The sequence below is a fragment of the Podarcis liolepis genome (assembly GCF_965112155.1).
Source record: "Podarcis liolepis genome assembly, chromosome: 10".
Classification (NCBI taxonomy): domain Eukaryota; kingdom Metazoa; phylum Chordata; class Lepidosauria; order Squamata; family Lacertidae; genus Podarcis; species Podarcis liolepis.
In genome coordinates this window covers 9505376-9576524 of record NC_139562.1, presented here as the reverse complement: position 1 = coordinate 9576524, position 71149 = coordinate 9505376, and the positions used below count along the sequence as shown (strand labels likewise).

The 71149-nt window shown below is 47.8% G+C and overlaps 1 protein-coding gene across 3 annotated transcripts; it reads left to right on the top strand.

Annotated features, from left to right (window-relative positions):
- The first annotated feature begins 12037 nt into the window (after positions 1–12037).
- On the top strand, positions 12038–67975 carry PRKCQ (protein kinase C theta). Of its 3 annotated transcripts, XR_014516121.1 has the most exons (19): positions 12039–12220; positions 26453–26578; positions 32563–32762; positions 36313–36373; positions 38283–38445; positions 40762–40793; positions 42330–42415; positions 44388–44517; positions 46801–46910; positions 48163–48283; positions 50174–50334; positions 51654–51827; positions 53793–53884; positions 57462–57524; positions 58515–58653; positions 61667–61855; positions 62433–62561; positions 64131–65152; positions 65748–67975. XR_014516121.1 is itself a non-coding variant. In XM_083461164.1 (18 exons), the coding sequence occupies exons 2-18, from the start codon at positions 26461–26463 to the stop codon at positions 64284–64286; spliced, it is 2151 nt and encodes a 716-aa protein (XP_083317290.1). In that variant the 5' UTR covers positions 12038–12220; positions 26453–26460; the 3' UTR covers positions 64287–67975. The 3 variants fall into 3 exon arrangements, 2 of the variants coding, with proteins under 2 accessions (XP_083317290.1, XP_083317291.1); XM_083461164.1 differs by having other exon boundaries at positions 12038–12220; positions 48163–48310; positions 64131–67975; XM_083461165.1 differs by having other exon boundaries at positions 64131–67975.
- Positions 67976–71149: the final 3174 nt, after the last annotated feature.

Here is a 71149-nt window from a genome sequence, read left to right as displayed (position 1 = left end):
ATCCAAGACGAGGAATTGGAACACGGAGACCGGAAGACATATCCTGGCTTCGATTTGACAGGTGTGTGTATTTGTGTTTTTTGCAGGAGTCTTTCAAGGCGAGGAAGAAAATAAGCTCTCCAGCAGCCCTCGCTGCAAACCAGAGGCGTGGGTGGCCACCTGTGGTTAGAGAATATGCTTCAAATGCTTTTGCTAAGGTTCCTGCGAACCTGTTCGTGTGAGTTACGGCTGTCGCAGGGTGAGGTTTCTTGAAAGAAAGGAAACTTGCGGCACCTACGCCGTCAGAGAACTGCAATTTCCCCTCCTTGGCAGTGCCAGCAAAAAAAAATTATGGGGGTTGGGATACACACAAGGGGCAAAGCTAAATTTCTAGTGGAAGGAGAGACGGTGCCGTGTAGTGGTTAGAGCGCCAGGCTAGGACCTGGGAGACCTGGGTTCAAATCCTCCATTTGGCCACAAAGTTCATTGAATGACCTTGGGCTAGTCACTACCTCTCAGCCTGGCCTAACTCACAGGGTTGTTGGGTTAGATGAGGAAGAGGAGACCCATATATGCTCCACTGAGCTCCTTGGGGGAAAAGGTGGCCAATATTGTACAAGCCTGTTGTCTTTGTCCATGGAGTTTTATTGGCAAGGATACTGGAGTGGCTTGCCGGTTCCTGCTCCATGATCCCTGCAGATGGTGACAGCAGTCACGAAATTAAAAGACACCTGCTTCTTGGGAGAAGAGCAATGACAAACCTAGACTCAGCTCTGCTGACACTGACCGGCAGCAGCTCTCCAAAGAAAGTCCAATGAAAATAGGGAGGTCTTGCTTTTCTAAATCACCTTGAAATTCCCCCCCCGCCCCCATAATCGAGTGGTATATAAATTTCACGAAATCAAATAAGTAAAGAAATATTATTCCCGTAAAGCCGACTTAGATATGTTGAATGTCAACAAGTGTTTTGAAAACTGGTTTTTAGCCTATTGTTGATTTTAATTATGCCTTTGGATGTTTTCAATAGCTGTTTTATTATCCAGGTTTCTTTTACTGATATTTTTATGGTTTTATTCTTTTCGTCAACTGCTTGGTAACAAAAAACCCCAATCAAACAGGGTATAAGCTTTATTAAATAGACTAAAGAAATAAAAAAAGAAATTTAACCTCCCTGGAAACTAGGGAACACTCAGTAAAGGCTGGGGTTAATCATCTAACTTCCTCATAAGCAATGTGTTAGCATATTGGGATAAAGGGGTCAGTCTCAATAAAGAGATATTCTGGGGGAACTCAAAGAGTTTTCCATTGTGTGGACAGGCAGAGTCCCCCCAAACCCTGGGTGGCCCCTGGGTGGAATAACAACTCAAGACAACGTGCTATGGGATTATAATTGGCCACAGCTTTATTATGTTTCAGATGTGCGTAGACCTTGGCTCAGGCATTGGGCGTTTATCCCTCCCAGTCCCCCGCTGGGGATCTGGGGAACATCAGGGTGGGGGGGGGGCTGGCTCTGGAGAACATATGTTCAAGCAGAGAGAGCCCGCCCCCATTACGCCGCCATCGCAGGGGAGAGCAATGACGACCTCTCGGCGTACGGCCAATGCCTCCCCTCAAACAACCCCTTTAGCGGGGAATCCTGGTATCGCCGTCGCAAAGAGAAGGGGGGCGTGGGTCACCGCTGCACGCCCCCCCCCCATTTTGGGAAGATAGACTAAAGGATTCCAACCAAGCCTTGATACCGCCAAAGTTGTGACGTTTTGCTACGGGAAAGGTAAACCTGCCAATGCAGGAGAATTCCTTTCCGGCCCTTCAACAGCGAGCCTGACATAGCAGCGCTCGCGTACCTGTGGAGAAAAGGTTAATCTGCAAAAGAAGTCTTAACTGACTTCTGGAACCTACTGGTGATTCTCAGGTAAGATCCTCCCCCTATTGTGTGGGCAGGTAGTCCCTCCCCCTACCTGGCCTGATCACCTTGGCAACGCCTCCCCAGGCAGGATTGGGCAACTGGCTGAGGTAGGCGGAGACTTCCAGGTATCTCACCTGGGGAAGGTGAAGCCAAGCCTGTGCTAATGGTGCCGCATAGGGTCCAGGGGGCTGCGCACGACCACGCAAAGGGCGCCCCCCCCCATTTAATGTGGGGAGTGGTCATTCCTAACCAGTCCCCCAACAAACATGATGGGCCTTTAGCTAGCAAGACATGCATAGAGCTGCCATATGTCCGGGAATCAGGCTGTAAAATGGTTTCCAGGTGGATTTTTGCTGAAAACGTATAGGAAAACCTGGACGATTTTCACTTTTGGGAATATGGCAACCCTATGGTTGGTAAATATACTTATCAGCTGAGATCAGCCTCACAAACCAAAATAGCAACACTGCTTACCCCACATTTATTTTTAACATTGGCAAAGTTTTTGGAATACACATGACCTCTTACTGGGAACTGTTGGAAAGAAGATATCTTCAACTAACTGGTTTTTTTTAAAAAAAAAAAAACAAACATATATCTGTTTCTTATAATTGTATTTCACCCACTTCAAGAAAGAAAAAGGTTTCCAGCAGGAGACCCTTGTCAGGACATAAGTGCTTCTTGTGCAATTTGCAGGATAAAAGGTCCTCACTTCCACTGATGTTAATTTCTCAAACAATCTTGTTAATTTGCAAAGCACCAGGAACAAATAATGATAGCACATTTGAACTTTAAAGGTCAGCTGGGTACTCAGACTGCAGGAGGGAAGTCTAACTGAAGTTCTAGGGAGCCTGGAGTTCTTAGCAAGGGGAGTATACCTAAATGGATTTTAAACATAAAGGTGCATATTGCAGTTTAAATTGTGGCTGAGGAGTTGGAATTAATTATTATTATTATTATTATTATTATTATTATTATTATTATTAATTTATTTATACCCTGCCAATCTGATCTGGCTGGGTTCCCCCAGCCACTCTGGGTGGCTCCCAACAGAATAAAAAATCAATAAAATATCAAACATTAAAACTTCCCTAAACAGGACTGCCTTCAGATGTCTTCTAAATGTGAGATAGTTGTTTATTTCTTGGACATCTGATGGGAGGGTGTTCCACAGGGCGGGCACCACTACCGAGAAGGCCCTCTGCTTACGGAAGACACAAGATTTGCCCACCCGGGAAGAATGGCAGATGAAGTTGATGGACTACATGGAACTGGCGGAAATGACTGGCAGAATCCAAGACCAGGGAGAGGAGTTGGTGGAAGAAGACTGGAAAAAGTTTAAAGATTATCTACAGAAATATTGTAAAATTAATGAATGTTAGAAAAATATTGAAATGAAGTTATATGGCTTTAGTAGAAATATTATAAGGAATTAAGTACAGATAGGTTAATAGAGTATTAAAGGGGGAAAATAAGGTTAGAATGAGTTAAGATAATTATAGGATTGAAAACAGAGGAGGATGGAAAGGAATTGCTGAAATAATTAATAGAAGTGGAATACAAAAAGGGAGGTGTGAGGAGGTCGTGGAAATAAGTGAATGAAAGAAGGGATAAAGAAATTGGTTGATTTATTTTATTGTCTTAATCTTGTTTTGTTAATTCGATGTGTTGTATTGTTTTTCTTTTTCTTTTTTTCTTTTTTCTTTTAGTGTTTTTGGAAAAATAATAAATATTATTTTTTTTAAAAAAAAGAGAAGGCCCTCTGCTTGGTTCCCTTTAACCTCACTTCTCACAGGGAGGCAACCACCAGAAGGCCCCTCAGAGCTGGACCTCAGTGTCCGGGCAGAACGATGGAGGTGGAGATGCTCCTTCAGGTATACAGGACCAAGGCTGTTTAGGTCTTTCAAGGTCAGCACCAACATTTTGAATTGTGCTTGGAAATGTACTGGGAGCCAATGTAAGTCTTTGAGGACCGGTGTGATATGGTCTCGGCGGCCGCCCCCAGTCACCAGTCTAGCTGTCGCATTCTGGATTAGTTGTAGTTTCCGGGTCACCTTCAAAGGTAGCCCCACGTAGAGTGCATTGCAGTAGTCCAAGCGGGAGATAACTAGAGCATGCACCACTCTGGCAAGACAGTCTGTGGGCAGGGAGGGTCTCAGCTTGAGTACCAGATGGAGCTGTTAGACAGCTGCCCTGGACAAAAAAATTGACCCTTGCCTCCAAGAAATGTACACAAACACTGCTCTGCTCCCAGAAGATCTGGAGATGGCTAGCAACTTAGGGCTCATTTGCACATCTGCTTGTTTCATGCCTTGAAAACACAGGTCTAAGTAGTATTGCTGCTCTTTAGCACTAAATCAGAACAAATGACAATTCATGGAAAACTCAATTGGTGTTTGTTGCAATTCATTGCTAAACTGTGGGGTTTCCCAGGGCAAAGCTGCAGGGCAACCAGCAATGTGGATAAGCCCTTAAAGGTAAAGGGTAAAGGGACCCCTGACCATTAGGTCCAGTCACGGACGACTCTGGGGTTGCGGCGCTCATCTTGCTTTATTGGCCGAGGGAGCCGGCGTACAGCTTCCGGGTCATGTGGCCAGCATGACTAAGCCGCTTCTGGCGAACCAGAGTAGCGCACGGAAACGCCGTTTACCTTCCAGCCAGAGCGGTACCTATTTATCTACTTGCACTTGGACGTGATTTTGAACTGCTAGGTTGGCAGGAGCAGGGACTGAGCTATGGGAGCTCACCCCGTCGCAGGGATTCGAACCACCAACCTTCTGATTGGCAAGTCCTAGGCTCTGTGGTTTAACCCACAGTGCCACCTGCGTCCTGGATAAGCCCTTAGGTGACTTGAAAAGTAGAATATTATGCATTGCAGGGGGTTAGATTAGATGATTATTGGTGTCCCTTGCAACTTTACCATTCTACGATTCTATTCTTTATATTATTTACTGAATTTGCGTGCCCAGCTGCCGACCCCTCACCCCCGGGAGCCTAGGCCCAGATAAACAAGACACAACAAAGTAGTTACAGGATTAAAATTAGGCCACAACTTTATTAAATTTCAGATGTGGGAAACCTTGGCTTAGGCCTTGGGTGGGTATCCCTCTCCGCCCCCCAAGGAAGGCTCAGAGTCTGGGAAGTTGTGGGACGACAATGAGTGGTCAGAGGGAGAAGAGAGAGAAGACTGAGGGGGAGGAAGGAAGCTGAAGAAGCAATAGGGTTTAGTGAGCAGGAAGAAGCTGTGGCAGAGAGCAGTGCAGAAGCAGAAGCAGAAGCTGACGCAGGCAAGTGGAAGGAGAGAAGTCAAGAGGCAGGGAGGATTCTGGCTGGTGAAGCATCCCGGGTGTCTCCCCCTCCTGCTGCAACAAGCTCTGCCCTCCCCGCCCCAGTCTCCCAGGGTGTGATGGCCTAGGAATCTGATTCAGAAGCTGAATCTGAGGAGTCCCAGCCTGCACAGGAGTCCCCGCCTCCAGGGTGAGCTGGGGCAGGGGCTTGAATCTGAAGGGCCCTCACCTGTGCCAGATCCTCAGGAGCAGACACCAGATGTATCCACTCTGGCTCCGGAGGTGATGGAGGACCCATTGCCTGCAGGTGCGCCTCTCCCAGCCCTGTCAGGGGAAGGTGAAGCTGCCCCTGGGTCCAGTAACCCTCCAGCCTCTCCTGAGCTGCAGAGGCTCAGGGCAGAGAGGCGGAGTGAACTGGGTTCTCTCAGGAGGAGTGCTCGCCTTAAGGCCAGGAGAGGTGGGTCACCTGTGGGCCGGGACCGCCCCTGGCCTCAGAGGAGATAAAGGCCAGCCCGCCCAGTCCCAGGTTGCAGGAGCAACAATGTTGGAAACCTGTTTCTGCCAGCACCCAGACCTGTTTTTCCAGAGTTCCCAACCACGCCCAGCTTCTTGCTTTGGACCCCGCTTCGCCCTTGGTGGAGAGTCTCCAGACCCTCGGCCCAGGACCGGACTTTGACCACGCCTCGCGGTAACCCCCCCCCCCGGGACCAGCACACAGGACCAGCAGAGGCATGAAGAGGGTGGAGGAGAAGTTAGCTTCACGCAGGCGCAGTCTCAGATTGCTTGGGGGGAACTTTAGAGAGGAGGGGAACTGGGCAGCTCTGGGGAAGCAGGGACCTTCAGTCTGAGCAACTGCTTCATGGGGGAAAGACCTGCCGGAGATGAGTTGCTGTGCTCATCAGGCCTGACACCCCTGTGCAGATCCTGTTTTTGCTAACAAAGAGTTAACTTCAGTGTGCTCAGTGTGGTTTACTGCTGGCTCGCTCCAGCCAGAATCATAGTCCAAAACACCTGAGAGGCAAAGAAGTTGGAAAAGAGTCCACTCCGCTTTTGTTTTTTTAATACCCACATAGATATCAGCAATCTTCGAATCCTCTTTGACAGGCAGCGGTTGAATAATTGCCAGAATCAAATTAGCAATCTCTGAAACGCAGTGATTAACGGCCCCGTCTTAAATCCACAGCGACAGCGTTGTGTTTGAACAGCCTGTCAAGGGAAGCGGAGGTCAGGCTGAGCGGAATCAGGACTGTCATGTGTGGAGATGTCTTCTGATCGCTCTGGGTGCTGTTATCAATTATTTCCCCATTAAAGAACAAAGCTCCTTTAACACCCCCACACCCCCGCTATGCTCAGGGAGCATCTCAGAGGATCTTGCCATCGTTTAATGGCTTGAGGCTAATTAAGCATTAGTCACATTAAAACACTAATTGGCAAGATGCTCTGGCGCATGCAAATCAGCAGGAGCAAGTGGCGCAGCTCTCCTTGGGCTGTACCACCAAAGCAATGGGTTTAAATGCTCCACCAAGTTTTATTGTTGTTTTTTTAAAAAAAACCCACTCCTGCCTCTTAGAAAGCTAGCAGGCCAGGAATGTAGGAAGTCAGACCATTGGTCTATTTTGCCTGGTATTATTTCCTAAACTGGGTGGCAGCAGCTCTCCAGAGTTTCAGGCTGGGCTCTCTCCTAGTCCTACCTAAGGTAAAGGTAAAGGGACCCCTGACCATTAGGTCCAGTCATGGCCGACTCTGGGGTTGCGGCGCTCATCTCGCTTTACTGGCTGAGGCAGCCGGCATACAGCTTCTGGGTCATGTGGCCAGCATGATTAAGCCACTTCTGGCGAACCAGAGTAGCACACGGAAACGCCGTTTACCTTCCCGCCGGAGTGGTACCTATTGATCTACTTGCACTTTGAAGTGCTTTTGAACTGCTAGGTTGGCAGGAGCAGGGACCGAGCAAGGGGAGCTCACCCTGTTGCGGGGATTCAAACCGCCAACCTTCTGATCAGCAAGTCCTAGGCTCTGTGGTTTAACCCACAGCGCCACCCGATCTGCAAATTGAACCTTCCACCTTCTACATGCAAAACAAATGTTCTGCCGCTGAGCTACAGACCTTCACAAGCAGCCTGAACTATTTTAAAAGAATTTTTTGAAATAACCCCACTACTGATTAGTGCAGAAATGAGATGCAACGGACTTGCAATTTTACGGCATGTGACTCATGTGGACAGAAAATAGCCTGAGTCATCCATCTTTTTTCTGGACTTTAAGCAATGACAAGCCCCTTCTTGCCTCAGTTCCCCACCCATCTGCCCTTTTCCTTACCCTTCATTCTCCAGACATCCTTCTTTCTGGTTCCTCTTTCTCACTCCATCTTCTGCCCTGTGCCCTTCTGTTACACCTGAGGGCCCCCCATCACTTAGATTCCTAAGCCTCGGTGGGTCCCTCTGTGAGGCTCTAATACCAGGCAAACTGACAACTTTCCCTTCCCTCATAGTAACTGGACTGCAGTGGTTCCCTGTAAATTGAGCATTCCTGATCCAATCAGCCAATCAGTGTCTCATACACAAAACTTCACAGCCACGAGGGTGATGCAATATGTATTGCCTTGTGTCATTTACTAGGGCTGTGCAACTGAAGCCCAGATATCAAACCAAAATCACCCAAAACAGAACCTCTTTCTTCCCCCACCTCCCCCCAAGCCCATGTTTAATTGGGGTTTAAACCCCAATTAAACATAAGGGCTGAGCTCCAAATGGATCACATCAGGGTGTGCGCAGTCCTATCATTCATTCATTCTCCTGTCAATCTGTTTTCATAATCTTTCCCGTCTGGGTCTGCACTAAATAAGGACATTTTGTGGTTGAACCTCCCATTTCCCTTTTTTTCCTAAATTGTGGTTCGTTGTGCTATAGCTTCGCCAGAGCTTCTCTGTTTTGCTGCATCTTCTGCCCAATACAGGCATACAGAGGCTCTTACACGTAAGAAAGAGATCTTTCTTCAGGCACGGAGCAGGACAGGCTTGGCAGCAGACACAGAGCCCTGGAGGAGTCATGATTCAGGAGTTCAGGAATCAGGCAAGACATTCAAGACTAGATGGAAGCAACAAAGATGTCCCAACAGCTTCCACGCCATGCCTGCCAAGCTTTTAAAGATGAGACACAGTGTGCTCACTTATTATTTTTTTTATTTATGTATTGCATTAAAATCCCACCTTTTCCTCCAAGGTTCTCTTCCTCCTCATTTAATCCCCACCACAACCCTGTGAGGTAGGTCAGGCTGAGAGGCAAGGACTGGCCAAAGGTCACCCAATGAACTTTGTGTCTCAGTGGGGATTTGAACCCTGTCCAAATCCCAGGTTCCTGGACTGACGGTCTCGCCACTACACCAAACTGGCACTCACTTCCCTGCTACGTCATAGGGAGATTTGTGTGGAGCTCCCGAAATTGAAACCTGGAGGTGTGTGCTGTGCTTGGATGTTTTTGTCTGGCCTGACATTCAACAGGCCAGGAGATGAAAACTGTGCATCTTTTTCCAATTGGAAGATGCAGGGCAGACAAAAGAAAATGCCTTTTCACACTGTGCGTAGTTAAAAGTAAGGAATTTGCTCTTGCAAAAGGCAATAATGTTTGGGGAGAAGATTTGGAGAAAGCAGTGAGGAGCAATCATGCTATTAGTATATGAAACCTTAATCGTTGTCATCATTAAAACAATTAGCAAATTTGAAATGTTTTCTGGAAATGCTGTCCCCACAGAACGCTGAAAAAGGTATGTAAGATAATAAGGGGTTATGATAATCATTAGGAATTAATGACCTGCGTTGCTGAATTCTGCAGGTGAATAATTAAAGTCTTGGAAACTATGTGACCTAGATATCCATGATGCAAGGAAGAGTTTGTTTGCTGCTTATTGCAGCCTGCTCATGTCTTTTTCTGGACAAATGCCCATGGCTTCAATTAAGTAGTGGTATAAAGGTAAAGGGACCCCTGACCATTAGGTCCAGTCATGGCCGACTCTGGGGTTACGGTGCTCATCTTGCTTTACTGGCCGAGGGAGCCGGCGTACAGCTTCCGGGTCATGTGGCCAGCAGGACTAAGCCGCTTCTGGCGAACCAGAGCAGCGCACGGAAACACCATTTACCTTCCCGCCAGAGTGGTACCTATTTATCTACTTGCACTTTGACGTGCTTTCGAACTGCTAGGTTGGCAGGAGCTGGGACCAAGCAATGGGAGCTCACCTTGTCATGGGGATTCAAACTGCCAACCTTCTGATCGGCAAGTCCTAGGCTCTGTGGTTTAATCCACAGTGCCACCCGCGTCCCTTAAGTAGTGGTATAGCAGGAAGGAAATCCAACAGGTGAAGTTTCACCACTACTGCCTATCTATGCCAGCTATGGGCATGTGAGGACCTTCAGTCTCAGCAACTGCTTCATGGGGGGCAAGACTTGCAAGAAATGAGTTTCTGTTGGATTTCTAGCCAGACACAGGCTCATACCTTTCTCCTGCCAAACTGCTGGATTTAGTTGTAGAATCACAGAACTGTAAAGTTTGAAGGGTCTCCCCCCAGGGTCATCTAGTCCAACCCCCTGCAATGCAGCAATCTCAACACGCAAGTCCCCCATCCAATTTGAAACCAGACCAGCCCCTGCTTCGCTTTGCAGATGCGCTGGCAGTTTTATTGCTGCGCCACCAGGGATCACATTTAGTAGATGTACGTTCCTCTGTGAATTTCCATTTAAGGATTCAATAAGGTGAATCACTAGTGGTATGAAAAATAAATCAAAAGTGAAACTGTGTGTAAGTGTAACTTACATGTTGTAGCTTGGGAGTCAGAGGTGTGTTTTTGGTCCGAACAGGTGGAAGGTCGTTGCTGTGAGCTGCAATGAGCTAGACGGACTGACCTTCTGACTTTGGAAAAAGCAACATCCTATGCCAGCATTGAGATGCCAGACCAAGATCCAGTGGTACCTCGGGTTAAGAACTTAATTCATTCTGGAGGTCCGTTCTTAACCTGAAACTCTTCTTAACCTGAAGCACCACTTCAGCTAATGGGGCCTCCTGCTGCCACCGCACAATTTCTGTTCTCATCCTGAAGCAAAGTTCTTAACCCGAGGTACTATTCTGGGTAAGCGGAGTCTGTAACCTGAAGCACCTGTAACCCGAGGTACCACTGTATTCCTGTTTGCTCAGGGGGTTGGACTAGATGACACTGAAAGCCCCTTCTAACTTTACAGTTCTAAGGTCTATGATACTTCTTTGGGGAAAGCAATGAACACACACACGCAAACACACACCATACAGTGGTGCCCCGCAAGACGAATGCCTCGCAAGACGGAAAACCTGCTAGACGAAAGGGTTTTCCGTTTTGGAGGTGCTTCACAAAACGAATTTCCTATGGGCTTGCTTCGCAAGATGAAAATGTCTTGAGAATTCCTGCAGGGTTCCCCCCCCCCTTTTTCCCAAGCCGCTAAGCCGCTTATCAGCTGATCCGCTAAGCCGCTTAACAGCTGATCCGCTAAGCCCGCTAAAACGCTAATAGCGCTAAGCCGCTAAGCCGCTAATGGGCTTGCTTCGCAAGACGAAAAAACCGCAAGATGAAGAGACTCGCGGAACGGATTCTTTTTGACTTGCGAGGCACCACTGTATCTGTATTGGATTTGAAACCTTTTTTAAAAAACAGAGGGTGCTGTTTTGAACTGTTTTCATATACAGAACTGTCTCGAACTGCTCTTCTTGTGGCTCGCTTTAACCGCGAAATCACTTTGAGATTTTTTCTTTAAATTGGAAGAGCTTCATAAATTGGCTCAAATAAATAAATAGATAACGCACTTTGAGCAATAATTTCTAATTCGACCACCTTCAGCCAATTTTTTTTAAGCTCTTCCTATTTCCAGCCCTTGTGTACAAACCCAAGTGTTTCCAAGCATGGCATTATGGTAACTTGGGGGGGGCAGAGGAGGGGGGGAGTTGCAGAAGAGGAACCCAACTCATTTCTCCTATTTCAAAAAGGCTGCAAAGGCTGGAAGGGGGAGCGCAAGGGAGAGGAAGAGATTTGAGCCAGGTTGCATTTAAAAGGCAAAACTACGTGGTTTGCCTTTGGACGCAGGTGGTGCTGTGGGTTAAATCACAGAGCCTAGGACTTGCCGATCAGAAGGTTGGCGGTTGGAATCCCCGTGACGGGGTGAGCTCCCGTTGCTCAGTCCCTGCTCCTGCCAACCTAGCAGTTCAAAAGCACATCAAAGTGCAAGTAGATAAATAGGTACCACTCTGGCGGGAATGTAAACGGCGTTTCCGTGCACTGCTCTGGTTTGCCAGAAGCGGCTTAGTCATGCTGGCCACATGACCTGGAAGCTGCACGTCGGCTCCCTCGGCCAATAAAGCAAGATGAGCGCCACAACTCCAGAGTCGGCCATGACTGGACCTAATGGTCAGGGGTCCCTTTACCTTTACCTGGTTTGCACTTTTCAAAACAGTAGACGTGCCGAAACGCAGCCGTCCTTCAAAATCCGCCCGTCGCCGAATATTCGGTGCAGTTTTTCAGTCCAAAAAGACAGTGTGCATTCGAAGGCACAGATTGGTGAAGATAACCCAGGAAAATGTGTTGCCTTAGGGGGGAATTCCTTTGTGAAAATGCTTGTGCATTTGGCAATATTGCATGTGAGGGTGTGTCAATCTTAGGAGAATTTTGCACCCATATGACGGTGAGTTTTCAGGATGAGGTCTCTACACACACACACACCCCGCAAACGGATGTGGAAATGTGGAGAATTTCCTAGGGGAGCCCCCAGCTTGCTGGTACCGCGTCCTCTCACACCAGGCTCCCTGCGGCATCTTGAATTCCATCTCTGTGCCCCGGGCAGCGACGGCAGCAGTCAGGTGGTGGCGGCTGTGTGGGTGGCCGTGTGGGTAACTGAAAGCGGCAGCTGTAGCAGCAGCAGGAGAAGGAGGAGGAGGAGACAGCAGCAGCCACAACTCGAGCTGAACTTCTTGAGAGTGCACTGGCTGAAGCAGGCAGGACGGGGGGGAAAGGAAGGAGGGCGCAACTTGGAGATCAGGTATGGGGGGGGAATGGGGAGCCGTGGAGAGGCAGAATATTCTCCCCCCGGAACTTTTGTAATGTCACACAGGCTCTCTAAGCTTGCAGTGAATATGTGTGTGTGTCAGAGGAGGGAAATAGGGTGTATACAGTCCTCATCTTGCTCGTAGAATCATAGAATTGTAAAGTTGGAAGGGACCCCGAGGGTCATCTAGTCCAACCCGCTTCAATGAAGGAATCTTTTGCCCAACGTGGGGCTCGAACCCACAACCCTCCGCTTAAGAGTCTCGTGCTCTACCGACCAAGCTATCAGTCACAGAGTAGACCTGTGGATGGTATTGTTGTTGTTTAGTCATGTCCGACTCTTCGTGACCCCATGGACCAGAGCACGCCAGGCACTCCTGTCTTCCACTGCCTCCCGCAGTTTGGTCAGACTCATGCTGGTAGCTTCGAGAACACTGTCCCACCATCTCGTCCTCTATCATCTCCTCCTCCTTGTGCCCTCCATCTTTCCCAACATCAGGGTCTTTTCCAGGGAGTCTTCTCTTCTCATGAGGTGGCCAAAGTATTGGAGCCTCAGTTTCACGATCTGTCCTTCCAGTGAGCACTCAGGGCTGATTTCCTTCAGAATGGAGAGGTTTGATCTTCTTGCAGTCCATGGGACTCTCAAGAGTCTCCTCCAGCACCATAATTCAAAAGCATCCATTCTTCGGTGATCAGCCTTCTTTATGGTCCAGCTCTCACTTCCGTGGATGTTATTAAATGTGACTAACTTAGGTTCATTCATCTTACTGGGTCTACTCGGAGTATAACTTGGTCGGCTGTAACCCATACTTCCTCCCCGCCATCCACTTGACAGCATTTTGTCACTTTTGAACATCCATTTCTGCTGTCTCTTTTCACAGCAGCGAAAAGCAAGGAGTTGTTTCAGCTCCACACCAGGAAAAGTGTTTTGTTTTCCCCCCCTCTTCGGGTTACGAACCTTAGTGAAAGTCTGGACTGAATGGGGTGGTGGCCCCCTTTATAAACTGGCAAGCCTATTCTGCGCCTGCCCTCACCTGCCAGGCCTCGCAAGGCCAGATCTCAAATGGCAAAGGCTTTCCTCTTTCTATAAGTGCTTCTCTTGCCCAGGGCCGAAGCGGCAACTTGCCAACGCTGCACAGTTATTTGAGGCTCAGGAGTGAGCTGGGGTTGCCAACTTTTAGGCTGGTCCCTCTGCCCTTTCAACAGCAGTTTGACGGGCAGGTGGCTAATGTCGGATCTGTGCCATGGGAAGAAAGCGCCAACAGCAGAACTCTGTGAAAAGGAACAGGAGCAGATCACATGGCGAGAGGTTGGAAATGCTATTTTGGATATGCAATCTCAGGGCCTTAAGGTGACACCAGGCATGGGGAAATCGGTCAATTTCAGATCTGTTTCTCATTTTCCCAGTCTCAAATTCAGCTCTCCACATCTCCACACCACTTTGCCAGTTGTTGCTGTTTTTTTGATAATTTTTTTATTAACAATTTCCACATAACAGTATATCAAAATATATCATATTCATTATTCCCCCCCTTTTCCCCCATTCCCCACCAAACCCCTCCTTCCCCCCCACAAGACTTCCCTCAGCTCCTCTCTCTGATTTCTCAACACACGTCACTCTCTGCATATTATAAAATTATTTCAGTCCTTATATTATCTATCTACCGTGTTGCCAAACACAAAATTTGTGTATGTTGATTCAAAACCTGCCAAGGAGTCCAATTCATTTTGTTGTCTTTTTAAGTACTTTGTAAAAAGTTCCCATTCTTCTTTAAAGTCGCAGTTGTTGTTTTTTTACCCCCATGAGAATTCATCAGCATTTAAGTGTGGATTTCTCCTAACATGCCCATTTTCCCTATGCGATTTTTGCCTAATTTATGGATTTCAGGCAAAGCAGTTTCCTTAATCTGTCGTTTTCACAGATATATGCATTCCACACTCCCCCCCCCCAATATTTGCACCTTTGCACACATCACTTGACTGAAGAACTGCGTTGCAAAATCCGGCTGTGTTTAGGTTTATGCATTGTTTCCAACAGTGCAAATTAAACTGGCTGACCTTTAACTACAAACTGAATCATGTTTCTCCCCTATCTCTAGTTACAACTCTGTAGATGGTCCTTCTGTATTCAGTGTGTAAGTTGGGGAATCTGGACGCGGAAGTCAGGATGGTGTCATTTGTTGTGTCTGTGTTAGAACGCTGCTTGTGTAACTCATGGGAAGTTGCCGTTGTGTAAATGCCAGAGGGAAACGCAACAATGGCAGTCAGTTAGGAAGTGAGCTGCTGTTGTGGGAAGTTTTTAATGTGTGACATTTTAATGTATTTTTAATCTTTGTTGGAAGCAGCCCAGAGTGTCTGGGGAAACCCAGCCAGATGGGCGGGGTACAAATAATAAATTGTTGTTGTTGTTTAGTCGTTTAGTCGTGTCCAATTCTTCGTGACCCCATGGACCAGAGCATGCCAGGCACTCCTGTCTTCCACTGCCTCCCGCAGTTTGGTCAAACTCATGCTGGTAGCTTCAGGAACACTGTCCCACCATCTCGTCCTCTGTCGTCCCCTTCTCCTTGTGCCCTCCATCTTTCCCAGCATCAGGGTCTTTTCCAGGGAGTCTTCTCTTCTCATGAGGTGGCCAAAGTATTGGAGCCTCAGCTTCACGATCTGTCCTTCCAGTGAGCACTCAGGGCTGATTTCCTTCAGAATGGAGAGGTTTATTATTATTATTATTATTATTATTATTATTATTATTAGTCAGCTGAGCCATGGACTGCTCAGTCTGCTCTCCGGTGTGGGAGGGCTGCTTCGAGGTTATTTCTCTTTAAACCAGACCTTGAACAGACTATCTTTTGACAGCCCTTCAAGATCAAAAACTGGCCTTTGCAAAGTTGGAGACCAGGTCACCATCTCAAAAGGACGTCTAGAGAGATAACTGGTGGCAAAAACCCCAAAACTTGATGACTTTTTGCTGTTATTGGTGGGGTGCCCTTCCTCAAAGAGATCCGTTTTGCACCTTGCTCAATGCTGCCTGCTAAGCAATTTTTTATTTGGAAAAGCATCTGCAAGTACAGGCCAATTTAGGACTTCTGAACTCATGGTGTGTTCCTGGTAGGGGTGGGGAATAAATTTGATTTGGTTCACATGTAAAGGTGAAGCTGCCTAATTCAAAATACCATTTGAAGTAAAACACAACCTCCTTTGAAAGCCACACTTTTCTGAATTTTGTAATTCGGTTCTTCAGCCAAATATTGTGTGGACAAGTGCATAGACAGGGCGATTCATAATGAAATATACAGTTTCCATTTATAGTGTGTTGAAACTGTATACTTCATTACGAATACCCTGAATTAGGATAAAGTGTGCGTATAGATGCATATGCTAATGAAAAAAAGAGCACACAGAAAAGCATCATATATGGGAAAATTGATTTGCAGAAATGTGTGTGTTGGACGAAATTGCATGCAAACTATATGCATTAGGGGAAATCCTCGTGAAAATGCTGATGAATTTACATGTTGACTTCTTTTTACTGCAAACTGATCTGGAAATGTGGCCTTGCTGATGTTTTGAACGAGAAGCAGAGAGAAAGCAAAACTGACAGATTTGTCTGTCCATGTTTCTGGGACTGCTGCTTTTAATCTTTCATCGTGTTGATTTATGCTTGTTGTTGTTTTATCAATTTTAATATTGATCTATGACCCCCCTTGAACATTCGGTTTCAAGTGGAAAGACAGCTCCGTAAACATTTCCAGTAAACAAACTGAAAAATGTCTAAGTGAGGTTTTGTAGGTATGAGTTGTTGGGGAGGAAATAGAAAATAAGGTAAAGGGACCCCTGACCATTAGGTCCAGTCGTGACCGACTCTGGGGTTGCGGCGCTCATCTCGCTTTACTGGCCGAGGGAGCCGGCGTACAGCTTCCGGGTCATGTGGCCAGCATGACTAAGCCGCTTCTGGCGAACCAGAGCAGTGCACGGAAACGCCGTTTACCTTCCCACCAGAGTGGTACCTATTGATCTACGTGCACTTTGACGTGCTTTTGAACTGCTAGGTTGGCAGGAGCAGGGACCGAGCAACGGGAGCTCACTCTGTCACGGGGATTCGAACCGCCAACCTTCTGATCGGCAAGTCCTAGGCTCTGTGGTTTAACCCACAGCACCACACACGTCCAAGAAAATAGGACCCTGCCTTATACTGAGTCAGGCAGTTGGTGTCCTTGTAGCTCAGTGGCTTTCCAGAGTTTTGGAGATAAGCTGTTCCTAGCCCTAACTGGAGCTGCCGGGGACTGAACCTGTGACATTATGCATGTGAAGATGATGCTCTGTGGCTCTTCCCTCATTCTCCAGCGTTCTGATTCTGGTGGCCTAATTCTGAGGGGCGCCAGTGTTGGCACAGGAGCACTGCTTCCTTTAAGACTCACTAGATGGGCTGGCTCCCAGCACCTCGAATTAAGTGTGACAGTTAGGTGGCAGAAAGTTGAGAGTGTCAGTGTGTGGTTGGAGCAGGAAACTTACAGGCGGAGAGTCAGCCGTTCCAGGAAACAGAGCTGTTTGAATGAGAAACCTACAGACAAAAAAAAAAAAAAAAAAAAACAACAACCCTGAATGTTTAATACCTTTGTTCGCCCCACAGTGCTTTGTTTTTTTTCCTGGGCGTACTCAGCGGTACACCGTACTGGGCAGACACACCAAGTGGAGTGGGCTAAGGGGTCTTCAGCCCCCCAAAAAAATTCAAGGAGGGGGCTGGGCTCCCCCAAAACCCTGTGGCCTGCTCCACCACCTTCTCCCCACCATGTTGCGCAGTGAGGAGAAAGCCAAGTGCGGAGACCAGTTCCATGCTCCCCGTTACCCATCCGGCATGCCAGCACAGGCATTGCGCACTAGGTGGAGGGCGGGACACATCACATGATGAGCGGTTGGAGGATGGATGGCGGCTAACAGATTGAGGTTGAATCCTGACAAGACAGAAGTACTGCTTTGGGGGGACAGGAGGCGGGTGGGTGTGGAGGACTCCCGGACTCTGAATGGGGTAACTGCGCCCCTGAAGGACCAGGTGCGCAGCCTGGGAGTCATTTTGGACTCACAGCTGTCCATGTGGCGCAGGTCAATTCTGTTTCCAGGGCAGCTGTTAATTCTAGACGGTATCGGGACATTGTGTGGCAAGGTCCCAAACCCTCCTGCGAAGTGAAATAAAGAGACACAAAACAGTATTTTAGGTTAATGGGCGAAAAAGGCCACAACTTCATTGGTTACAGAATGGGAGTGGTATTGGCTTAGGCATTGGAAACCACACGACTATATCTGACTCCTGCCCATCTGTAGGAGTCTTGGAAGGGTTAATCACCAGTAGGGGGAGCCTTGCTGATGCACATCAACTAGGAACTCCCCCAGGGTCACCACTAGGGGTCGTGCCATGGTCCTAGCCCCCCCGTCTGGGGCTTCGGACAGAGACCACGCCCCCCCGGAGTCCTTTAACACAGCGGTTCTCAACCTGTGGGTCCCCAGATGTTCTTGGACTACAACTCCCATCATCCCTGAGCTCTGGCCTTGCTAGCCAGGGATGATGGGAGTTGTAGTTCAACAACATCTGGGGACCCACAGGTTGAGAAAGGCTGCTTTAACGGAATACCGAGCAGGGAGAAAACAGGGGCAAACCCTCGGCCGCAGGAAGTTTAAATAGCCCGCGCCACGCCCCTGGACTATCCGGATTGGACGGCCTAGGGATGATGTGGCCAAGGACCATCCAATGGCGCAAGGGCTAGCCCACCCAATGCATGTGGGGAGGGCTTGCTCCTAGCCCGCAACATCATCTCCCCAGGAACGGGAATTGGCTTTACAGTGGTACCTCAGGTTAAGAACTTAATTCATTCTGGAGGTCAGTTCTTAACCTGAAACTGTTCTTAACCTGAAGCACCACTTTAGCTAATGGGGCCTCCCGCTGTCACCGCCATGCGATTTCTGTTCTCATCCTGAAGCAAAGTTCTTAACCCGAGGTACTATTTCTGGCGGAGTCTATAACCTGAAGCGTATGTAACCCGAGGTACCACTGTAATAATAATAATAATAATTTTATTATTTATATCCCGCCATCTGACTGGGTTGCCCCAGCCACTCTGGGCAGCTTCCAACAAAATATTAAAACACAAAATAGGCAACTGCCTTTGCAGTATTGTGTTTGGCATGTGCCGGAAACTTTTTGTTGAGGACACGGAGCAATGGATCCAAACTACAAGAAAGAAGATTCCACCTAAACATTAGGAAGAACTTCCTGACAGTAAGAGCTGTTCGACAGTGGAATTTGCTGCCAAGGAGTGTGGTGGAGTCTCCTACTTTGGAGGTCTTTAAGCAGAGGCTTGACAACCATATGTCAGGAGTGCTCTGATGGTGTTTCCTGCTTGGCAGGGGGTTGGACTCGATGGCCCTTGTGGTCTATTCCAACTCTATGATTCTAGGAGGGTCTACCCAGCCATGTAATTATAAGCCGCCACAACCATAATAAGATAACCCACCCCCCCCTGCTGCAACCCCAAATATTATGAACGGGAGACCTGATTAGACTCTCATTCCCACCCATTCATTCTTCCCTGCATCTGTTTATTTTAATATTGAATTTCAGTTGGATGGGCTTTATTGGTTTAGTATTTGATTGTTGCTTAATTTTTTTGCGTTCCCTCATACAGTATGCTGCTTGGAGAAATGTTTTTATTAGGCAGCTAATAAAGGGAATGAATAAATGAATCATTTTGGAATGAAAGCAAATTAACCGGGCTCCAATTGTTGCCGCCCTGCCCCCGCACACCAAATGCACACCTACTAATATTTCTCCCTCTGCAGATAGTTCAGAGACACCACAAGCCTCCAGGACTCTCTCTTCATGGGGGAAATAGCCCTGTAAAAGGCTTCCATGAAACTTCAGGAAAATGAAGCCTGATGTCAGGAACCAGAGTCAGGCATGATCAGCGAGAAAATACAGACGTACCTCAGCTCCCAAACGCCTTGGGAGTCAAACGTTCCGGCTCCCAAACGATCGAAAACCAGAAAGGAGTGTTACGGTTTTCAAACATCCTTTTGGAAGCCGAACGTCCAACATGGCTTCCGATGGAAGCTCCTGCAGCCAATCAGAAGCCACGTTTTGGTTTCCAAACGTTTTGGAAGTCGAACGGACTTCTGTAACGGATCCCGTTCGACTTCCGAGGTACGACTGTACCCAGTGTAGGTGAAGTTAACTCTTTATTCGAAGAAACCGAAACAGCACAGGCCTAGTGATGACAGCAACTCTTCCCATTAGGTCTTCCCCAATGAGGCAATTGTGGGGACTGAATCATAGCTGTCAACCTTCCCTTTTTTTGCGGGAAATTCCCTTATTCCAGCGTCGTTTCCCGCTGCTTCCTGCTGCTATCCCGGATTGTTAGATATCCCATAGACTGTCCCTGGGACAGGTGAGGCTGCTGATTCCTTATTTTCGAGGCTGCTGATCCCTTATTTGCAAATCTGAAAGTTGACAGCTATGGGCTAAATGTCCCCACCACTCCCTAAGATTCCTCCTCTCCCTGGGTCATTCCCAAACAATTAGAATTCAAATAAAATCTGTGGCACTCTGGGGCTGACTGCTTGGCCCGATGCCATCTTGACCAGAAGCCAAATGTTGAGGTTTTTTTTAGGATTTTACCCCAGGAAATAAACTGCCACAGGCGCTGGATTAAACCGACAGGCAGGCCGGATACTCCCAAACAATCTCAGGCTCCTTCATCTATTTTTTCATTGCTCTTCTCTCTTCACTCCTCTACGTTTTCTGGGAGACTAGTGGCGAGGCAAATTGGTTACAGCAGGAGGGAGAGACTCCCTGGCTCAGGGGTCAGCAAGGGGTCGGTTCTCTCTGTGGGTCAGATCGTGCACGCGCATGAGTGTGTGTGGCCGCAATTTCCAGCATCTGCGCCTGTGCAAACATGCTTTTCTGCATCTGAGCATGCTCAGACGCTCCGGCACCATGGAAGCGAGTCCCCACACTGTGCTGCTCTGGTTTAGCGCAGTGTACGGGGACTCGCTGAGCGGGCGGCTCAGTTCGGGGATGGCTCGGGGCCAGTTAAACAACCTCTGTGGGCCTTAGGTTGCCTACCCCTGCCCTGGCTTCTTCAGCAACCTGTCTCATCCCTGTCTCCTGGCCCCCTTCCTCTCCTGCCACTGATTCTGGTCTGCTCTCTGCCCCAGCCTCTCCCTGCTCACTAAACCCCGTTGCCTCTTCAGCTTCCAACATCTCCTCCTCCCCATCTGCCCCCTCTTCTCCCTCAAACCACCACCCCACCGCCAATCCCCTGGCTCTGAGCCTTCTTCCCCTGGGGGTTCCCTTGGGGTTCCCCAACTGGTACCTCTCACCATTGCTCTGCACCCAGCCAGTGCATGACATCTGATCATTTAGTCACTGGCTCTCCAGTAGACTCTAAGCAAGGAGTGCAGAATACAAAAGAGGTAATGTTAGATGCCAAGTGTGCAATTAGATACCTTTGGTCCTCTCTGTGGCTGGTGTGGGTGTTTAATTAAAAGATGGACAGCTCGTTTTCCAGACCAGTTTCACCCAGAGGTGGAAAGCGCTGGCAGAAGTTGCACAATTTGAAGGCAGAGAAGTAATAATAATAATAATAATATTTTTTTATTTATACCCCCCCATCTGGCTGAGTTTCCCCAGTCACTCTGGGTGGCTCCCAATCAAGTATTAAAACAATACAGCGTTAAATATTAAAAACTTCCCTGAACAGGGCTGCCTTCAGATGTCTTTTAAAAATAGGATAGCTACTTATTTCCTTCACATCTGAAGGGAGGGCGTTCCACAGAGCAGGCGCCACTACCGAGAAGGCCCTCTGTCTGGTTCCCTGTAACCTCACTTCTCGCAATGAGGGAACAGCCAGAAGGCCATTGGCGCTGGATTTCAGTGTCCGGGCAGAAAGATGGGGGTGGAGACCCTCCTTCAGGGATACTGGACCGAGGCCGTTTAGGGCTTTAAAGTTCAACACCAACACTTTGAATTGTGCTCGGAAACGTGCTGGGAGCCAATACAGATCTCTCAGAACTGGTGTTATGTGGTCCTGGCGGCCACTCCCAGTCTCCAGTCTAGCTGCCGCATTCTGGATTAATTGCAGTTTCCGGGTCACCTTCAAAGGTAGCCCCACGTAGAGCGCATTGCAGTAGTCTATTTGCAAACGTGTAGCATCTTAACTTGTCCTTTCCACAACTCCTCTAATATGAGGACTTTCTGCACTTAATCGAGCCATTGGAGAAGTTCATTTGATTCACCTTTCCAATGCAAACCTGCAAAATTCACTCTTCTCAAGGCGAATCGAAACACAGCTTTCCTTCTGAAGCCACACTTTCTCTGAATTTTGCAATGCAGTTATCCAGCCAAAGAATGGATGCAAAAAAAAAAAAGTTCTTATTCGTGAAAAGTATGTTCAAAAAGGCAGTTGGTATGGTGAAAATAATGATGCGCAGAAATGCATTGGGTTCCAGGGAAATTGCTTGCAATATAAGTGAATTCTAGGCAAAATTGCATAAGAAAATGTGTACATTGGAAAGAGCACGTTCTCAAATGTGCATGAGTTTTCACGCAGACTTTTTATGAACAAATTTGTAGTCTCATGCAGCGCTGGGATGAGCTTGCCTACTAAGGAGTTGTTGCTGTTTAGTCGTTTAGTCATGTCCGACTCTTCGTGACCCCCTGGACCAGAGCACGCCAGGCACTCCTGTCTTCCACTGCCTCCCGCAGTTTGGTCAAACTCATGCTGGTAGCTTCGAGAACACTGTCCAACCATCTCGTCCTCTGTCGTCCCCTTCTCCTTGTGCCCTCCATCTTTCCCAACATCAAGGTCTTTTCCAGGGAGTCTTCTCTTCTCATGAGGTGGCCAAAGTCTTGGAGCCTCAGCTTCAGGATCTGTCCTTCCAGTGAGCACTCAGGGTGGATTTCCTTCAGAATGGAGAGGTTTGATCTTCTTGCAGTCCATGGGACTCTCAAGAGTCTCCTCCCAGTAGCCCAGTGGGTCAGTGGATCAGGATCCCTGCATTGCTGGAAGTTGGGGCTAGATCACCCTCACGGTCCCTTCCAGTTCTACAATTCTGTGATTCTAAGTGGGGTTAGGATTGAAGCCTTGTGTTTTTTTTTGATGGCTTTCCCCCGACTTGCTTGCATGATAGACAGGTCGGCAGGCAGGCAATTGCAGGCAGGCAATTTCCCAGGCTGCCCCCATCACTGTGTCATTCTGGAACATTCTGGAAGAAAATGGCACCCCCTACACACACACACACACACACACACACACACTTGTCCCAAAGCATGCAGTGCCCTAGGCATTCTGGGAAAATAAAATAAGATCAGTTGCTTTCACTAGAGAAAGGTGAGCTTGCTGTGAATGAGCAACAAACTGCTATGAGCAGGAGAATGGAACCGGCACCATTTATCTTGCCCATTCATTCCTCAAGGCATTTTTTTCATGCTGAATTAAACCTGAATGGGCCCCCGTTTGGTTCAGTTCTTCATTCACTGCAAAATAAACGCAACATCCCTGCGGCACAGAGCAGCTGCACTAGTTTAACTTGGTAAAAAAAGACTTGCGCAGTACAATCCTAAGCTGGTCTACTCAGCCATAAGCCCCATTAAGTTCAATGGGACTGGCTCCCAGGTAAGGATTGCAGCCTAAGGAAGATATATGTAAGAGCTTAATTTGGAGTCATGTTCAGTGCAAAGAAAGGAGGTCTTTATGGTTGTCACTGCTGCAGTTTTGTTCCAGTGGAAAAAAACCTGATAACATCTCAAGCTAAAAGATCTTCTACTCTTTAGTATGTAGATGGTGTGCATGTATAGGTTGGGGGTGGGGAGGTTTTCCTCTTTAGCTCTGTCAATTCTGCCAAAACTCTACGCAGAAAACTGACAAGGTTAAACTCGTAACAACCTGATCATTCTTTATTGCAATTTATTTGCACTGGAGCAAACTAAGCTGGCTGAATTCGAGTCCCACTGAAATCAACGGGCCAAGTTAAACATGGCTGAAGCCTCATTGATTTGAATGGGGCTGGACTAAATGAGCCTGGATGCAACCCAGCATTGTTTAATTATGTGTCTATGGTGTCTCTTCTGTATTCATACCCTTTGGTGTGAAGGGTGATTCATTTCATGGGGACCAGATTCCATTTTCTCTTTACATGGTCTTTTTTCCTTGCCCTTTGCTGGGATCAAGTGGACTTGGTGGTCTCAGAGCCTTTCATTCTCACATAGATATTGGCAGGAAGTACTGCAAAATGATTACCCCACCCCACTCACTCGGTGGTTAGGTTTTTCGGCGACAGGAACCTCACCTGTGACAATTTTGTGCTCCCTTGCAGACATAAGCAAGGCAGGGAATTCACAAAGTAAGCGCCACCCTCTGTTAAATGTGGAGGAACTGCTGGGATCGGAGGCACCAGCTTGCCAGGGTGATTGGGAGAGCCAACGTTGCGCGTGGACCTCACACATGGGACGTCAGGGCACTGGGAGGAGATGCAGGCAGAGTCAAACACAGCAGCCATACAGGAGGAGGAGGGAAGGAGCTGGCCACTGGAGTTGGGCTGCGGTCAGCTCCACGTTTCCCCTTCGCAATTTGTGGACATTGGGGGACCCGGCCTCTACCTGGCCCCTACCCCAAAGATATATGGTGGCCTTGAAATGCCTCGTAATCTGGTGAACCGGGTTTGCTTCCCTGCTCCTCCACATGCAGCTGCTGGGTGATCTTGGGCTAGTCACACTTCTCTGAAGTCTCTCAGCCTCACTCACCTCACAGAGTGTTTGTTGTGGGGGAAGAACTGTGTCCAGTTCTGGGCAACTGTGTCCAGTTCTGGGCACCACAATTCAAGAAGGACACTGACAAACTGGAACGTGTCCAGAGGAGGGCAACCAAAATGGTCAAAGGCCTGGAAACGATGCCTTATGAGGAACGGCTAAGGGAGCTGGGCATGTTTAGCCTGGAGAAGAGGAGGTTAAGGGGTGATATGATAGCCATGTTCATATATATAAAAGGATGTCACATAGAGGAGGGAGAAAGGTTATTTTCTGCTGCTCCAGAGAAGCAGACATGGAGCAATGGATCCAAACTACAAGAAAGAAGATTCCACCTAAACATTAGGAAGAACTTCCTGACAGTAAGAGCTGTTCGACAGTGGAATTTGCTGCCAAGGAGTGTGGTGGAGTCTCCTACTTTGGAGGTCTTTAAGCAGAGGCTTGACAACCATATGTCAGGAGTGCTCTGATGGTGTTTCCTGCTTGGCAGGGGGTTGGACTCGATGGCCCTTGTGGTCTATTCCAACTCTATGATTCTATCATTCTATGAGAATGTTAGCCGCTTTGAGACTCCTTCGGGTAGTGATAAAGCTGGATATCAAATCCAAACTTTTCTTCTTCTTCTTGTGAGGACTCAGTGAGGAGGGGGGAACCATGGATGCCACCTTGAAGAAAAAGGTGGGATAGAAACACAATAATTAAAATAATAAATTGAGTTGGCCTTTGGCATGATGCTGCCAATGTTCTTCCCGGTCTGCCTCTGGCTCCATTGTCTCCTCACTGCTGCTTCTGCCACTCCATCAAGGATTGTGAATGCCACCACCCTCCATGACATGGTGGTGTGGAGGTTAGAGTGCCAAACTAGGACCTGGGAGACCAGAGTTCGAATCCCAGTTCCACCATGAAGCTCACTGGGTGATATTCGGCCAGTCACAAGGCTTTCTCGGCAGACATTCTGGGATCAAATCAGAAAGCGTGACGGCTTCTGTAAATCCGGCACTGTCTCTGGAAAATAGGGACGCTTGGAGGGTCTGTTTGTTTTCCCTTCCGGTGAGGCTCACCCATCCAAGGTCCCACTCACTGGCTGACTTCATTTCCATCCAGTATACAGTGGTACCTTGGTTCTCAAACTTAATCTGTTCCAGAAGTCCGTTCCAAAACCAAAGCATTCCAAAACCAAGGCACACTTTCCCATAGAAAGCAATGCAAAACGGATTAATCCATTCCAGACTTTTAAAAACAACCCCTAAAACAGTGATTTAACATGAATTTTACTATCTAACGAAATGAAAGCAAGAAACAATGTGCTGCAGTCACACAAGCAATCATTCAGTAGCTGAACTGGGTTCCACACAGTCACAAAAAAAAAAACAAAAGAGCTGCAAAAAGAAAAACGCAAAATAAATAGCAAAACCAGACAGACCTCTGTGTAACACTAAAAACGGAAGCATAACACTCAAAACAGAGCACGTTCAGCTTCCAAAAAACGTTCACAAACCGGAACACTTACTTCTGCGTTTGCAGTGTTTGGGTTTCAAGTTGTTTGAGTACCAAGGCGTTTGAGAACCAAGGTAAAAGGTAAAGGTAAAGGGACCCCTGATCGTTAAGTCCAGTCGCGAACGACTCTCAGGTTGCGGCGCTCATCTCGCTTTACTGGCTGAGGGAGTCGGCGTTTGTTTGCAGACAGCTTCCAGGTCATGTGGCCAGCATGACTAAGCTGCTTCTGGTGAAACGCTGTTTACCTTCCCGCCGGAGCAGTACCTATTTACTTGCACTTTGACGTGCTTTCGAACTGCTAGGTTGGCAGGAGCAGGGACTGAGCAACGGGAGCTCACCCCATCTCGGGGATTCGAACTGCCGACCTTCCGATCGGCAAGCCCTAGGCTTTGTGGTTTAGACCACAGAGCCACCTGCCACTGTATAAATATCAAATTTAACACATCAAATTTAAATAAGGCAGCATCTTATTTAACCATGCCAGCTTCCAGCCATCCCCTTGCAGTGCCATTTTGCAAACTGCTTTGCTCCTGGTTCCTTTTCGGGGGCAGCTTGTGCCTGGCATTGACTTGTGCAGGGTTCACTGAGCAAATGCTTCCCCCTCGCCCCCCCTCCTCCAGCATCCAATATCCAATTTCAAGCCCTCCTGCAGCTGCCTGCTGCTTTTCACCCAGCAAAGTCAATCAGATGTCATTCCCGACCATTGCCTTGGTGACCACAACAGCCTCCAGCGATACAGAGGAGCCGACAGCATAGCCGCTCCATGTGCCAGGGAAACTTTTGCTAACTCAGCGGGTTGCGGGACGGAGAGGGGAAATGCTGTCCGGAATGGATAAGCGACTTCTCTGTTAAATTCCCGGGCTTGCCACAGACGCTAAAACTATAACAGCCAAGGCAGTTGCGAGAGCCTCTCCAATAACGTCTGCTTTCTTCTCCTCGCAGAGACCGACATGTCTCCTTTTCTCCGTATTGGATTGTCCAACTACGACAGCGGTCCCTATCTCCCTTCCCAGGGAGATGTGATCGATCCGTATTGCGCAGTGATAGTCAAGGAAGCAGTGGAGTCAGGTAAGTGCTTTATTCTTATGTTTGAACATGCATGTGCTTAGTAACAACAACAATATTTTATTTTATTTTTATATGCCGCCCATCTGACTGGGTTTCCCTAGCCACTCTGCGAGGCTTCCAGCAAAATATTGAAGACACAGTGAAATGTCAAACCTTAAAAACATTCCCTTCAGATCAAAATAAAAAAATTCCTTCCAGTAGCACCTTAAAGACCAACTAAGTTAGTTCTTGGTATGAGCTTTCGTGTGCATGCACACTTCTTCAGATACACTGAAACAGAAGTTGCCAGATCCTTCTATATAGTGAGAAGGTGGGGAGGGGTATTACTCAGAAGGGTGGTGGGAATGGGAGATTGGCAGATAGCTGAGATGAGCCTGTTGACGACTCTTAACGACTGTAATAGGTCTTACAGGAAAAGGCAAGGGGTGAGAAGGTGAGAAATGGCTTAGTCATGTATAATGAGATAAGAATCCAATGTCTTTGTTCAAGCCAGGTCTCTCCATGGTTTTAAGTTTGGTAATGAGTTGCAATTCAGCAGCTTCTCTTTCCAGTCTATTTCTGAAATTCCTTTGTAGTAAAACAGCTACTTTGAGATCTTATATAGAATGTCCTGGGAGATCGAAGTGTTCTCCTACTGGTTTCTCTGTTTTGTGATTCTTGATGTCAGATTTATGTCCGTTTATTCTTTGGCGTAAGGTTTGGCCTGTTTGTCCAATATAGAGAGCTGAAGGACACTGTTGGCATTTGATGGCATACACAATGTTAGACGATGAGCAATTAAATAGTCCCGAGATGGTATGTGTGATGTTGTTGGGGCCAGTAATGGTGTTGTCCGGGTGTATGTGGCAGCAAAGTTGGCATCTGGGTTTACTGCAGGCTCTGGTGCCAGTGTCCGTGTTAAGTCTGGTTGTAGTATTATTGTGGGTTAGGAGTTGTTTAAGATTGGGTGGCTGTCTGTAGGCAATGAAAGGTCTTCCTCCCAGAGCTTCAGGTGTCTTCTAAAAGTCATATGGCTGTTTATCTGCTTGACATCTGACAGGAGGGTGTTCCACAGGGTGGGTGCCACTACCGAGAAGGCCCTCTGCCTTTACCTTCACTTCTCACAGTGAGGGAACCGCCAGAAGACCTTCAGATCTGGACCTCGGTGTCCAAGCTGAACAATGGCCAATGGTCAGGGCCGGCCAACCTGTGAGGCAAGGGGAGGTGACAGCCTCAGGCGGCAGGATCCACAGGGACAGCAGATCCCAATGTAGATATTTGTGGGCCACCCACAAATATTGTTCTTGATCTTCACTCACCCTTCTTCCCCGGTGGGGAAGGGGGTGCCATTTTGTGGTTCGCCTCAGGCGCCAAAGTGTTTTGGGCCAGCCCTACTAGGGGAGATGCAGCCTGAGTCTATCCAGAGTGAGTTTCAAATCACACATTAACATTGATTGATTGATTGATTGATTGATTGATTGTCGATCGATTGATAACATTTGTATACCCTGCTCTCCAGCCTAAAAGCATTCCAGAGCAGCTTACATATACAGTAGTCAAAACAAGACAGCACCTGCTTGCAAGGTTACAGTCTAGAGAAGCACGACACACAAGGGGAAAGGAACAAGGAGGGCAGAGGAAAATCAAAACTCAGGGACCAATTTCTAAAGAGCTGGTGTTCCTGCAATGGCCGACTGGCACAGTTCAGGGGCAGGAGGGAAATGGTGACGTGAGTTCTGCTTCCCAGCTCTCCCACTGCTGGAATGGCTGTCTCAGATGAGGGCGGGAGGCCTGATGCAGTCGGTATTTTATATGTTCTTGTCTGTCATGGTTTTATTTTCAAAACAAGATTCATATAGAATCATGGAATTCTAAGTTGGAAGGGACCGTGAGGGTCCTCTAGTCCAACTCCCTGCAATACAGAGTTGTTCTTGTTGTTGTTGTTGTTTTTAAAAATGCCCACTGTGGGACTCGAACCCACATCTCATGCTCTACCAACTGAGCTAGCCTAGCTGTTGTTGTTATATTCCCGTTAATTGTTATGTTGCCCATTCATTCATTCATCCATTCATTCATTCATTCATTCAATTTATATCCTGCTCTTCCTCCCAAAGGAGTCCAGGAATGGCAAACGCAGCCATGATTATTTTCAAATATTCTAACAACAGTTTTACAAAATTGTCTCGGAGTTGCCGGAATCTGAGAGATGCCAGGAGCGGTGTCTTTCAGCCATCAAACAGGAATGGTTTTAGATGCCTTCTCAAAGTCAGTAACAAGGAAGACAGGTGTACCTCACCGGGGTGGGCATTCCACAAATGGGGAGCCACCACAGAAAAGGCCCTGTCGCAGGTTGGTAACAACAGAGCAGCCTGCAGTTGGGTCAGAGAAAGAGCAGATAGAGACTACAGTACTTCATCCTTTCCCTCTTGTTCATTTCCCAGCTCCAAAATTGCCCTCCGTCAGCTGCTTTTTTTACCCACAGGGAGAAAGATTCAATTGTCCCATCTTTTCCCCCAAAGTTTTCTACATGCCTGGGTACAATTTCTTTTCTTCTCTTCTTCTTTTTGTCTTATCTTACTCTGTACACTTGTAATTATGTATTTTTTTATTTAAAATCAGAAGAGGTAAGGCAGCTTGCTCAGGCTAGATTCCCCCCCCCTTTTTCCTTTTTGAGGGGGAAACAACTACAGTAAAAGGAAGGGATTAAGCATGGGAACATAGGAAGTTGTCTTTCCTATGTCTCAGTATTGTCTGCACTGACTGGCAGCTCTCCTGGATTTCAGACAGGGAGTCATTGCCAGCCCTAACTAGGGCTTGAACCCGCAGCCTTCTACATGCCTAGCAGATGTTCTGCCACTTAGCTATGACACTGGCCCTAATTCTCTCTAGTCGGCCTTCCTTTGTCCCACCCAACTTGCAGCCTTCCCAAGTGAATTTTGACTTTCTTTTCAAAAAGAAAAAAAGCAGAATAAATAATTTGTATTTTAAAGTGCCTAGTTTGGGCTAGTTTATTCTTCCTGTTTTCAGCATGCAGCAGTATTTAAGTGTCAGGCGATTTTAAGGAACGATTTAGGACTTGGCCATTCCAGAACTCCTCAATATGAATGGAAATCATCAGGAATCTACCTTATTTTGTAAGGCACTCCAATTTCAGAACTGTGTAAAATAGGCCTTTATTCAAAACAGTGGCGCTAAGCAAAGAAAAGTACCTTTTAAAAGGAAAGGAAAAAGGTGCTATTGTAGTCCTTTAAAAAAAACACACACACCCAAAGAATAATCTTGAGATCCAAGAGTGCCGGCAAGCTAAAAATAATCCCTCTTAATGCAGAAAAGCATTTAGTCTTGCACAGAAAGGTCAGGGAACTTAATACACACATACATCCCATAATGTCTTGTTGGGGAAAGAGCCAGCAAACTAAGAAGCTTTATAGAATCATGTTGCTTTGATGGAGAGGCTGAAATTGCTTAAACGAACACCCTCAAAAGAAATGGCTCCTTCTCCGCCAATATTACCGCCCGTTAATTAAATACACTACAATCCACATAAGTCTCGAGGCAATTAATAGGACCTTATGAGATGTCTGGAAAACCCAGAGAGATATTGCTGCTTAGCCCACATTGGCTCAGCAGGTAAGACACAGCCACAGAACGTCAAGAAAAGTCCTTGGACCTGGGATAATTCATCAGCCTCTATGTCCATCATCTGTCCCAGTCTCTATGTCCATCATCTGTGCCTCCTCCACGTTAGGTCCAGAGGGTAGCAATGTGAGAACGGGGCCTTTTCTGCAGTGGCTCCCAGTTTATGGAATACTCTTCCTCTTCAAACGGGTCTTTGGCTGATTAATATTCTACAGCCTTTAAAATGTGTCTTGCTTTTTTGTTTTAATCATTCACTAGCTTCAACCCTGTATTTTATTCTGTCTTGTTTTCACCTTGTATTTATGTGACTTGTTTCAGCTCTGAAATCTTATGATGGTATATACATCTAATTAATAATAATAATCCAGGTTAAGCAAAAGTGTGAATGAGCCCCTATGTGATCTGATTTATTGTTGTTGTTGTTGTTGTTGTTGTTGTTGTTGTTGTTGTTGTTGTTGTTGTTGTTGTTATATCCTGCCCATCTGACTGGGTTTCCCCAGCCATTCTGAGTGGCTCCTGACAGAATAACAACAACAACAACAACAATAATAATAATAATAATAATGCAACAACATTAAAAACTTCCCTAGACAGGGCTGCCTTCAGATGTCTTCTAAAAGTCAGATAGTTGTTTAACAAAGCATGCATGCATTTATGAGCTGAGATGGAGGAAATTCAGGGAGCAGGGCTGAACTTAAACTGCCTTGCAGATGATTCTGTTATTTTATTCGAACCTGCTGCCCACAAAGCAGCTCACCCTGAAACAGGAGCTCGCAGGTGAGTAGGGCTGCTGTTGCCACTTCAGAAGAAAGGCTTTGATGAATCCTGATGAATCGTGCAGAGGATGAACTCACTGCCCTTTCAAAACTCCTTTTGACCAAACAGGCCACCTGGATACCTGCGGCCTGCGGCCACCTGCCTGCCTTGGTGACATTTGCTTTTTGGAAGGCTCTGGTGTGTCTTTGAACTCTGCAGAATGAAGAGCTTCAAAGTCAAGCCTCAGCCGTCCCTCCTCTAGTTACTTCCAGGATGGATTGCTGCAATGCGCTCTACATGGGGCTGCCTTTGAAGACTGTATGGAAGCTCCAATTAGTTTGGAAAGCAGCTGCTAAACTGCTAATAGGAGACCCAGGAGGTGGGGTCATTTCACACCTGTTTGGAAAGAATGCATTGGTTTCTTGTCTGTTTCCAGGATCAAAGTGCTGGTGCTTCCCTTTGGCATATGACCCAAATATTGATTGATTGATTGATTGATTGATTGATTGATTGATTGCATGGCCATTTAAATGTGAGCATTCATAATTTAAATGCACAATAGAACATTCCCATTAAAACACGCACAGGGAATGCTTTTCAGCCCACTGGTCACATTCCCTTTTGGGGTGGTGAGTCTTCTTCTTCTTCTTCTTCTTCTTCTTCTTCTTCTTCTTCTTCTTCTTCTTCTTCTTCTTCTTCTTCTGTGATACCTCATAGCCAAGAGTCTTCCAAAAACACAGTTTTAACAGTGAGTCTGTAAGTGACTGTGAAGGCCAATTCTGGATCCACACGTCCATCCACATTGGGGACATGGGAGTTGGTCACGGTGTGGATTTGCCAAACGTGCCTTCCAATAATAATAATAATAGTAATAGTAATATATTTATACCCCGCCCATCTGGCTGGGTTCCCCCAGCCACTCTGGGCGGCTTCCAACAAAGTATTAAAATACAGTAGTCTGTTAAACATTAAAAGCTTCCCCAAAGAGGGCTGCCTTCTGATGTCTTCTAAAATTCTGGTAGTTGTTCTTCTCTTTGACATCTGGTGGGAGGGCGTTCCACAGGGCAGGTGCCACTACCGAGAAGGCCCTCTGCCTGGTTCCCCATAACTTTGCTATCCACAGTGAGGGAACTGCCAGAAGACCCTCAGAGCTGGACCTCAGTGTCCGGGCAGAACGATGGGGGTGAAGACGCTCCTTCAGGTATACTGGACCGAGGCCGTTTAGGGCTTTAAAGGTCAGCACCAACACTTTGAATTGTGCTCAGAAACGTACTGGGAGCCAATGTAGGTCTTTCAAGACTGGTGTTATGTGGTCTCGGCAGCCACTCCCAGTCTAGCTGCCACATTCTGGATTAGTTTCTCCCTTTCGTCCTGAGTTCGAGCGTCTTCAAAGCCCATGACGCCTTTGGTAAAGGCTGATCTCCAATTGGAGCACTCGCAGGCCAGTGTTTCCCAGTTGTCGGTGTTTATACTACATTTGCCTTGAGAGAGTCTTTGAACCTCTTTTGTTGACCACCAGCATTACGCTTCCCATTTTTAAGTAGGGGCAGAGGGGAAAGTATTTGCTCTGGATGAAATGCAACTATTCAAATAAATCCTTTTGACCCTAGAGAACGGCCAATCCTACGTCCAGAAGAAGCCCACCATGTACCCACCTTGGAACAGCACTTTCGATGCTCACATCCACAGGGGGCGCGTAATGCACATCGTTGTGAAGGACAAGAGCGCGGAAATGGTTGCAGAAACGACGGTGGAACTCAATTTGGTTGCAGAGAAGTGCAAAAAGAAGAATGGGAAATCAGAAATTTGGGTAAGCGCCAGAGCCGTTGCTCACTTGCAGGGCCGGATTTAGGTTTGATGAGGCCCTCAGCTACTAAAGGTAATGGGGCCCTTTCTATGTCCAGCTGTCCTTTGTCAACAACAAATTGTTACTGTTTTTTGTGTTGAATATATGCTATATGGTAATTTACGAACCTAATAGATATCTCAAGCCCTTTGCACATGTTGCCATATAACCAGTCCATGCAGAATGCAAGGTAAAGGGTAAAGGGAACCCTGACCATTAGGTCCAGTTGTGGCCGACTCTGGGGTTGCGGCGCTCATCTCGCTTTATTGGCCAAGGGAGCCGGCATACAGCTTCCGGGTCATGTGGCCAGCATGACTAAGCCACTTCTGGCGAACCAGAGCAGCGCACGGAAACGCTGTTTACCTTCCACCGGAGCAGTACCTATTTATCTATTTGCACTTTGACGTGCTTTCAAACTGCTAGGTTGGCAGGAGCAGGGACCGAGCAACAGGAGCTCACCCCGTCGCGGGGATTCGAACCGCCGACCTTCTGATCAGCATGCCCTAGGCTCTGTGGTTTAACCCACAGTGCCACCCGCGTCCTTTAGAGAGATGCTCTACCACTGAGCTAATTAATGGAGACTCTTTTCCTTAAAAGCCATCTGCAGTCAATGGGAGTTGCCAGTTCCTGCAGAATTGAAACACTTGGTTTCAATAAGCCTGCTGTGAATTTGCTCAGTCTGAAGGACACTCTTCTAACAGACTTTGCTTAGATTTTTTTAAAAAATCCCCTTTGGGCAGGAAGAATAATTGGCAGTAATAAAACTGACTTGAGCTTGAATTCGTTCATGCCTCGCCAGGGATTTTTCTCCAAAAACGTAATGGAAAGCTTAATGAAGAAATGTAGAGAACTGTATAGATCATGATGCAACTGTCCTGGAAGCTTTTGAAATGCACTTGTGTAAAACATTATTGCTGGGGGTGCAGTACAACGTTTCTGAGGATCGGTGACGTATTGACCTTCTTACATTTGTGATCACCAGACTGAATGATAAAGGCAGGAGAACTGGAAGAATCAAAATACCCCATCAATTAGAGACTGGCAAACAAAATTATTTGAATTTGTTAACCTTGCAAAAATGACACAAAAAATTAGAAACCAAAAAAATACAAAGTTTATTAACGACTGGAATAAATTTATGATATATATCGAAGGGAACTATAGAAACCTAAAAACTATAGCAGGTTCGATATAAATCTTACGATGTGCAAATTATTAACAATTACGAACTGCAGGAAAAATAAATTATGTACATTAGGAAGCCTGAAAGCAGGAGGGATGGAGGTCGGCAGGGGGCAGAAGAATGATTTAAGTTTTCAAAGTTATAAAGAAATAAGTGTGAAGAGAAATAATTGTAATGGAAACGGATAAGATCATTACATTATGTTTAGATGCTTGTAAATTATATTTTCTCTTTTTTTGTAATTGTGGATTTCTTTTCCTTTTTTGGTTATGTATATGAAACTTAATAAAAAGATTTTTTTTAAAAAAAGATAAAGGCAAGAGAGGGTGCTGAATGCCTAGGTCTAAACTGCACAGTGCAATCCCGTTGCAGAGTTGGGGCAGCTTCAGAAAAGGGGTGACCCAAATGGTCCCCTATTTAGATGACTTTAGAAGAGGTTTAGCTGAATTTGTGGGCTATCGATGGCTATGAGCCATGATGGCAAAGCTCTGCCTCCACTCTGGAAGTGTGCTGGTCCTGAGGGTTATCCGTGTGGCGAGGTCCAAGTCCGATCCAAGGTCGAGGGTGCGGTATGGAGGCTGTCCATCAAAGCTGTAGCTGGGTCCAAGGCAGGGAGTCGGGTGAGGTCAGGAACTCTGGCAGAAGAGCAGGACAGGGTGCAGGCAGGAACTGGCTAGCAACAACGTTGCTCCCGCAACCTGGGGCTGGGGCTGGCTGGCTTTTATCTGCCCCGAGGCAGGTGACTCGCCTCTCCTGGCCTGCAGGTGAGCACTCCTCCTGCGGGAACCTAGTTCCCTCTACCTTTCTGCCCTGAGCCTCTGTAGTTCAGGAGAAGCTGGAGGGTTACCGGACCCAGAGGCAACCTCTGCTTCCCCTGACGGGGCTGAGAGTGGAGCACCTGCAGGCAATGGGTCCTCCATCACCTCAGGAGCCAGAGCAGACTCAGCTGATGCCTGCACCTGAGGATCCAGCACAGGTGAGGACCCTTCAGGCTCAAGCCCCAGCTCCAGCTCAGCTGGTTCTGGAGGCGAGGACTCCTGTACAGGCTGGGATTCCTCAGGTTCAGCCTCCGAATCCCAGGCCATCACAGGAAGGCAGCAATGCTTCTGAATACCAGTTGCTGAAAAAAGCAGGACGGACCAGTGGTGTAGCGTGGGTTGCCAGTACCCGGGGCTGTGTGGAAGCAAGGAAACGGATGGAGTACACATGCACATTCAACTGCCTAATGGCGTCATCCACTGCAGCCACAGAGATGAGATGAGAAGAGTCGTTCCATTGTCTAGAGAGGTCACTTCATGGTTCGCATGGAAAAGCCATTTTTGATGGAGTCCAGCGACGGAGGCAGCACCAAGTGTTTGAAATTTTGTGCCCCCTAGCAATTTTGGGCCTGGGACAACAACCCCTTTGCCCACTCTCACACTACACCACTGCATAAGAGTGTGTTCTTGTGCTTCGGTCCTCCTTGAAAGTTTCCCACAGGCAACTGGCTGACCACTGTGAGAACAGGAGACTGGGCTAGATGGGCCATTGGTCTGATCCAGCAAAGTTCTTGTATTTTCATCCAGGAGGACAAGCAAAGGATTACAGTGGTACCTCTGGTTGTGAACAGGATCCGTTCCGGAGCCCCGTTCACAACCTGAGCAGAACGCAACCTGCGTCTGCGCATGCGCGGGTCACGATTCGCCGCTTCTACGCATGCATGTGATGTCATTTTGAGTGTCTGCACATGCGCAAGTGGCGAAACCCGGAAGTAACCCTTTCCGGTACAGTGGTACCTTGGGTTACATTCGCTTCAGGTTACAGACTCTGCTCACCCAGAAATAGTGCTTCAGGTTAAGAACTTTGCTTCAGGATGAGAACAGAAATCGTGCTCCGGCGGCGCGGCAGCAGCAGGAGGCCCCATTAACTAAAGTAGTGCTCCAGGTTAAGAACAGTTTCAGGTTAAGTACGGACCTCCAGAACGAATTAAGTACTTAACCTGAGGTACCACTGTACTTCCGGGTCGCCGCAGGACGCAACATGAAAAGATTTAACCCGAAGCGTCTTTAACCCGAGGTATGACTGTATTTCTGTTAACCGATGCCAAGTGTTCTCAACCTCCCTTCATAATAAATAAATACTTTAATACATTTATTTATTTATTTATTTATTTATTTATTTATTTATTTATTTAATTTTTGCTGTGGATCACAAGATGTTTGCAATATCTTTCCATTATGGCTTTTCATGCGATGGTCACTCCATGGCTGTTTTGTCACTCACTCTTCCTTTTTAAACAAAAAAACAAAAGCTATTTTTAACTTGCCTTCCTTTATTTTATTTTATTTTTAGCTAGAACTGAAGCCACAAGGCAGAATGTTAATGAATGCAAGATACTTCCTGGAAACTACTGGCAAGTGATGGTCATATTATTGCTATGACATTTTCAGTTATTTTCGCTGCGGATTTCCCCACCCTGAAAGCTCAGGTTGGGACATGGTAATTTCAAAATGTACAAAATCCCAACGCAGAGCGATAAATACTTTTACATAAAGAAACACAGCAGAGCCTCAAAATATTGAAATTCTTAAACTGCTCAGGGACCAGTTTAATGGCTGGTGCAATTTTAATTGGCTATTATGGCAACATATTGGGATTTGTGACACCCAAAGGACTGATTCACACATGTGTGAGCGTCATTTGCTGTCTTTCATCACTCAGGACAAACCCTGTGCCACTTTTGGACTCATTGCTTTCGGACAGAATTCAGTCACATCCTGGTGAATTTCAGTTTGTGCAATTGAAGTTGGTTTGGTGTTTTCGTGTAACAAACCAGCTTCCTGAGAAGGAAAGTGACTGGAAAATAGATTGGAAAGTATATTGCTTGCTGGATGCAAATCCTGCGAGCAAATCAGAACGAATGCACAATAAATAGCCAACATTTTCCAAAAAAACACCCTACAAACTTTGTACGAGCAAATCGGGTTGGATTCTTGAGAAACAGTTAATGGGCAATTGTGTGTTCACTGTTTTGTTTTTTAAAAAACTACAGTAAATTGCAAGCTCAGCTGGTCCACTCCAGATTTGGATCTTGGGTAGGAGCAGCCTTGTCTTTTTGTTACAGTCCCAAATTGGAGTCACACACCCCACGTCCCTGCAATTTACATTTGGATTTGATATCCCGCTTTATCACTACCCTAAGGAGTCTCAAAGCGGCTAACAAGCTCCTTTCCCTTCCTCCCCCATAACAAACACTCTGTGAGGTGAGTGGGGCTGAGAGACTTCAGAGAAGTATGACTGGCCCAAGGTCACCCAGCAGCTGCATGTGGAGGAACGGGGAAGCGAACCCGGTTCACCAGATTATGAGTCCACCGCTCTTAACCACTACACCACACTGGCAGAAAGGTCCTGTTTTCCTCCCAGTTCAAAGAGTGGGTGTAAAGAGCTTTAGCTGAGTAGCAGTAGACCTTTTTTTCTGGTTCAGTCCCCAATTTTGTCATCATTTCCTGTTTGTAGCATCTGGTTGGCTATTGTAAGAACAGAGTGCTGGACCAGACAAGCAATTGCCCCAATTCAGGAGGGCTATTCCTATGCTTCTTTCATTTGGGGTAGGTGTCTTTACAGGAGATGCTGGACATTTGATGAGAGCCAAAATTACAGCCATGTTACTTCTGCTGGAGGGTACTGTTATGTACTGAAGTTCTCACCCTGGGCCAGCAGGGGGATACTGTAGATAGTTATGCAAATAAGGGATCGAAAGTGACGTTCAGTGATTGGATAGTTTTAGAAAGTTGTTGCAGTAACGTTGTACTGGAGCTCTATATAAGCAGGCTGACTGAACCCTTCAGTTCAGTTCAGTTCTGTCCTGGCCTGTGAATAAACAAGAGCTGTTTGAAGAATTGCTGTGTCGTCTGATCTGTTCACCCACAATTTAACAGGTACCACTTCAGGCTGGGAGAGCACCTTGTGTCAGTCCTCCTTGCACATCAAAATCTAGCAGATCAAGGACAAATGTAGATGAGAACCCTGCTCTGATCTGCTAGCTTTCCAAAGACATGGAATCCCCCCCCATGGGGCAAGCATTCAGGCATATGACACCCCCACACCCCCATGCAGTCCACAAATATATGCACCAACCACTCACTTCTCTTGGTTGTGTGACTCAGCTCTCTTAGTTGTTTTAGGAAGTCTGCCCTGCTGTTTATTTTTAAAGCTGACGCCTTTTCGAGCTGATTTAAATATATGTTATTTTAGCTTCTAGGGGCAGACCGCAGGAATTCGTCATCAGAATAACCAAGCATCTCTCTCTTTCTCTCACCCAGATGATCCAGAGTTTATTGACTGTGAAAAGGAAGGGTTTTTCTCTCTGCACCAACGCAGAGGAGCCATCAAGCAAGCCAAGATCCACAATGTCAAGTGTCACGAGTTCACTGCTACCTTCTTCCCCCAGCCCACGTTCTGTTCCGTTTGCCACGAGTTCGTCTGGTATGATACATGGCTTCCCCTCCCTTCCTTGATCTAGTCCCATGGCAGTCTTCCCCCAACCTGATGCCCACCAGAAGTTTTTGGGACTACAACTCCCATCAGGCCCCAGTCTGAATGGGCCTTTGCCACTTGTGCTTGCTGTGGCTGATGGGAATTGTAGTCCAAAACATCTGTAGAGCACCAGTGTGAGGAAGGTTGTCTAGTAGGGAAGGGGCAACCTGCTGCTTCTCTGATGGAGAGGGAGGGGTTTGGAAGAGAGATCTCTTCCTCTCTCGCAGCAAAATTATACACAATGGCAATTGCTCCAAGGACATTAAAACTTGGTTAAATTTGCATCTGCCCTCATCTACCTTAAACAAATGTTCCCCATGAAAATACAAAATCTTGCAAATTAAGTGGATGTTTTACTCAGTGCTTCCAGACATTACAGCAAAGTAGTCTCCATCAATTGGCAGTAAGACGGATATGAAAAGGGGTTTCGGATGACTTAAAAAGAAAAATACTTGCTTTCTTTTTTTAAAAAAAAGATCATACAGTCTTTGAGTTGCCAAAGATGCAGGCTTTAAAGTCTCCATTTTGGAGAGATTCGGTTCACTTGGAGGAACAACTGAGCTGGGAGCCAAAGCCACATGGCTCCTTCTTTGCTTGTTCTAGGAAGCACAAAGAGAAAAAGACTGAGAAGCAGAGTGCGGGTGGGGGGTGGGGAGAGCAGAGGCTGCTGAGCGCCTGCTTAGCCACACCCACTCTGGTAACGAACTCATGGCTCAGGTTAACCCTTTCATGCATGCAATTGTGAGTCAGTAACTATATATATGGGACGCGGGTGGCGCTGTAGGTTAAACCACAGAGCCTAGGTCTTGCTGATCAGAAGGTCGGCGGTTTGAATCCCCGTGACGGGGTGAGCTCCCGTTGCTCGGTCCCTGCTCCTGCCAACCTAGCAGTTCGAAAGCATGTCAAAGTGCAAGTAGATAAATAGGTACCGCTCTGGCAGGAAGGTAAACGGTGTTTCCGTGCGCTGCTCTGGTTTACCAGAAGCGACTTAGTCATGCCACATGACCCGGAAGCTGTATGCCGGCTCCCTCAGCCAATAAAGCGAGATGAGCGCCGCAACCCCAGAGTCGGCCATGACTGGGCCTAATGGTCAGGGGTCCCTTTACCCTTAACTGTGTATATTACAACAGAACCCTCTTACCGGAAGGGCCACTGCGAACCATTCCTCAATGTGAATTCAAAATCCTACCCAGCCCCCTATATACAAATGATGCAACCTCAAATAGCTGTTGGAGGCAAACGACACCTATGAATTTAACATGTATTTTTGAAAATTTGAATAGCATCTGCTGCAGGGGGGTTTCCTCCCCTTTGGGCCCAAAGGAAGATTGATGGGAGAAAGAGTGTGTGTGAGAGAGAGAGCGCAAAAATCACCTTAAAAGGGGGGATTTTCCTCAGGACCATAGCAGAAGAGAAAAGGGCTAAATTTCTACTCCATGCTTGCTTTGATTCTCTCCCCCAACAGATTATCTTTGCATTTTTTTAAAGAAACTTGCATGTTCTAAATGCAAAGACATATTTAATGTCCTGCTTCTACCTTGAACATATTGCTATCGTACTAATAGTGGCTTCAGTTTTCTCCAGTCCTTATCCAGCTGACACCACTTATTTGAGGAAATCTGACCATCCCCCAAATTCAGAAAGATATTTACGCAAGCTAAATTCCATGTCTTCCCACCTGCACTATTGGAAGGCAGATACAGAAAGATTCCTTACATGTAAGAGCAGTCAGATAAAAACTGTGGGCCACGTTCTATTCCATTGTAGATTTTATACAGATCTCAGAGGCTCTCTCGTGACCCTTCTTGTATGAAAAGTACCAGGGAGGATTCTGTCCAACCAGAATCCAGATATCACTAGAAATGTACAGCAGATAGATTTTGTGCAATAGCCATAAGTCAAAGAAATCAAGAAATTACACAGCTGCACAAACAGTCATAAATCATTACAGCTTATAGTTAAATCTTCTTATTCTATTATTTCTTAAATGGAGTTCTTAAGTCTATTTAATTAGTATATTGATTGTTAAATTCCACTCTGATCGTCTTTATCGTTTTTGTAAAGAACTACGCAGCAATTCTGGTTTTAGTATGCTGGCTGTTTGGCCATAATAATAAACATTCGTTCATTCACTTGAGTGAGGAGCCTAGCCTTCCTGGGCCCAGATCCCAACACACGGCATTTATTTTGTTTTAAAGTCATTCTTCTCAAATATATATGACGAACATTATCCTTACTCCAGATTTTCTCCTTTCTGTGTTTCAGGGGTCTTAACAAGCAAGGTTACCAGTGCAGACGTAAGAAACTTTTAGCATATCGCATTATATTTACAACTGCCCAAATAGAAACTGCAGTGTTTCTTGCCCTGAAGAAAACCGAGAATGCTTAAAAAAAATTAGCAAGCCAGCTGTGGAAGCAAAGAGCGCATGTGTAAATGTGACCTACAAGAGCCATGTCACCTCTCACAGACTACAGTAGGAATTAATGACAACATTCTCTATTGGTCTACTCTGAAGTAAGGCAAATTGAGATCAGTGGGACTTACGCCCAGGTCAGAAGGCATAGGGTTACAGCTGAAAAGTGCCTAATTTCTGGCTGGGTTGTGGGTCAACACACTCCCATTTCAACTCTTTGAGAAGCGGTCCAAACCTATGCTGCATCTCTCCTGTGATTTCTCATGAAATTCTGCATTTTGATGCGTTTTCCCACGAACCAGCTTCAATCGGAATTGAGACAAAGAACAGTCTGGGCATGCTTTAAGCTACACAGTCTGTGTTTTGTTAAATTCAATCCTAAAAAACAGCGGGGAGCAGGTAGAAGCTACATGCAGGTATATTCCTTCTGTGCAGCAGATTCTGGTTGAGTCTCCAGGTCTGATATTTTAGGGATTTCACCTTTTCCTTAGGGTCTCCAGGAAAAGTGCAAAATCGCCAAGTGATAAGCCAAAATCGAGGGGATACGCCACTTTCCCATTGGCTCTGGAACTTTTGCAATTTGCTCCACCCAGTCAGGAGGCAGTCCTATGCTGGCTTATTCCCACACAGGAAAGGTCCATGCCCTCTCTTTAAGAATGTACATTGGCTCCCAGTATGTTTCTGAGCACAATTCAAAGTGTTGGTGCTGACCTTTAAAGCCCTAAACGGCCTCAGTCCAGTGTACCTGAAGGAGCGTCTCCACCCCCATCATTCTGCCCGGACACTGAGGTCCAGCTCCGAGGGCCTTCTTGCAGTTCCCTCATTGCGAGAAGTGAGGTTACGGGGAACCAGGCAAAGGGCCTTCTCGGTAGTGGCACCCACCCTGTGCAAACGCCTTTCCCCGAAGGCAGCCCTGTATTGGGAAGTTTTTAATGTTTGATGTTTTATCGTCTTTTAAATATTCTGTTTCCCCAGAGCGGCTGGGAAAACCCAGCCAGATAGGTGGGGTAGAAATAATTTATTATTATTATTATTATTATGATTATGATTATTATTATTATTATTATTTATAATGCCCAATACTGTATTTGCAATATTTCTCTTACTGCTTGTGGCTGGCTTTAAAAGGGAATTAAACAAACCCATGAAGGATTAGGCTATAACAGGGGTAGGCAACCTAAGGCCCGTGGGCTGGATGCGGCCCAATCGCCTTCTCTATCCGGCCCGCGGATGGTCCGGGAATCGGCATGTTTTTATATGAGTAGAATGTGTCCTTTTATTTAAAATGCATCTCTGGGTTATTTGTGGGGCCTGCCTGGTGTTTTTATATGAGTGGAATGTGTCCTTTTATTTAAAATGCATCTCTTACTTCTTGTGGCCCTTCAACAATGCTTTATATGGTTTGTTTTCCCTTCCCAGAATGCAATGCTGCCATTCACAAGAAGTGCATTGACAAAGTAATAGCAAAGTGTACGGGATCAGCCATCAATAGCAGAGAAACCATGGTATGTATCTGAATGAAGGTCCTTTTTGTGAATCAGCTGAAGGTGGCATGTATCTGAATGAAACTTCTTGTGAATCGGTTGAGGGCGGTGTGTATCCGAATGAAGGTTTTTTTGTGAATCAGTTGAGGATGGTTAAAACACACCGGTTGCCAAGAGTTTGAAAACACTACACAGTCACACGAGGTGTAAACATGGTGTCCGTGGGGAATTTAAGTGAATCCCATATGCATGGTGCAGGTTTCGCCCCCCCCCCCCCAAAATCTAAACAACTCTGTGGGTGTCTGTCAGGAATTTTACTTTTTGAACCCTACACAAGGGAAAGGAACGGCTCCAGAATTTTTGCTGCCTGGGGCAGATTAGAAAATGGGGTTCCCTGTTGCAGTCCAAGTGCGTCGTCCCTAAGGCCAGCAAACTTACTTTGGCAGCAGAGACAGAAAATCCCACCAGGATCTCTCGCCCTCCCGGCAGCTCTGAGAAATGCAATGCTAATAACTGCAACAATTTGCTATACTTTTATGACATCCAAAATTGACCACCTGGTGCTGTTGCCTCACTCTGCCTAACGATAGAGCCGGCACTGATGCCACGGCTGAATGGGGTCTGAATTCACCTATCTTGACCTAAGTCCTGTTGGCTCTCATGACACCATTGCCTCTGTGAGTTGGGCAAGATGTCATCCTTTCTCTTTTACTCCAAAATGACCTACCATATTTTTCGCTCTATAGGATGCACTTTTTCCCCTCCAAAAATTAAGGGGAAATGTGTGTGCATCCTATGGAGCGAATGCAGGCTCCTTGGCTTCAGCGATAGCAACGCGAAGCCTCCGAAGTGCAGAGGGAGTGCTCCCTCCACACTCCGGAGGCTTCGCATTGCTTTCACTGAAGCCTGGAGAGCGAGAGGCGTCGGTGCGCACCGACCCCTCTCGTTCTCCAGGCTTCAGGGTTAGCCGCCTGAAGCCTTCGGAGCGCAGCGCAAGTTCCCGCTGCACTCCACAGGCTTTGGGTTCCTTTTGCTGAAGCCGGGAGAGCAAGACTCTCCTGGCTTCAGCAGAGAGGGAGAGCTGCGCAGCGCCCCTTCAGCCAAGCGGGAGGAGAAATGGAAGGGGCTCCGTTTCTCCTGCCGCTTCGCTGAAGGGGCGCTGAGCAGAGAGGGGGAGAATGTTTTTTTCTTGTTCTCCCCCTCTAAAACAAGGTGCGTCCTATGGGCGGGTGCGTCCTATAGAGCAAAAAATACAGTACTTTGCAGGCAAGCCAGATAAAATATTGGTATACAGCAGAGAGAGGGAACCTCCAGATGTTGCCGGACAGCAGTTCTCATTTCCCTGACAATTTGCCATCTTGACTGGGGCTGATGGGAGCTGGAGTCTGACCACATCTGGATGTCCACAGCTTTCTCATCCCTGGTCTATTGTGAAAGGGAGGGACAACATTTGATTACAGTCACTGCAGAATCCATCACATTGTTTATACAGTGGTGCCTCGCAAGACGAAAAGAATCCGTTCTGTGATTCTCTTCGTCTAGCGGTTTTTTCGTCTTGCGAAGCAAGCCCATTGACGGATTAGCGGATTAGCGCTATTAGCGGCTTTTATCGGCTTTTAGCAGCTTATCTGCTGATCAGATCAGCTGATAAGCGGCTTAGCGGCTTAGAAAAAGGGGGGAAAGGGGGAAAAACCAGCAGGAACTCGCAAGACATTGTCGTCTTGCGAAGCAAGCCCATAGGAAATTCGTTTTGCGAAGCACCTCCAAAACGGAAAACTCTTTCATCTAGTGAGTTTTCCGTCTTGCGAGGCATTCGTCTTGCGGGGCACCACTGTAATTCCTTTTTTGATTCATTTGCATTTGGACCATTTAGATTTGCAAAAGGGGAGCTTCTTGAAAGCTCAAACCCCTTTAGTTTTGTATGTTTTTGCAACACCAGAAGCAGGCCACTTGCGTCTTCTGACCCCGTCCTCTCTCTCTTTCACTTTTGCAGTTCCACAAAGAGAGGTTTAAGATTGACATGCCCCACCGATTTAAGGTCTACAATTACAAAAGCCCAACGTTCTGCGATCACTGCGGCACTCTGCTCTGGGGTCTGGCGCGGCAGGGTTTGAAATGCGATGGTAAGTCCAGGGACTCAGATATAGATCTACAAATATAACATGAATAGAATGCCACCCACAGCGGTGCGTCTGCGCATGCGCGGGTTGCGATCCACCACTTCTGCGCATGACGTCATTTTGTGCTTCTGCGCATGCGCGAGCGGCGAAACCTGGCGGTAACCCTTTCCGGTACTTCCGGGTCACAACCTGAAAAAACCGTATCATGAAGCAAACGTAACATGAGGCACGACTGTATTATTATTATTATGAGGAATGGTTGAAGGAGCTGAGTTTGTTTAGCCCGGAAAAGAGGAGACTGAGAGGAGATAGCATAGCAATCTTCAAATATCTCAAGGGCTGTCACATGGAAGAGGGAGCCAGCTTGTTTTCTCCTGCTCTGGAGGGTAGGACTCAAACCAGTGGCTTCAAGTTACAAGAAAGGAGATTCCGACTAAAGAACAGGAAGAATGTTCTGAGGGTAAGAGCTGTTTGACAGAGGAAGAGACTCCCTTGAGAGGTTGTGGAATCTCCTCCCTTGGAGGCTTCTAAGCAGAGGTTGGACGGCGATCTGTCATGGATGCTTTAGTTGAGATTCCTGCATTGCAGAGGCGCTGGACCACATGACCCTCATGGTCCCTTTAAGGTAAAGGGTAAAGGGACCCCTGACCATTAGGTCCAGTCGTGACCGACTCTGGGGTTGCGGCGCTCATCTCGCTTTACTGGCCAAGGGAGCCGGCGTACAGCTTCCGGGTCATGTGGCCAGCAGGACTAAGCCGCTTCTGGCGAACCAGAGCAGCGCACGGAAACGCCGTTTACCTTCCCGCTGGAGCGGTACCTATTTATCTACTTGCACTTTGATGTGCTTTCGAACTGCTAGGTTGGCAGGAGCAGGGAGCGAGCAAAGGGAGCTCACCCCGTCGCGGGGATTCAAACCGCCAACCTTCTGATCAGCAAGTCCTAGGCTCTATGGTTTACCCCACAGCACCACCCGCGTCCCTTCCAACTCTACAGTTCTAAGATTCCATGATAGATTTTCCACCCCTGTTTGTAACAGAAGGGGAAACAGCAGAGGGAGATAGGAGGAGGTAGGAATCATTCTTCTGATGGTACAGTTCTCAGTGAGGAGGACCAGAGTTGAGCCTGCCTTCCTGGTTGCCACTTCTCAGATGAGAGACCTACAGAGAATGTTAGGTAAAGGCTGGCAGCAGGATCAGGTCATTGATAACCATAATTATCATAATCCATAGTTTAACTGTGTGCTGGATGAAAAAGAAAGAGCTGTTTGACAGTGGAATGGTGTGCTGGGCCCGGGGGTAACCCGAGCAACGCGGTCCAGGACCAGTCCAGAATCCGAAGGTTCCACTGGGAGTCAGTCCGACAGCGCCAAGGCAGGACACGAGGCAGCAAACCAGGCAAGGACAGGTATAGGATCTCAGGCAGGATCTGACATATGGCAATGTTGCTCCTGCAACCTGGGGCGGGGTCTGACAGCCTTTTGTCTTTGTTGGGGTAACAGCCGGTCCTGGTCCCCCGGAGACTCACCTCCCTGTTTTGCCCGAAGGTGAGCACTCCTCCTGCGAGTACTCAGGTCTCTCCTTCTCTCAGACCTGAGTCTCTGCAGCTCGGGTGGGTGGGTTACTAAACCCAGAGGCCACCTCAGCCTCCCCTGACTCAACCGGTAGTGGAGCAGCTGTAAGTGATGGCTCAGCTGAAGGCAACGAGGTCATCCCCGCATCTGGAGCCAGGGCAGGCTCAGGCCCCTGACTCGGCCCAGCTGGTGTTTGTTGCAGGGGAACCTGTGCAGACTGGGGCTCTTCAGAATCAGGCCCCAGACTTGGTTCAGATGATGCCTGAGGCAAAGGATCCGGTGCGGACTGAGACTCCTCTGGTTCCGAGTCCGAGCCCAAGTCCCAGGCCATCACAAATGGTCTCCCTTGGGAGATTCTAGACTCTCCTTCCTTGCAGGTTTTTAAGCAGAGGCTTGGATGGCCATCTGTCATGGATCCTTGAGTTGAGATTGCTGCATTGCCGGGGGTTGGACTAGATGACCCTTGGGGTCCCTTCCAGCTCTACAGTTCCATGATTCTGCGTTACCAGTTAGTGGAAACCGCAGGAGGGGAGGGTGCTCTTGGGCTTGGGTCCTGCTCAAAGGTTTCCCACTGGGTGGCCACTGCAAGACCAGGAGGCTGGACTCATTGCACCATTGGCCTGACCCAGCGGGCTCCTATAATGTTCTTAACCTGCGGACTGGATTCTCTTAACGTTGCCAGAACCTCACCTGCTGACTCCATGCCTTCCTTGCAGCCTGTGCCATGAACGTCCACCACAAGTGCCAAGCCAAAGTGGCAAACCTCTGCGGCATCAACCAGAAGCTCATGGCGGAAGCGCTGCAACTGATCGAGAGCCGGCAGCAGGTGGGCAAGCGTCGTTCTTTGGCTCCTCTGGGGCAAAAAAGCACAGAAGGCTGGGGGCTTATGTATATTTCTTTGTACTTGCCACCTCTACAAAAGAGGATGTCCCATTCTTCCTGTGAATTTATTTTAGTTGGTTTGAAGTATCAGATGAAATGGGGGCTGGATCCCTCCCTGCCGTCCAAATTTAGCAGGTGGGTGGGTCTGCCCCGCCTGTCCATCATCTGACGCCAACCTCATTATGACATCGAGTGACAACTTCAAAGCCGGCCCCTTTGCTGCCAATCAGCTCATTGGTGCCAGGAGAAACCCCTAGCTTCAAAGGGCTTTGCTTCCGGTAACAATCAGCTGACGGTTGGTGACAACAAGCCATTTGAAGTCGATTTGCAAGCGACCCAAAGAGATGATTTGGAGATTGCTGGCAGCACCGATCAGGGGACAAAGACGTCCGTTGACTAGGGCTTTCTCGGTGGTCCTGCATGCAGGTTTCCTCCAAGTTTCTGGTCACCATGATGGAGACTCTGCCCTACCTTCACTGTCAGAGCCAGCAAAGCTACCAGCTGCTGGAAGCCACAAGAGTGGCTGTTGTGCTCATGTTCTGCTTTTTCCCCATGGGCATCTAGTGGGCTACTGTGAGAATGCTGGACTAGATGGGCCATTGACCCAATCCTAGAGGCTCTTATTATTATTATTTTACAGCTGGCACCTTTACAATGAAATGAAATACTTTATTGTCACTTGTACAACTTGTATACAGTGAGATTACATGCGCACCCCCCACTCAGCCCTCTTAGTCTTAATTCCCCTCGTTTACTGACACACACCCACCAAACCCAAAAGTCAGTTGCCCTGTTGTTATCTTTTCATTCAGCAGCCTAACAGCCCACGGATAGAAGCTGTCCTTTACCCTGTTGGTGCGACTAATCAGGCTTCTATATTTTCTGCCTGAGGGCAGGAGATCAAGAAAGTGCCGGCCAGGTCATCTTTCCCTCGTTGGGCAAAAACTCATCTTCTCCCCACGGCCAGCCCAACTCTTTGACAAGTTGCTAAGAAGTGTGTTTGTTTCTGTGTGTGACCTGCATTCTGCTTGTAGGGTGTTTTCCGTGGTTGTAGGGTGTCATCTATGGATAAACTCCATAGATTGTTATTTTTTTTAGTTTCCAATCTTGTGCCCCATACTAGATCCCACACTTGCACAGTGTCCAGCAAGCATGCTACGTGATTCATTCCTTTACTCATTTTTACCATGAGGCAGGCTAGAAGCTTGCGGGAGTCAGAGAAGATCTTGAGAGAAGGACCTGTGGAAATTGTCTTCCCTGACAAAGACCCGACGCCTGCTGCTCCTCCTGTGCCAGCACCTCCAGCAGGGAAAAAAGGTGCTGTATTTTATCGTTTGAGTCAAGGTAAAGGGACCCCTGACCATTAGGTCCAGTTGTGGCCAACTCTGGGGTTGCAGAGCTCATCTCGCTTTACTGGCCGAGGGAGCCGGCGTACAGCTTCCAGGTCATGTGGCCAGCATGAGTAAGCCGCTTCTGGCGAACCAGAGCAGCGCACAGAAACACCGTTTACCTTCCCACCGGAGCGGTACCTATTTATCTACTTGCACTGGCGTGCTTTTGAACTGCTAGATTGGCAGGAGCAGGGACCGAGCAACAGGAGCTCACCCCGCCACGGGGATTCGAACTGCTGACCTTCTGATCGGCAAGCCCTAGGCTCTGTGGTGTAACCCACAGCGCCACCCGCATCCCAGTTATCGCCCTTCCAACTCTATGACTCCTGCACAGAGTTACTTGGGAATAAGGTCTGCTGAAAACAATGAATCGTCCTTAGATTAATATTGTTATTCACGTTCCACCTTTCCTCCAAGGTGTTCAAGATGGTGGACACAGTTTTTTCCCTCTCCCTTTTATCTCCACAACAATATTTGTCAAAATTACAAATACCCAAATACAGACGGTCATTTACCCTCGCTAGATTCAACGTGCTGCCATCTGCCTTATTGCAGGGCAGATTCGAGGGTAAACCATACGCGGAACAAGTCTGCCCCTGCGGCTTGATGGAGGTAGAAACTGTCTCTCATGTCTTGTTACGCTGCCGTTTCTACAGTGATATGCGCTCGGTATTTATCACTCCTGTTATACAGAAATCTCCAAATGGGTCCAAACTTCAATGTCTAAAACTCCTGATAGAGGACAAGGATCAAGAGATTACGCTAAGGGTGGCCAAATTCTGTACAACTGCCATAAAACTTAGGGAACAATGACTAAGGTTTTAAATGATAATTTTAGGTTATATTTTAGTGATCAAGTTTTAATATATATATATTTTAACTGCCGCTATATCTAAATTGTCTCTGTTATACCCAATTGCAATTCAATGTATTCCTGTTGTGTTTTATGATTTTCCTGACCTGGAACCGTAAGAATAAAATTCTATTCTTCACAACAACCTTGTGAAGTGGGTTAGGCTGAGAGACAGTCACCATCCCACAGCCACCGAAGACTGTGTCCCAGAAACAGAGATGAGAGTTTCAGGCAGCTTAAGCCAGCCAGCCCAGCTGCATCTGTCCCGGGTTACACTTCGCCACAAATTACCGTATTTTTCACCCTATAGGACGCACTTTTTCCCCTCCAAAAATGAAGGGGAAATGTGGGGGCGTCCTATGGGGCGAATACAGGCTTTCGCTGAAGCCTGGAGAGCGAGAGGCTCTCACTCTCCAGGCTTTAGGAAGCTCTGTGCAACCCTCTGGAGCCCGGCGCCAAGCCGCACCGGCCTCCAGAAGGTTGCACAGAGCTGCCTGCCCTCCCAGGCTTCGCGCAGCTCTGTGTGACCCTCTGGAGCCCGGCGCCAAGCCACGCCAGCCTCCGGAGGGTTGCGCAGAGCTGCCTGCATTCCGAAGCCTCGGGCGCTCTGAAGAGCGCACCCGGGCTTCGCACAGCTATCCGCAAGCCTGGGGAGACCGGCGCGGCTCCCTAGGCTTGCGGATAGCAGGCTGTTCTGGGGGCTGGGGTCAGGGGAAGCTCGGGCTTCCCCCGCGCCAACCCCGTGCCTGGGGGGGAAATAAATTTTTTTCTTTATTTCCCCCCCCCCCCAAAAAAAACTAGGTGTGTCCTATAGGGCGGTGCGTCCTATGGGGCGAAAAATATGGTAGGTCGTTGGGTGGGGAGAGAGGTGCAATGGTGTGCGTTCCCACAAGCAGTTAAGATTCGTCAGTGCAATGGGGAGAGCTCTTTCAGTTAACACAACTCCACTGGGATCCATTGCAGAGCCTCAAGGAGTTTCCTGGGAATCCCCTGCAGAAGACGTCCCGGGTCCCGATTCCCCGGTGGAACTGGAACCAAGGAAAGACCTCCCTGCTCAGCTGCCGAAGTTTACCATAGATGATTTTGTTTTGCACAAAATGTTGGGGAAAGGAAGCTTTGGCAAGGTAAGGAGCGAAAGCGAGAGCAGGAGACACAACATACTGTTGGTGTGTTTTACAAAAACAAAGCCCTACTTGAATTAAATACAAAATACCACATGCAATTTATGGATTACTGTACAGTGGATGCTCAGGTTGCGAATGTGATCCATGCAGGATGCATGTTCGCAACCCGCAGCGTCCGCAACCTGCAGCGGCACGTTTGCACAGGCGCAGGTTGTGATTCGGCACTTCTGCGCATGCGCAAGGAGCGATTTAACACTTCTGCGCACGCACGACCGCCGAAACCCAGAAGTAACTCGTTCCGGTATTTCCGGGTTTCGGCGGTCCGTAACCCAAAAAAAATGCAAACTGAAGCGTCTGTAACCCGAGGTATGACTGTACAGTAGAACAGAAAACCAGGGTTGTATTAACCATTAAACGAGAGCAGGGAACCTCAATCCACACACTTCTTGCTCTTGAGACTCTTCCTAGGTCATATTGCCTCCCCTGGCTACACCCCTTCTCCCCAGCCCTCAAGACTATAGTCTGCACTCTCCTTAAGTGTTTTTACCTGTTTGGAATGTGTCCCAGAACTGGGATAATGTCTCTTGCTTGCCTGGTAGGAGGTGTGTGAGTGTACATGTGTGCATAGAAATCTGTGGCTTTTGCGTAGCTTGCATGTAACTTAAAAAGGTAAAGGGGCCCCTGACCATTAGGTCCAGTCGTGGCCGACTCTGGGATTGCAGCTCTCATCTCGCTTTATTGGCCGAGGGAGACAGCTTCCGGGTCATGTGGCCAGCATGACTAAGCCGCTTCTGGCGAACCAGAGCAGCACACGAAACACTGTTTACCTTCCCGCCAGAGCGGTACCTATTTATCTACTTGCACTTTGACGTGCTTTCGAACTGCTAGGTTGGCAGGAGCAGGGACTGAGCAACGGGAGCTCACCCTGTCGCAGGGATTCGAACTGCCGACAGTCTGATCAGCAAGTCCTAGGCTCTGTGGTTTAACCCACAGTGCCACCCGCGTCCACAATAAAACTGACACCTGTTGCTCCACCCACTTATTCCTTCGGCCCCACCCACACGGCCTCTGAAAGCTCGCCCACGAAAGAGAGTGGCCCTTGAGTCGGGAAGTGCTCCCCATCCCTGCACGACACCTTGGCTACTCGCTTTCAAATTGGCCTTTGCAAAACATAGGGACTAGAAACTTGATAAACATTCCATCTGAGATTTTGGGTTAATTCTGCACTCAATTCTGAATTGCGCGGTGCGCGGCTTTGCTTAACCTTGCCATGAATCGCAGCGTTTCGCAGTACCCTGGATTTATTTATTTTTGCCCAGGTCTTCCTCGTTGAGCTGAAGGACACGAACCAGTTTTTTGCCATGAAAGCTTTGAAGAAGGAGGTGGTGCTAATGGATGATGACGTTGAATGTACCATGGTGGAAAGGCGGGTCCTCTCTCTGGCTTGGGGACACCCGTTCCTCACTCACGTCTTCTGTACATTCCAGACAAAGGTGACCAATTTCTTTCCTATTCACTCAGAATAGAGATTCTCAGACTGTCTGCCTTCAGGATCCACTTGAGAAGGTCCACCAGTCACAAAATGGCCGCCAGTGGGGCATGGCTTTCAGATGAGTTTTAGTAATACAGTGGTACCTCAGGTTACAAACACTTCAGGTTACAGATTCTGCTAACCCAGAAATATTACCTCGGGTTAAAAACTTTACCTCAGGATGAGAACAGAAATTGTGCTGTGGCAGCAGGAGGCCCCATTAGCTAAAGTGGTACCTCAGGTTAAGAACAGTTTCAGGTTAAGAACGGACCTCCAGAACAAATTACCGTGAGTTCTTAACCCAAGGTACCACTGTAATAATAATAATAATATTTTTTAAATTTATACCCCGCCCTCCCCAGCCAAGACCGGGCTCAGGGCGGCTAACACCAGGTATAGAAACAATTGATTAAAACACAACTTAAAAACAAGATTAAAATACAACATTAAAATGCAGCCTCATTTCAGTAGCAACTCAAATCAAAAACTTTTTTGAGGATGAAATCTTCACCAAGGCCAACTATCCAGACTGGCCTTTGTGGGCCAGAAAAAAAGCCAGGGAAGTCCCCAAATAGGAGTTCCATCACAGAAGGAGAAAGGAAAAAGGAAGGGCCGTCTTATCCATAAGCGCTAGGGGTGCGGGGCACCCGGGCGCCGGGCTCTCAGAATCTGGGGCCCAAGAGTTGAGTCGGGGAAGAGCCCGCCCATCGGTCGGAGCGTTGTGGCAGGTTCTTCTCCTGCGGGCAGCTCTGCGCTGCGAGTTCGGGGGTGACCGAGCCAGCGAGATGCTGAGGCGGCCAGCTGGTTCTGCTCTCCTGCGCGCCTGGGACTCGGCAACCGGAAGGGGTGCCAGGTGAATCTTTGCACCCTGGTGCCGCATATGTTTAAGCCCTGCCTCCAGGCACCCACATGTGTGGGTTGAACAGACAAGGAAATTCAGCTTAGCAGAGTTTCAAGTCCCATCTTTAGCAGAAAATACTGGAAGCATAGGAATTCAGCTGGAAAGCAAGCTGGCTCCCCCTTTTCTTAACAAAGAATCCTACAACAGACTGAGAAGTAAGTTTAAAGTACACTTTACTTACTCATAATCATTCCTTGGTTTTCAGATGCAACAGCATTAAAAGCTATACAGGTAAAATAATTACCGTATTTTTTGCACCATAGCACTCACTTTTTTCCTCCTAAAAAGTAAGGGGAAATGTCTGTGCGTGTTATGGAGGGAATGCCTACGGGTGGCATGCCTATGGATTTTCCTCCTCTAAAAACTACGTGCGTGTTATGGTCGGGTGCGTGTTATAGAGCGAAAAATACAGTATATTTACAGTAGAAGCAGCCTCAGGCACGTGCCTGAGCTGAAGCAGCTGGATATCTGTCTGCTCCCATAAAGAGGGAGTGAGAAAGGAACAAGAAATGCTGGGTGCTCTTTCAGGAGAGGAGGGGAAATTATATCACACAGAGCCCTCTCTATCAATTACATGTCTATGGTTTGGGTCCGCCTATCAGCAATACAGCTCTGTGGTCTTAACCCCTTCACATGCTAACTAGCAAGAATATGCATTAGATTTGGTCGATAATTTCCCACACTGATAGACTTTTGGAGAATGGGGTTTAAGAGCTTATCCACATTTCCCTTTGTCCCCTGATTTATTCCATTTGTCCCATGATTTCTAGGCACAGGCGTTTCTTTTGTTTCCCCACTTTCTCCGGGAAAACCACCTGTAAAATGGGTATCATAAATCCTTTGGTTTCTCTTCAGATTGTATAAATCTTTCACCTTTTATCATGAATCCATCCATTTGAGTTTCCCCAAGAAAAAGCTGTCACTGAGGCAATGTTCAATTTCTTTTCTTGTGTCATTTGTTGCCCCAAGACCATTTCATGATTATGATTAGGATTAGGATTTTAAGCCTTTTTTGTCATTTACTAGGAAAACCTCTTTTTTGTAATGGAATATCTCAACGGGGGTGACCTGATGTTTCACATCCAGATCTGCCACAAGTTTGACATTGGCCGAGCGAGGTAAGTTGGGGTCTGTTTTTGCTGCACATTCCTGGAGAGACAGAGAAATTGCTCGAACGTACCATCAGTGATGTGGTACGGTCCTTGCAAGAGTAGATTGTCTTGAAATGCATGATGTGTAGAGTCGGGATCATTGCAGTTTACTTTCTCCTTAGGGCCACATTCATGCCAAACATTTAAAGCAGTGGTTCTCAACCTGTGCATCCCCAGATGTTGTTGGACTACAACTCCCATCATCCCTGAGCTCTGGCCTTACAGGCTAGGGATGATGGAAGTTGTATTCCAATAACATCTGGGAACCCACAGGTTGAGAAAGGCTGGTTTAAAGCATCATGACAGCACTTTAAAGAGGCATGGCATTCCCCCAGCAAAGAATTCTGGGAGCTGTAGTTTCTTAAGGGTGCTGAAAGTTGTGAGGAGACCCCCAGTCCCCTCACAGAACTACTATTCCCAGAGTTCCCTGTGAAGACGGATTGAGCTGAGGCCAGAGAGGGCTGAAGACTGGAGTTGCCCATTGGCAGCTCTTTACAGGAATGTTCTCCATTTGCAGGCTATTTTTTAAAAAATCTGGGGGTGTTTTCAAGCACACACACACACACACACACACACACAATGCCTGCTGAGGTGGTACATTCCTACCAAAGGGTTATCCCATGTTGGAGCCTCTTTCTGTTTCTCTCCTTATGTAAAGGATGCTTTTTATTTATTTTTTAGTTCGTAAAACACACATCAAGGACAGGGGGAGCTATCTGGGCAGCATACAAAATAAACATCCCAATTTCAAACAGAAAGTAGCAGGCAGGAACGCCAACCTGTGCTCCAGGTTATGGGTCCCCAATGGCACCCTTGAGGTAATGTGACGTCATGACATCACGTTACATCAACGTGCCGCAGAGGCGCTTCTGAGGCCTGGTAGCACCTCAGACGTGATCGCCGAGGCCTCATGGGGCTTTGGAGATCACACCCGAGGCTTGGGAAACCTCCGACACAACTTTTGGTAGAAACTGGAAGCCGCGTTGGAGCCCGCGCTGTGGGTGCCAAGCACCCACAAAAAAAATGTATGTGGGTGCCCGGGCCCCCATGGCCCCCTATAGTTGGCACCTATGGCAGCACCCATTGAATAATAATAATAATAATAATAATAATAATAATAATAATAATAATAATAATTTATTATTTATACCCCGCCCATCTGGCTGGGTTTCCCAGCCACTCTGGGCAGGTTCCAACAGAACACTAAAATACAATAACCTATTAAACATTAAAAGCTTCCCTAAACAGGGCTGCCTTCAGATGTCTTCTAAAAGTCTGGTAGTTGTTTTTCTCTTTGACATCTGGTCGAACAGTTTTGTTTTAGAAAGCTATGGTAAAAAGCTGTTTCCGTGGAACATCTTTTGTTCGGCTGCTCCAGAGCACCAAGTCCCCAAAATAAAATAAAACACTAGCCTGAATCACATGAATGTAAAAAAAAAAAAAAAACCTAGAAGGTAAACACCAACTGAAGATTTAAAAATGGATTGAGGCATGATTAAAACAAACAGAACAAAGCAAATAAAATAAGCCCCGGTACCCCTGGGGATAATTTTTTTAAAAATCAATATTGAAACCGCTTTAGGACTTTGTTTGGATTGAAGAACGACTTGAAGTAAATTATTCATTAGAGCCGGGTGAGCGAAGGTGACTTTGGGCGCAGAAATCCACCTGGCCTTCCTCTGCAATTCCAGAGTTGGATTTCTAAAAAACATGGCCTGGCAAGAATTCCACCACTCTGCTTTTCCCTGTCGCGAGGCAGGGTGGCAAAGGGAAGCCCTGGCTGAGTTTGCCCCCCTTGTGTGCAAGCCCCCAATGGCGAGGCTCTGCAAGAACTTCTGACAAGAGAGAAGTACTGTGACAAGACAGAAGTACTGTTTTGGGGGGACAGGAGGCAGGCAGGTGTGGAGGACTCCCTGGTCCTGAATGGGGTAACTGTGCCCCTGAAGGACCAGGTGCGCAGCCTGGGAGTCATTTTGGACTCACAGCTGTCCATGGAGGCACAGGTCAAATCCGTGTCCAGGGCAGCTGTTTACCAGCTCCATCTGGTACGCAGGCTGAGACCCTATCTGCCTGCGGAGTGCCTCGCCAGAGTGGTGCATGCTCTGGTTATCTCTCGCTTGGACTACTGCAATGCGCTCTATGCGCCTTTGAAGGTGACCCGGAAACTACAACTAATCCAGAACATGGCAGCTAGACTGGGGACTGGGAGCGGCCGCCGAGACCACATAACACCTGTCTTGAAAGACCTACATTGGCTCCCAGTACGTTTCCGAGCACAATTCAAAGTGTTGGTGCTGACCTTTAAAGCCCTAAACGGCCTCAGTCCAGTATACCTGAAGGAGCGTCTCCACCCCCATCATTCTACCCAGACACGGAGGTCCAGTGCTGAGGGCCTTCTGGCGGTTCCCTCACTGCGAGAAGCCAAGTTACAGGGAACCAGGCAGAGGGCCTTCTCAGTAGTGGCGCCCGCCCTGTGGAATGCCCTGCCTCCAGATGTCAAAGAGAAAAACAACTACCAGACTTTTAGAAGACATCTGAAGGCAGCCCTGTTTAGGGAAGCTTTTAATGTTTGATGTATTACAGTATTTTAATATTTTTTGGGAAGCCGCCCAGAGTGGCTGGGGTATAAATAAATTATTATTATTATTATTATTATTATTATTATTATTATTATTATTATTTCCTTGAGGCGAAGCCCTTGCACGGCCTCACGGCTGCCCGGCTCCATTACCAGGGCAGCAGCGGGTATTTCTCCTCAGGCACCAAAATGCCTTGGGCCGCTCCTGGAACTTGGCCTTTCTGGAGTGGTGCGCTTCTGAACTGAAGAAGAGAACTCTTAATCCCGGGTGTAGGAAGCGGAGAAAGTTCTTGCCCCCTGGTGAAGGAACTCTGCACACTCTCAGGAGCATTCTCCCTATGCATCCCGGCTGTTATCTGGCTCAGCTCTTGCTGTTGCCAACAGTAAGGAGGGACGTCGCTAAGAAGGAAGATGGCTGGCGGTGCCACTATTTCTGCCATTGTCACTCCTGGACTGGTGGCAAGGCTGTATTCCGATGGCAGTTTAATTCCATTTCCCCCAAATACCTCCTGCCCTCACCCCCATCATTACACATTAATGTAGGTGTTCGCAGAAAAGTTATTTGTCCTTTCCATCTGACAAAAGCGGTGGGCTGTAGATTCATTCAGGACAGGCAAAAGAAAGTGTCCCGTAACACAGTACCTAATTTAAGCAGTGGAGCTCACTGCAACATGATTTGAGGATGGCCAGTGGCTTAGGGTGGAGGATAGGTCTGTCAGTGGCTGTTATGAAATGAGGCCTCTATTATTATTATTGTTGTTGTTGTGTTGTTTATTATTATTATTATTATTATTATTATTATTATTATTATTATTGCCATGCCTTTTTCCTTGATGGGACTCAAGGTGGCTTACAGATAAAAACAATAACCACTGGACCAGTACTCTGTGGGGGGGGGAAGATATTGGATATTGGGTTAAATATGAACCAATAAAATTAAGCCCAACCTGTCTCTGATTTTCTCAGGTTTTACGCTGCTGAAATCATTTGTGGCTTGCAGTTCCTTCATTCTCAAGGAATCATATACAGGTAGGAATTTTATCCTTGGCGGAGAGAGAAAGAATAATGCAATCGTTGGATTGCAGAGCTCGAAGGGACCCCGAGGGGCATCTACTTCAACCCCAGAAATGCAGGAATTTCAATGCGGTTGTTGACATCCGTCTGTCTCAGGAGATAACGGCGGAGTGCACTTTTAGGAGAGAAGTCAAACAGCTGAAGAGTTAACAGCGACTGCTGTGGCTGTAGAGACAGAGACAGGAAAGACATGTTCTGTTGCAGCTGGGGCAGACGAAGGCGTCGAGTTGTGCTGCTGCAGATTCACCAGGGCATTTCTTCTCTGTGTGCTCCTCCCAGCGGTCATTCCTCCTCAGCTCTTCCCCACAATACAACCCCACAATACCGGGACTTGCACCCGATACGACTTAACAATTGTTCTGTGTACCGTGGTACCTCGGGTTACATACGCTTCAGGTTACAGACGCTTCAGGTTACAGACTCCGCTAACCCACAAATATTACCTCGGGTTAAGAACTTTGCTTCAGGATGAGAACAGAAATCGTGCGGCGGCAGCGGGAGGCCCCATTAGCTAAAGTGGTACCTCAGGTTAAGAACAGGTTCAGGTTAAGAACGGACCCCCGGAACGAATTAAGTACCGTATTTTTTGCTCTATAAGACTCACTTTTTCCCTCCTAAAAAGTAAGGGGAAATGTGTGTGCGTCTTCTGGAGCGAATGCAGGCTGCACAGCTATCCCAGAAGCCAGAACAGCAAGAGGGATTGCTGCTTTTACTGCACAGAGATCCCTCTTGCTGTTCTGGCTTCTGAGATTCAGAATATTTTTTTTCTTGTTTTCCTCCTCCAAAAACTAGGTGCGTCTTGTGGTCTGGTGCGTCTTATAGGGCGAAAAATACAGTATTTAACCCGAGGTACCACTGTATATATAGCACATATTGATTAGATAACACATCTAGTCTTTCAAGAAAAGAGCCTTTTCAGAGATGTCGCCTGATCTTGCCTTGCAGAGACCTGAAGCTTGACAACGTTCTCCTAGACAAGGAAGGGCACATCAAGATTGCCGATTTTGGGATGTGCAAAGAGCACATGGGAGGGGACGCCAAGACAAGTACATTCTGTGGAACCCCCGATTATATTGCACCGGAGGTAAGTGGGGCTATTAGCCGTGGCAACCAATGGAACTACCCCATACCAGAGGCAGAATATCTCTGAATAACGGGTTGGGTGCAAATGGAAGAGAAGGGTTGAGCCTCTTCTGCCCACCAATAAGCTCCCTGGAGGTATCTGGGTGCTTGGTGTAGGGAATGCAGTTGTGATGGCCTGGGAATCGGGCTCAGACTCGGAACCACAGGAGTCTCAGTCCGCACCAGATCCTTTGCCTCAGGCGGCATCAGAATCAGTCTAGGACCTGATTCTGAAGAGTCCCAGTCTGCACAGGTTCCCCTGCAACAAGCACCAGCTGGGCTGAGTCAGGGGCCTGAGCCTGCCCTGGCTCCAGATGCGGGGATGACCTCATTGCCTTCAGCTGGGCCATCACTTACAGCTGCTCCACTGCCAGTTGGGTCAGGAGAGGCTGAGGCGGCCCCTGGGTCTAGTAACCCACCAACGTCTCCCGAGCTGCAGAGACTGAGGTATGGGAGAAGGAGAGACCTGAGTACTCGCAGGAGGAGTGCTCACCTTCGGGCAAAACAGGGAGGTGAGTCGCTGGGGATCACAACCTGCCATTACCCTGACAAAGATAAAAGGCTGTCAGACCCCGCCCCAGGTTGCGGGAGCAACGTTGCTGTTTGCTAGAACATGCTTGAGATCCTGTGCCTGACCTTGCCTGGTTTCCTGCCTCATGTCCTGCCTTGGCCCTGTTGGACTGACTCCCCATGGAACCCTTGGATTAGGGACCGGACCTGGAGCACGTTGCCCGGGTTGCTCCTGGGGCCAGCACAGCAATGCTCAAGGTCATTGGGGTATCTTGTGGGCCTTCAGGTTGGACTTCAACCTTCATCACCCCGGCCAGCATGGTCAACAGGCAAGGGCACAGCAGGGCTGAAGCTCAGTGGTAGAAACACAGAATTGTAGGGTTGGATGGGACCCCATGAGTCATCTAGTCCAACCCCCTGAAGTGCAGGAATCTCAACTAAAGTACAGTGGTGCCTCGCAAGACGAAATTAATTCGTTCCGCAAGTCTCTTCGTCTTGCGAGTTTTTCATCTTGCGATGCACGGTTTCCCATAGGAATGCATTGAAAATCAATTAATGCGTTCCTAGGGAAACCGCCTTCAGACCAGTCTGTCCCCGGACCTCTTCTGAAGGCTGGGGGGGGGGGACAAGGGCTTTTCTTCCCACCCCCAGCATTTTAAAAAACCCCGGGACAGCGGAGGACTTCTCCGCTGTCCGGGCGATCTTAAAATGCTGGCGGGCGGCATTTTAAAATCGCCCCGGGACAGCAGAGGACTTCTCCGCTGTCCGGGGCGATTTAAAAGCCCCTGGGAAGGCAGGCAGGGGGGACAAAGACTTTTGCCCCCCGCCAGCCTTCAGAAGAGGTCTTTGCTCCCCCCCCCCGCCTGCCTTCAAAAGCCCTCCGGGACAGGTAGGCAGGGGGGAGCAAAGACTTTCGCCCCCCGCCCGCCTTCAGAAGGTGTTCCCGCCCCGCCGCCCGGCTTCGGAGCACCGTTCCGAAGCCGGGCGGCGGCGGGAGGTGTTCCCTCCACCCCGCCCAGCTTCGGAGCACCGTTCCGAAGCCGGGCGGCAGTGGGAGGTGTTCCCGCCCCGCCGCCCGGCTTCGGAGGAGCCTTCCGAAGCCCGGCGGCGGGTGGAGGTGTTCCCGCCCCACCGCCCGGCTTCGGAGGAGGTCCGAGGACAGTGGGGAAGACGCGCTGCGCTTCCCCGCTGTCCCTGAGATTTCCCTATGGGCTGTCGTCTTGCAAAGCAAGCCCATAGGGAAATTCGTTTTGCGAAACGCCTCCAAAACGGAAAACCCTTTCGTCTGGCGGGTTTTCCGTCTTGTGAGGCGTTCGTCTTGCGGGGCACCACTGTATCCATGGCAGATGGCCATCCAGCCTCCAAGAAAGGAGAGCCCTTCACCTTCCAAGGGAGTCCATTCCAGCTCTTACCAATAATTGGAATCTCCTTTCTTGTAACTTGAATCCATTGTTTCAGGTCCTACCCTCCAGAACAGGAGAAAACAAGCTTGTGGAGGCAGGTGTGGAGGACTCTCTGGTCCTGAATGGGGTAACTGTGCCCCTGAAGGACCAGGTACGCAGCCTGTGAGTCATTTTGGACTCACAGCTGTCCATGGAGCCGCAGGTCAATTCTGTGTCCAGGGCAGCTGTCTACCAGCTCCTCCTGGTACGCAGGATGAGACCCTATCTGCCTGCGGACTGCATCACCAGAGTGGTGCATGCTCTGGTTATCTCCCGCTTGGCCTACTGCAAAGCGCTCTGTGTGGGGCTACCTTTGAAGGTGACCCGGAAACTGCAATTAATCCAGAATGCGGCAGCTAGACTGGTGACTGGGAGCAGCTGCTGAGACCACATAACACCGGTCTTGAAAGACCTACACTGGCTCCCAGTACGTTTCCGAGCACAATTCAAAGTATTGGTGCTGACCTTTAAAGTCCTAAACAGCCTCGGTCCCGTATATCTGAAGGAGCGTCTCCACCCCCATCATTCTACCCAGACACGGAGTCCAGCGCCGAGGGCCTTCTGGCAGTTTCCTCGCTGCGAGAAGCCAAGTTACAGGGAAGCCCAGCCAGATGGGTGGGGTATAAATAAATAAATTATTATTATTATTATTATTATTATTATTATTATTATTATTATGTGACAGCCCTTGAGTTATTTGAAGATGGCTATTATAATCGGTCACTTCTTATCCAGGCTAACCATACCCAACTCCCTCAACCGTTCCTCATAAGGCTTGGTTTCCAGACCCTTGATCATCTTGGTAGAGCATCTGATTAACATAGAGAAGGTCCCAGGTTCAAATATCTGAAGGACTGCCACATGGTAGATAGAGCAATCTGTGAGCCAGCCCCCGCGTGTGTGGGGAGGGCGTGGGCCCGCAACCCCACCTCCTCTCCAGTTCGGAAGTGGCTTTAGCTCATTGCAAGGAGGCCAGCTCTTACTAATAAGCTTTCTTCACTTCTCCATCCCTTTCCATTAAAGATTCTGCTGGGGCAGAAATACAACACGTCCGTTGACTGGTGGTCCTTTGGAGTCCTTCTGTACGAGATGTTGATTGGTCAGTCTCCCTTCCATGGTCAGGACGAAGAGGAACTCTTTCAGTCGATCCGCATGGACAGCCCGTTCTACCCTCGATGGCTTGACAAGGACGCAAGGGACCTTCTTGTGAAGGTCAGGTCAAGTAGAGAGGGAGGCAGGGATGGAGGAAGGATTGGACTGAGCAAGATCCCATTCTACAGGAATAATTGTCCCTCGTCTTTTCCTCATATTGGTTCCTTTGCACTAAATACGGTCATTTTTCCTGATGGAATTTACTTTTAAAGATAAAATAAGAATTTATCTTTAAGGGTGTCTCCAGACTGCCTCTGTTTTGGGGTCACAGTGGTACCTCAGTTTAAGTACTTAATTCGTTCCGGAGGTCCATTCTTAACCTGAAACTGTTCTTAACCTGAAGCACCACTTTAGCTAATGGGGCCTCCTGCTGCCGCCGCGCTGCCAGAGCATGATTTCTGTTCTTATCCTGAAGCAAAGTTCTTAACCTGAAGCACTATTTCTGGGTTAGTGGAGTCTGTAACCTGAAGCGTATGTAACCCGAGGTACCACTGTATATCGCCCTTCACCCGTAGATCTCAGGGCAATCCACAACATAAAAATGCAAGATAAAAAGCACAAAATACATAATAAAAACAAGAAGCAAACAACAGTCAGTGCTGTGTTTTTTTAAATTTAGCATTCTTTCAATTTCCAGCTTTTTGTAAGAGAACCGGAAAGGAGACTGGGAGCCAAAGGGAACATCCGCCAACATCCCTTTTTCCAAGAGATCAACTGGGAAGCCATTGAAGCGAGAGCAGTCGAACCCCCTTTCAAGCCTAGAGTGGTGAGAGAGAGGGGGGGAAAACCTTAACCTTTCTGAGTTTCTTTGCTTCTCTTCGCAACTAAAAATGAATGATCCCTTGCAGATCAGAGGGGAGGTGGTTGAGTTTCCTTGTTTGTGGACTCCAGATAATCTTACCATGTTTAGACTCATTTTTTTTAGATTCAGATAGGCAGTCTGGTCTGACGCAGTCAAAATAAAAATAAAAAAATTTCCAGTAGCAGCTTATAGACCAACTAAGTTTGTTCTGGTATAGGCTTTCGTGTGCATGCACACTTCTTCAGATGCACACAAAAGCTCGTACCAGAACAAACTTAGTCGGTCTATAAGGTGCTACTGGACAATTTTTTATTCAATTTTTTTTATTTAGACTTTTTTGTTTGCTTGTTTTAAAAATTATTTCTATGCAACTTTTCATATACCGTATATATTTTTTAAAATGCCAGGGCAGCTTCAAGGGTGATAAAACAGCGTTGAACAAAAAAGATATCTGAAATATACTCGGAGTCGAGTATGGATTTCATGCTCTTTATTCAGTTCATAGTAGTGAGGAATGCAAGTTCCCCCGAAATGTCTGCTTTATATACATTCTTTACACAATGGGCCCCACGTGATTGGCTAATTCCAGGATTCTCCTATAAGCCAATCAGGTTGCGGATTCACCTAAACCTGGAGTTGGATTGGGTGGCTCCTGCAGATCAATCAGACTGCTGCATTCTGGATCCTATTGTTCTAGGACCAATCAGGCTGCTGCATTCTGGATCCTATTGTTCTAGGACCAATCAGACTGCTGCATTTTGGATCCTATTCAACTCAGTACATAACAATATCAAACATCAGTTACAGTTGCAGCAGCGAGAGAAGCCGGGGGAGGCTGATCCATTAGGGCAAATGGGGCGCAACCCCACCAGCTTTGCCCAGCCCTCACCTGTCTGTCTTCTTATTTACAACCAGTCCAGAAGGTGCTGCTGCTTGCCAGTTTTCTCTCAAGCTTGCCTCTTGTAGAACTCAATAGCAGAGAGGATGGGCACAAAAGTAGAGCTCATTGGTTCTGGCGCCACCTACTGTTGGGCTCCTTTCCTTCTGCCCTATGGGTCCCAATGGCCACCGACCACCACTGCGGTCAGGAAGAGCTTGGGAGAATCACTAAAGGCTTGGAGGACTACAAATTCCATCACCCTTCATCCTGGCTGGGGCTGATGGGAGTTAGAGAGCCACAGGGATCCCTGGCCCTGTTTTTAAAGGTTCAAGAACATCTTCTTAATGCAGGGTCAGGTGCCATATTGCCCCCCCAGGGTTGCTGGACTCCCATCTGCCTAGTCAGAGACGATGAGAGTTGTAGTCCAGCAACAACATCTGGAAAGCACCACATTAGCTTAAGCAATGTTTCTTAAACCTGGGTCTTCAGCTGTCGATGGACTACAACTCCCATCATCCCTGACCGCTGGTCCTGCTATCTAGGGATGATGGAAGTTGTCGTCTGCTGGAGACCCAGTTTTGAGAAACATTGTGCAACTCTCCCGATTCCATTTCTGATGTTTCTAACTCCGTTTTCCCTCTCCCTTCTGCAAGAAATCCCCGGGCGACTGCAGCAACTTCGACAAAGAATTTCTGAACGAGAAACCCCGGCTGTCGTGCGGGGACCGGAGCCTCATCAACAGCATGGACCAAAACATGTTCCGAAGCTTTTCCTTTACCAACCCCATCATGGAAAAGTTGCTCTCCTGAGAGACAAAAGCCCTGGGATCAAGGTGGCTTCAACAACAACAACAACAACAACCATGACCTCCAAACTTCCAACTGGCGGACGTCATGCTTCTCATTGGACGACGGTGGTGGTGGCCTGGATCCAAGTGTGCCCTTCTCCCGGTGGAAAGTCTCTTCTGCTAACAGAAGGGCTGCTTCCGACCTGGCAGAAGAGGGTTGCACGAGAGAGGTGACCCCAAATTCCAGGGAAGTTCTTTCGTTTGAAGAAGCTCTCACACAAGATTTTGCAGAAGCTCAGAGGCCAGGGCTGGAGGGCGGCTTCACTGGGCAGCACCTGAAGGCATTCAACCAACTTAGCCGGTGTAGGGCAGGCTGCATGGCCCACATCACTGTATCCTCCATCATCTGCTGCCAATTACTGCCTGCCGCCCGAGGCAGCCGCCTCACTCTGTCCAACAGGAGCACCGGCCCTGCTGGGAGACGGTGATTTCCTCCCAAGCAAAAGGGCAGTGGCAACAGCTGCGAGGACGATGGGGATAGCATACACAGAGAGGAAGACCCACTGAGAACATCTTCCCCAAAGTCTCCTGGAACTGGCACCGCACAAGCTCTTTTCAAGACCACTAGAGTTTTTACATGCCATGGCTGGCTATATTCCTCATTCACCATGTTTCACACCTGGCAATTCAGCCCCTGACACACTGCACCGTGGTTTGACAGAACGGCACTAAGACATTCTCGCCTCCTGCTATCTTCCTCATTCACCGTGTTTCACGCCTGGCAATTCAACCCCTGACACACTGCACCGTGGTTTGACAGAACGGCACTAATACATTCTCGCCTCCTGCTATCTTCCTCATTCACCGTGTTTCACGCCTGGCAATTCAGCCCCTGACACACTGCACCGTGGTTTCGCAGAACGGCACTAATACATTCTCGCCTCCTGCTATCTTCCTCATTCGCCGTGTTTCACGCCTGGCAATTCAGCCCCTAACACACTGCACCGTGGTTTGACAGAACGGCACTAATACATTCTCGCCTCCTGCTATCTTCCTCATTCGCCGTGTTTCACGCCTGGCAATTCAGCCCCTGACACACTGCACCGTGGTTTGACAGAATGGCACTAATACATTCTCGCCTCCTGCTATCTTCCTCATTCGCCATGTTTCACGCCTGGCAATTCAGCCCCTGACACACTGCACCGTGGTTTGACAGAACGGCACTAATACATTCTTGCCTCCTGCTATCTTCCTCATTCACCGTGTTTCACGCCTGGCAATTCAGCCCCTAACACACTGCACCGTGGTTTGACAGAACGGCACTAATACATTCTCGCCTCCTGCTATCTTCCTCATTCGCCGTGTTTCACGCCTGGCAATTCAGCCCCTGACACATTGCGCCGTGGTTTGACAGAACGGCACTAATACATTCTCGACTCCTGCTATCTTCCTCATTCACCGTGTTTCACGCCTGGCAATTCAGCCCCTGACACACTGCACCGTGGTTTGACAGAACGGCACTAATACATTCTCGCCTCCTGCTCGAGGTGTTTGGATCTGAGCCACTGTGGTTTGCTGAATGGTGTGGATGTCCCAGGAGGAACACTTAAGAAGGGAATATCTGCGATAACCTGGGGGCCTTTTACTCAGTTCCATCATTCTGCCCTGTGGTGGAGAACCTCTGGTCTTCAGACCTTATAAGGCCCAACAGGGATCCTAACTGGCCTGTGAGGATGTTTTCTCCAAACCACATGCACTTGCCTACCCTGAACACTGTACATGGCATCAGGGCAGATGTAGACGTATCTGCAAAGGAGGAATGAGGAGCTTAAAGTGGGCTCCCCATTATTCCCTCTCAGGACCAATCAGCTGATTTTCACTGACAGGGAGCCCCACTGGGATTGGCTGAGCCAAGGAGTAAGCCGTCAGGCATGCCCTCATTCAGCCAATGGGGTGACCAGCTTTGATCAGCTGATGAGTCCTGAGAGACATCGTTTTTGCAGCAGTTTGCGTTCAAAATGCAGACAACTGGACTTTAAGGGTGAGGGCTGTCAGTACCGATCAGCTGAGAGCCCTCATTCTGAAGCCCATTTGCAAGCAGTTTGCATACGAACTGGACTTCAATGTGAGCCGCATTGTAGCAAGTCCTCCACATTTCCGTTAGTGTCCCGATCTACCTCCTTCATCCTTTCGAGATCTTGCTGTGATCCTGTGAGGGAAGATCTCGGTCTTGTGAGTTCCACCTCACAGGATTGTCGAGTCCCTGTGAGAGCTCCTCCAGATTGTTCGGATCTCTCCCTCTGTGGGACTCATGAGATAACTCAGCCCCGTTTAGCTTCAAGAGATACTGTGTGTTTCTCGTTTGATGCAGGCACTTTCCAAAGGCCATAGGTCAGTGGTAGAGAGCATGTGCTTTGCATGGAGAAGGTCCCAAATTCAATCCCTGGTGTGGCGATCACACAGAGTCCCCGGACGTTTAACGGTCTATTGATCCCTGTGCCACCACTGTGCTCGCTTCCCCGCTGCCACCAACCCGTTACTCTCTTACCATCAGAAAGTTCTTCCTGATGCTTAGTCGGAATCGTCTTTCTTGTAACTTGAATCCGTTGGTTCGGGTCCTGCCCTCCAGAGCAGGAGAAAACAAGCTGGCTCCATCCTCCATGTGACAGCCCTTGAGATATTTGAAGATGACTCACATCTCCTCCCAGTCTCCTCTTTTCCAGCCTAAACATACCCAGCTCCTTCAACCATTCCTCATATGGCTTGGTTTCCAGACCCTTGATCATCTTGGTTGCCCTCCTCTGCACATGTTCCAGTTTGTCCATATCCTTCTTAAGTTGTGGTGCCCAGAATTGGACACAGTATTCCAAGTGTGGTCTGACCAAGGCAGAATAGTGTAGTACTATGACTTCCCTTGATCTGGACACTATACTTCTGTTGATGCAACCTAGAATAGCATTCACTTTTTTTGCTGCTGAATCACCCTGTTGACTCATGTTAAGCTTGTGGTCGACTAAAATCCCTAGATCCTTTTCACATGTACTACTGGCAATCCTGGTGCGGCTGGTTCTTCCTGCGTAAGTGTAGAACCTTAAATTTGTCCCTATTGGAATACATTTTGCCCAGTTCTCCAGCCTGGTAAGATCGTCTTGAATCCCAATTCTGTCTTCAGGGGGTTGAACCTTGGAACCTTCTGCATGCAAAGCAGATGTCCAGCCACTGAGATATGGACCACTTACATCAAAAGGTGATGTTCGCCATCCTTCGCATAAGTGTGTCTCATGCGGTGGCATAACTAAGACCAGAAGTTCCATGTCTGCTGTGTATCTTGCCTTAGCCATAGCCTAACTTATTACTCTGCCCAACATCGGGTGGCCCAGCCTCTACTGAGAAGGACCCCGTAAATAGCACACAAATCTATGTGGCCCAGCCTTCCCACTCCAATCCTTGCAACACACAGCTCTACTGTTTGCCCTGCCTATCATAATGATGGGCGTTTTGCTCATATGTACATAGGACTTCTAGTGGTGCTCATTCAATAGGTCTCCATAATCTGTTGTTGTTTTCCCCCTCGGGTCAATGGAAGAGCTCCCTCTGTGTGCATATTCCTTACGGCCGGGTTGCAGTCTTTAATTAGATTTGTTAATAATACAGATTTTTGAAAACTGTTTGTGATGTTTGTACAGGTAAATAAAATGTTGTCCACGGTAATGGGAGCAAATGTTTTTGTAGGCAGACCAAAGCAGGTAATGCTCATAATGGCTGCAATGCGCTGTTCAGTAGTACGTTGCATCAGAGCTGGCCTTAAGAGATGTTCATTTCTGAAAGTGAAAAGCATGATATGAAGTTTTATGACGATCATTAATAATAATAATAATAATGATAATAATAATTTGTTTATACCCAGCCCATCTGGCTGGGTTTCCCCAGCCACTCTGGGCAGCTTCCAACAAAACACTAAAATACAATAACCTATTAAACATTAAAAGCTTCCCTAAACAGGGCTGCCTTCAGATGTCTTCTAAAAGTTTGGTAGTTGTTTTTCTCTTTGACATCTGGTGGGAGGGCATTCCACAGGGCGGGTGCCACTACCAAAAAGGCCCTCTGCCTGGTTCCCTGTAACTTGGCTTCTCGCAGCAAGGGAGCCGCCAGAAGGCCCTCAGTGCTGGACCTCAGTGTCCAGGCAGAACAATTTCTCACTTGTCCTTTTGCTCATGAGGTGATAAAGGTTACTTCTTTCTCTATTGAAAAATACATCTGGAGGAGGAAATTGGAAGGACCGCTCTTTCCCACTTCCTATTTCAGCTCTATGGTCTTTTCAAAGTTCAGGTTAATTCTACTGGATCCATCTTTAACTAGATCACTTCGAAAGGTTTAGCGTGTGAACTTTCTATTTCTCTTAAGGGGAGGGGGCTGATCCCAAGGTGGGGAGAGAGAATTGACCAAAGGGAGAAACACCTAGAGCACTCAAATTTCAAAACAAATGTCACTGGTAAATGTAGACCAGGGGTGGCTAGCTGTTTTTCACCCGAAGGCCACATAGCAGCCTCCCAGGGGCCACGTATCAGCAGAGAGCGTGGACAAAAGTAGGTGTGGCCTCCCTTCACGGTCAGAGGCAGGTAGCCATGTTGCCACCCAGAACCTCTTTCAGCGAATCCATCCAGGCCAGTTGAGGAGCTGGGGTTGTATCAGCCCATTTCTGTGCATCAAATGATCAATCTGATTACCAGGAAAGGAGACAGGTGAATCCCCACCAGGGCTCTCGGCGTTGCCCATCCCATCGCTGCTGTATCTGCTTCCTTTTTCTGCTTTTTTGCCTCCCCTGCCAGAATTGGTGGAATCTTAAGCGGGGGAACAAAACAAAAATGCTTTAGGGGGATGGATTAAACCCTCTCTACTGGGTGGCGTTGTGGGTTAAACCACAGAGCCTAGGAATTGCCTATCAGAAGGTCGGCGGTTCGAATCCCCGCGACGGGGTGAGCTCCCGTTGCTCGGTCCCTGCTCCTGCCAACCTAGAAGTTCGAAAGCACACCAGTGCAAGTAGATAACTAGGTACCACTCTGGTGGGAAGTAAACGGCGTTTCCGTGCACTGCTCTGGTTCGCCAGAAGCGGCTTAGTCATGCTGGCCACATGACCCGGAAGCTGTACGCCGGCTCCCTTGGACAATAAAGCGAGATGAGCGCCGCAACCCCAGAGTCGGCCACGACTGGACCTAATGGTCAGGGGTCCCTTTACCTTTACTGGGTGTTATACATTCCTGGTGCAGACAAGGCTGAGCTCCTAGGACCACTGGTCTGACTCAGTAGACTTGTTCACACATTGTCAGGCATGGAGAGTACTCCCTTCCCTTCAGTAACTTCACTAATAATAATAATAATAATAATAATAATAATAATAATAATAATAATATTTATACCCCGCCTTCCCCGGCCAGAGCCGGGCTCAGGGCAGCTAACACCAGTAAAATTACAGTAAAAACATAATGGGGGGGCCAATTTAAAATACAGGTTAAAATGCCATTTAAAATGCAGCCTCATTTTAAAAGTAGCCCATAAATCAAAACCGTAAGGGTTTTGTCAGACTGAGTCCCAACCAAAGGCCAGGCGGAACAGCTCCGTCTTGCAGGCCCTGCGGAAAGATGTCAAGTCCCACAGGGCCCTAGAATCTTGTGACAGAGCATTCCACCATTTCGGGGCCAGCACTGAAAAGGCCCTGGCCCTGGTTGAGACCAATCTAACCACCTTGCGACTTGGGACCTCCAAAATATTGTCATTTGTGGACCTTAAGGTCCTCCGCAGGGCATACCAGGAGAGGCGGTCCCATAGGTACGTGGGTCCTAGGCCGCATAGGGCTTTAAAGGTCAAAACCAGCATTAACGAATTAACCAGAATCAATGAGCAGCTGATAGATTTATGGTCCTTTTATTACAGTGTCATGTTGCAAGCACAAATACACAGCTCTCCGCAAGGCGGGCAGTTGCCTAGTCTAATCCTCCTTCCACACCATTTTGGGTGCCAACGGAAATTTCCTCCATCCCTCTGACACCTTTGCTCTCTGATACATTCGGACCTCCGAGTCCAAAGGGGGGGAGGGTCCTCCATGCGCTCAAGTGACGTCTCATCTAGCTGCCCCCTCTCTTCTGGTTCTGTCGTCATTATCTCGTAACTGTGTAACTCCTCCCTAAGCTAGTCAGCTTCTGCCTCTCTCTTTGCTTCTGAACACGCTCTGGTCTGGGGGGGCGATTCTGCCCCCTCCAGCTTTCCATCGGAGAGAAGCCAGTCTGCCATAGAATGCATTCCCCAGAACTCGTCTTCAGACCATTCGCTGACACACATTGTACTGAACGCAAGTACAAACTGTCCCTACGCATTTGCAAGTGTTTGCGAAAGATTGCACACTGCTTGATTTGCAAATCTCGGCTGCTGCATACACGGGACTCCATGAACCTTGGAGATTACATGTGCATAACCTTGCACACCAGCTATTTATGGGCACAGGCACACAGAGCACACCTGCTGAATGCAACCTGTGAACACGGGTTGCACACTCAAATGTAACGTGTGAATACAACGCAAGACATCCTCCCTGATTGCTACTACAGTGGTACCTTGGGTTACATACGTTTCAGGTTACATATGCTTCAGGTTACAGAGTCCGCTAACCCAGAAATAGTGCTTTAGGTTAAGAACTTTGCTTCAGGATAAGAACAGAAATTGGGCTACAGCAGCAGCAGGAGGCCCCATTAGCTAAAGTGGTGCTTCAGGTTAAGAACAGTTTCAGGTTAAGAACAGACCTCCAGAACGAATTAAGTACTTAACCCGAGGTACCACTGTAAATGGAAATCTCAGGACACACCAACAAAGGAAGAGTGGATTTGTAAATTA

Bases quoted from the DNA above. Each gene is read 5' to 3' on its own strand.
- PRKCQ (XM_083461164.1), top strand. From the start codon at position 26,461: ATGTCTCCTTTTCTCCGTATTGGATTGTCCAACTACGACAGCGGTCCC. The intron at 32,763-36,312 runs GTAAGCGCCAGA...TTTTATTTTTAG, and splicing joins ATGGGAAATCAGAAATTTGG to CTAGAACTGAAGCCACAAGG. The intron at 62,562-64,130 runs GTGAGAGAGAGG...CCCTTCTGCAAG, and splicing joins CCCCTTTCAAGCCTAGAGTG to AAATCCCCGGGCGACTGCAG.